Source organism: Melospiza melodia, chromosome Z (genome assembly GCF_035770615.1).
Source record: "Melospiza melodia melodia isolate bMelMel2 chromosome Z, bMelMel2.pri, whole genome shotgun sequence".
Lineage (NCBI taxonomy): Eukaryota > Metazoa > Chordata > Aves > Passeriformes > Passerellidae > Melospiza > Melospiza melodia.
This window is the reverse complement of record NC_086226.1, coordinates 32,157,839-32,216,764: the sequence shown is the minus strand read 5'-3', so window position 1 is coordinate 32,216,764 and position 58,926 is coordinate 32,157,839. Positions and strand designations below refer to the sequence as shown.

Below are 58,926 nucleotides of genomic sequence, written 5' to 3'. Positions count from 1 at the left end.
CCCTCTTTTCTTACAATGGAAACAACATCCTTCTTATCAGAATGAAACTGAATAGACAGACCATCAAAGCTGTGTAAAAGCACCAGCTGCCCGGACACATAACAGGACAGCAAAATTATTTACCCCAGGAGCCTTTCAGAGGATTCAGGTCAATTCCATTGTATGTGGAGTTGACTCACGTAACTTTGAGACCTCATTGTCCCTTTCCCTCTCTGCTTCCCTCCTTTTGTTTCATGCCATTGTTTCTAGGTGGACATTAAAATGCTCTGGGACAAAGACCATGTCTTCCTGTGAACTTACACAGAGTAGAGTACAAAGAAGTCCCAGTACCGTGTGGGACTGTGCAGCCCCACACTGCTTTGAAAAAACCACACACATCTAGAGCCAGGCAGCTATGTATGCACAAGTGCAAACACCTGACTTCAGAGGCTGGCTATGGTTAACAGTGGTACAGTGTTTACAGTGATGTATCACACTTGTAGCTTATAACAAAATTTCAATAGCTCTGTTATTTCCTCTATGACTCTAAGGCTTAAGTTACATAGAAGGAGGATCAGACAAGTGGTATAACTTTGTATGTGGAAAACAGGGGGGTCACCCAGAGAAGCTGTGGATGCTGCACCCCTGGAAGTGTCCAAGTCCAGGCTGTATGGGGTTTGAAAGACATGACCCTTAGGTTGCCTTCAAACAAAACCATTCTGTGATTCTATAACACTCCTGTCTCTATTAAAGTAGCTCTTTGAGCTCCCATTTAGCATTCTCTTGTTGAATCTTGCACATTCAGCCTCACTACTATGCTAATTGGTTTCTTCCTGACTGCAATTTAAAAAAAAATTCTTATTATAAAAAGTTCTTCTGTGTATTTTTATCACCGCAGATATTTTACCACGTGGCAGTTAAAAGTTGTTTCTCAAATAAAGAATGTTTCATTCTCCTCCAACTCTGTAAGACAAAATGACTTCTCATTTTAAAACCTGTCATCTATTCCCTTTCCCACACAACAGGTTTAAATAGTTTTCTTTATTTATACTTATAATGTTTACTTTATACTATTTCTGTCCAGTTCTTCTTGGAAGGGTAAGTTTCTTTCCATAATCTGAAACATGTAAGAAAGAGAACAGAAAAAATAGAAGAAATATTGAGCCAATATTGAGAGCTGTGAAGCTTTTAGCACTGTAGAGAAATGACTATGTCTTATACTTGTGATTTAAAAAAACAGCCATATTTATTCCTTTCATAATAATAACATCCTTATCTCTAAAGCACATTTCCCTTTCCTGTATAAAAATGAAGAAAGTAAGACTCAATATACCTATGTGATATAGCCAAGGATACCCACCAGAGGGGGAGAAGTGGAAACAGGCTTAGGTCTCCAGCTAATCCTTGTGGTATTGAAAATAATTTGTCACTCTGCCATCTAGCTTATGCCTTAAGATTCTCCTCACGAGGATGAATATACTGTTTCTGAAGTGTCTCCCCAATGAGTGCTTAAAGAAGGGCAAGTGTGATTTCATACATAGGGTGTAAAGCATGCAAGAATGAATCCCTTGACCATAGTGTCAAATTTCCAAGCAGCAGCTTAAAACGTCTTCAGAATTTTTCCTTGCCTTCATGCCTTCATGAAAAGTAAATATTTTTCTTTCTGATATGTACACTTAGCACTTGCAAATGTTTTCATCAGCCACAGGGTGCTGTCTTCTTGCTTGAAAGAAATGATTCAGTCAAAAGTTATATTTGAGAAATAGTCTATTACTAATAAAGTATGTTTCTAAAAGAGCCAGAAATGTTTTTTAAACTCAGACACTCATTACCAGAGGTATGGGAAATCTCTCTTTATGCTTGAGAATTTTATCTACTACTTTTTAAATCAAAATGAGGCATCATTTTCAGAAAATAACTTTCTTCATGCCAAGTTGGAATTTTAAATTCCAAATACTGTAGAGTACTTCTGAGTTTGGGAGAAGGGTCCTTGCCATTGAATTCACACAGGCACTCAATCTTCTAGGGAGAAATAAAAGCAAGAAAATATAAATCAAATGGAAAGAGAAAACCATAAACCTACACCCAGCAATGCTTACTGCAAAGCTGTGGCTTGTCTTGCCTAGCAGATTGTACCCTACTCAGATCCTGTCTGTCTCATTACTTCTCTCCACCTTGGTTTCCTTGTTTTCTTTCATTCCCCAGGGTGTGACTTCTCTTCTAGTGCTTTGGTCCTCCCCCAGGCTGTGTCTCCCTCGTCTCAGGCACACTCCTTGCTGAGTGCTACATACTTCCTATGCCTTTTTCAGGCATCTCATTCACAGCCCTCCTCAAGGTGCTCTGGGTAGAGCCATATGGGCCATGTGGAGATTACCCTTGAGACCTGCAATACAAACCTGCAGTCATGGTCCTTCCTCAGCTGGAGATGCTGCCCCTGAGGGCCAACATGAGCATGACCAGTAATACTGGTACAGGCTAGGCACGTACAGACTAGGGGATTGAGGATCCATAGAAGCAGCTTGGCAGCTGCCTGGCAAGTCCTTCTGAAGTCTGCTGCTCTTGCTACCAATCTGAATCCATTTTTTAGACAAAGGGGGACAAGCGCAAAAGACTTTCTGTTCTAGCAATACTGCCAACATTTCTTCACCTGAGCAACAGCGTACATTTGTTGGTGCTGCCTAACCCAGTTCAGAGTGGACGAAACTCAACTGACAGGAGACTCTTTTACGGGAATAAATTCATAGCCACTAAGACTTTTCTTGGCAATTTTCTTCAGACTCACAGCCAACACTACCATGATGCACCAGCCTGCTGGTGGAGTGGCTATTTGCTCAAATGATAATGTCAAAGAACCCTGATTTCAAGTAAAAGAGCCATGTGCTCTGTTCACTTCTTGTTAAGAAAGAAATAATTTCTCTACCTCTGTAAAGTTTACTGGGATTGTACTTGTAGTCAAATACCTGAAAATTTTACCATTGGCTGAAAAAGTGTTGCTTAGCTCTTGCTGATCTAAATCTCTTAATTAAATATGATTTTACTGGATGGAATCTGAGGAGTTAAAAGTGCAGTGCAATAAACCAATTGGAATAACATAAAGAATCGACAAATTATGCAACCTGGACATTTTTAAGAATTACTGTGTTAAGTTTTTTTCCTTAAAGCAGTAGCAAAGTGCTTTGGGAATATTGCAGGTTTGGATATTGACTAATATTTGTTTTAAATTGTAGCTTGGTAAATTTTATGTAAAATCCAGATAAAAAAATAATGAAAAACGTACATCTTAGTATCACGCCATATATATATGTATATATAGTCCATTATAACTGCAAGTAAGCACTTTGTACTTTAAAATTAAGTTCTCTAAGTAAAATCATTGCTTATTACGCATCAAATATTATGAGTAAAATTGATGAGTAAAATTGTTATGATAACATATTATGTTGTTGGTATTTTTTTAAACTAAGAACTATCAAGTGACATCTATATTATTCTTCATTTGCTCCAGAATGTTGTTGGTAACATTAATGAGTGATTTTTGGTTATCATAACAATGGATAACTATTTAATTCTAGGGAGAAGAAAAGATAACGGATAAAGGCTTTTCTGTTTCTCTTTTCATTTGTTTGTTTTGTGTGGAGAGGAAGAGTTTAATATGTTGTATTCTGGGCCAAAAATTTTTGTAAAATGATATTGGCACAAATATCTGAAAAATGCCAGAGAAAAACATAGCTTAGGAAAAGAAAGAATAAATATTTTTCAAGAGGAAAGATAATGGGGTTTTATGTCTTAAAAATGCACTCCCTGTGGTAGACCTCACTGGCTGTGAGCTCAGTTCTCACATGAGATCAGTTTTCTGCCTGGTGTATTTAAATTTAGGAATATAAGTAATACTGTAAACTCTATTCCATCATGCAGCTTTTAAAACACTTGGAAATTTACCTACATGACACACAACTGAGATTCATGGGATTCTGTAGCTATCGCTGGGATAAATGGAGAGGCTGTCTGCACACAATTACTCCCATTTCTTGTCAGTGTCCTGATTGCTGTGACTCAGCTCTCATTAGCCAAGTACGTCATCAGACGACATCATCACACTTGAAAGGACTTCAGGACTTAGACTCTACTACCACTCTGTTACATTTTCTTAGCTAAAACATGCATCAAAACTGTTTGGAAATGCCATTTGACCACTCAGGACAAACAGATCTCCAGGAGATATTTCTGGGGACTTGTGATTCTGTCACTGGAATTCTCCTTCCACCTTTATATATTGGGTTTGAGCAATGTCTCAGTGGGACCAGGCTGCCTCCAAGGTGATGTTAGACAAAATCTTATACTGCCTTGGCCAGAGAGATTACAGTTCAAGCATTTACACTTGTCCCAGACTAAATTTATCTTCAAATTAATCAGACTTTCATAATAAGGGATGCTGCTCTCTGTTTGCAAACAAAGCAGCAGGTAGGAGATGCACACAATTCATCCATGGGCATTTGCATAACTAAAATCCCATCTGTGTAATTGATCTCTCAAGCAAAAAATACACGTCTTAATTGCAAAACTGGTATGTTGTTTAGGAATCTAGGACAGTGTACAGTCCTCTCTAAAGCTGACCTGCATTTGCATCCTGCCTCTTCAAAGCCAGAATGCATCTGCCATTCCTTGTAACAGTGGCTAAGAACTCAGAGCGTCCATTGCACAGCTTGGTGACAATCTGTGTCCTCAGTGTGTGCCTCTGTGAGCTTGAGTTCACCCGTAAATCACACCCAGACAATGAACAGTGCTAACCCCCCAAAAAGATACAAAGCTCTCAAGGTGAGAAGGGGACGCACACACAGTACAAGGACTCTGAGCAGGGCTTACCACATCAAAAGGAGATACACTGCAAGCACCACCGGTCTGGACTAAGAGAGCTTAAAGGTGTGGCCAGTTAGTGTGTGCTAGTGCCAAGGTGACACAGGGCTGTGTTGTTGGCCACAAAGCTGTGGTTGACCTCATGCAGCCTTACCTGGAGGGGCAGGTTGGAGTCCAGCCCTCCACTGTCCCCTCTAACTACCACTTACACAATTCTTATTTAAAGCGCTCATACAGTTGTAAAGTCATTTGCTTTCCTTCTAAACCTCTACAATAGTAAACCCAAGTCATTCACAACTGTACACACTCATCTGACCCACTCTTGATGTTCTTTAGAGGGTGAGAGGAATTGTCTCGAATAACTTATTATTCTCTATAAATTACGTAGGGAATCTAGGGAGAACAGATCACAGAATCACAGAATACAGAATCACAGAATATTCTGGGTTGGAAAGGACTCACAGAAGAAGAGTAGTTTTCTGCACTGCACTTGTGTGAGATAAGTGAGGTGAACGCCACCTCAGTCTTTCAGCTGAGATAAATAGCACAGCATTCTTCTGGACCCTGTGTTAAATAGTACTTATAGCTATATATATATTAGATATAGGGAACCATAACATAGTACCAAGGATGTACATTATCTGGCAGTTGGTGAGTGGAAGTTGGAATAGAATGGAATGGAATGGATTGTTTCCGTTGGAAGGGATCTACAAAAACCATCTCACACAAACCTACAATGCAGTGGCAGGGAAACCAAGGACCTTTTTATTGTTATTAGACCAGTATGAAGTAAAAAGAAGAAAATAGAGTTGTCATGAGGGAGGTAGAGGAATATGTAAAATCGTTGTTGATTGAATAAATAAGTGCATATTCTGCTTGAAAATAAAATTTTCCATTAAGACATTGAACTATGGAAACAGAAGAAACTTACAAGATTTTGATAAAGTTTAGTTTTCTAGAACTTGGATATTTCTGGAAGCAGGGCAGCGTTTGTGAATAAGCTTTTCTACCTAACGTTGACCTTTGAATATTTAGTTTTGAAAGTTATCTTGGACATTTGTCCTCCTAATTGTGACAAATACAAAAGCAATCTGTTAGTCAAACATAAAACAAATCAAAGTGGCCAAAGCATCCGTGTAGAAGAAAAGGCATTCTGATTTAGGGTCATAATTCTGTAATGATCATGACTAATACCTCTGTTTTCAAAAGGCACTTAACAACAAAAGAAATAACTTTTTCCTGTAGAATGAAAGAATAATAATAGAAAGATCTTGAGAGAGATGTTAAAAATATGAAGATCACTTACTGAGGTTTCAGAGAGATATAACAAAATACAAGCATCTCACCATCTGGAAATGGCTCTTGAGGTAATTACCAGAAAGCAAGAACTACAGAGAAACAATAGCAACAAAATATTCAATGACTCAGAAAAATGACAGATCCTTTTTCTTCCTCTCTCCTGAGGAGTGATCCCAAACACCAAACCAGTAGGAGTAAAGAATCTGAAATATTTTGGATAAAATGTAATTCTGACTACTTTCCATCCTGTGTGGTACTTAAATAGAAGATCCAGATTTGTATCTTAAACCCTTACTGAGGAAGGAAGAACTGTGTTAAAACTGTGCATTCAGAGTGTCGCTGTGGATATGAGTAGGGAATTAGGCATTTCCTAAATATGCAAAATATGTTATCTGAGTTCATCTTCACCAGGTCAGCTGGGTATGGCAGTAGGTTGAAGAATACATCAGCTGTATGAGTAAAGTATTAAGCCATGGTTTAATTCAGGCCACACAATTGCTGAGGCGCAACCAAGGGCACAGCTTGCACAACTCGGAGTTGACACCCCAACAGGTGATGCTAAAAAGGCAATGTGTTGAAAAAAAACAAGGGACTTTGGGACTTTATGGATTCTAGAGGACTATGAGCTGGGAGACACACCAAGGTCGTGAAGGGTGATATGAGAGAGTGGGAGGTGAACTTGCTGCTGTGCTATGGACTTCATTTGTTAGTCCCGAGCTTCTCTTGGAATGGAAAAAACTTGACTTGGGGGGATGGCACACTTTTATGATTTGACAGGTACTTGCACTTAATGAAAAACATCAGATAGAAAACTTTGTCATAGCCTGCTTAATAAATAATTTGTGGGTTTTGTAATTTTTTTCACCACAAAGAGAAAGGTATTTTGCCTAGTTTGTGAATTCTTAAACTGATAGCTTTGGGAGGAAGTGCATCTGATGATGAATAAAACAAAACCATTTTATGATCCTATGACGTTTATTAATATTACATCACATACAGCTTTTGTGAGCTTATTCTTAGTCCTTAATGGAACCAGAATTTGCTTTCAAGGAACCAGTAATGGAACCAGAATTTGCTTTCAAGGTGTGGAAGTCCAGAGGATAAAATGTCACAACTAGAACAACTAATAAACTGAGATTTCTTAGGATTTCCTCATCCAAAAAGCAGCCAGATCTCATTGGCTGAGCCTACAGATGAGGACAAATTCACAGAAATCAAGTGGGAGCAGGATTGAACAACTTTTTACAGAGTCATTTAGATTACATAGCCTGCTTGGACAGAAAAAATTGAGCATTTTAAGAAATCATATAACATCTACATGTTATCCAGAAGTTAAACACTTCAGAATGAGAAGGTGGTTAAAAATCTTGGTATGAAGTTATATGACATAGAGAGAGACTGTTTACCTGAGCATGCAGTGACAGAATACGGGGGAATGGATTCAAACTGAAGGAAGGTTTTGATTAGATATTAGGAAGAAATTCTTTACAGTGAGGGTGGTGAGGCAGTGCCCGGAGAAGTTGTGGATGCCCCATCCCTGTAATTGTTCAGGGCCAGGCTGGATGGAGCTCTGAGTAACCTGGGATACTGGAAAGTGTCCCTTTTGAACTGGATGACCTCTAAGGTTCCTCCCAAATGAAGCCATTTTGTGATCCTACAATGTTTATTAATATTATATCACATACAGCTTTTGTGAGCTTATTCTTAGTCCTTAGTAATAGCAGCAGAAATTAAGGAAAACAACAGTGTCACACACTCAGTGCAGCACTGAAGTACTAAGTACCAAATACAATAAATCTGCAGCCCCAAATAGGTTGTGGACATGTAGGTTCGACTCTGAGATTTTTCTCTAAATCTTACAGCACAGGCGCTAAGCAAGATGCTATTTAACAATGATGAAACAAAAGTATTAAACTCTGAGAATTTGGTAATGAATCTGAATAGCTACTACATTACTTGAGAGTTACGTTAATGGTACTTTACTTTAGCCAACAGATCTATCTCTTGGTGGCCTTCCTGGTGTGGGCTCTCTAGGACACAATGTCATTTTGCCTATAACAACAATATTTGTACAATGCTTTGGAAGAAAAAATATCTAGACCTCCCAAAGTTTGGTTTGTTACTAACTTTCTTTGTCATTCTACTGCAATTCCTTATTGCAAAATCAAGATATTTTGCAAAGCTTTTTGGCTAGGAGTGTACCACATTTCCATAGAGACAGACATAAAAGTAGGATAGCCAAAACCATTGAAAAATATTTAGAAGCTACATCTTAGATATGTTAGATATCCTGATAATTATACTGGTGACGTTTGACACACTGGTAAACATAATTTATATAATAAAATTATTTTGCAGAAAGAATATAAGCTTCATATATTATTAAAGAAAAAAACTTGGCAAACTATCTTAAAAAAAACCATTTTAGGCCATGTTTGATAGTATTTGCTGAAAGGACTCTGGATTTTTGAATTACCTCTGTATCTCTCATGTGTTCTGTATTTTCTCTCAAATGAAAAGAGCCCAATTATGTAAATCTACACACACAGATGCAAACTATTCAAGGTTGTCTTCATAAACTTTTGAACCCTTCTGGCATCTAAAAAGGAACACAATCACAAAAGAATTTAAAAGAATTATTAGAATCATTTATCAGAATAGGGGAGCAAGTACTAGCAAACAATAAGCTGTCATTAGTGTTTTCCAAAGATGCAAACCTAGTTCACAATTCCACATTGCAAGTATTTCTGAGACTTCCAATACGATACACAAGGACTGTGATTAATGTCATGTGCCTGTTTATTTTTCCCCTGAGAACCTGAAAGAGTAAAAAAAAGATCACAACTAAACAAAAGCATATCAATAACAGGAAACTGTTGGTGAGAAATACCCCGATCTTCCTGTAAATTCACGTCACCACATTCCCCAGGGACAAAGGTGCGTGAACAGCATGGTAAATAATTATGATTTAATATGAGGCCTTGCTATGCTGTTTACAGTTTAACAACAAAAAGGAATTGTTTCTCAAGGCGCAAAATAAGCAAATAATAGAAACACATATCAATATAATCAGGAAATGATGATGTTATGTCTGGGTCAGCTGCTGAAAACAGATTGGAATCTATCAAAGTATCAACCTGATATCCCTGTGCAGCCCAGAGAAACATCAGCAATGGGAGAGAGTCTTTCCCTGGTTTACATGCCAATTATCTAATTCTGAGTGTTTTATGAATGTGCTGGGGTCTTGCAGAAGATTCTCTATGGCTATTTTTGCTTTCTGATGTTTAGGGAATATGACACTTGTACTTGCAGAGGAATTCCTTGCATTTTGCATAATAAAAACTGAAAATAAAACAGGAGAAGGATAGAATGGAAGGAACAGTAATAGCTGGTCTCTTTTGAGAACATTATTTTGTTGAATCTAGCCAGCAATAATGAAAAAAAATAACACCAGAGAAGCAAACACAACTTTAAGCAGACACCACTGAAGATTCTTAGGTTCTTATTAAAAATATATTTTAATGAGAAATAAAAAACCCCATAGGATCTCAGAGTTCAGTAATTTTTTTCCCTCAGAAATATTTTTAGGGCTGCCAAGACAAAATCAGCTGTGTAGAGGTCAAATAGAGCAATTTATCTTTGATCAGAGGACCAATATTGACAGTAGAGGCCTCAAGCATTTAAGCATGCATTCAACCCTTAGATACAGAAAAAAAAAATAATTTCAGACCCTGCTGGTCAGATTTTAAAGTTAAGCAGGGTCAGGTAAGGTCAAAGCTTGAAAGGGAAAACATCAAGAATTTTCTTAGTGTTGCCTGAAATAGCACTGATGACTGGAGAGACCTTCCTCTATCACTCAAGGATGAAATAAAGCATCAAGACTTGAAGTCTGTCAGGTACCAGCTTCTAGGATTGCAAACATTCCTTAAAGCTTCCAAGAACAATTAATATTTGAAAAACTCTGGGGTTTTTTTGCCTTTATCCAGACTGTTTTCCCTAAAAGTATGCTGGAGCTTAGGATCTATGTAAATGTCAGCTCCTGCTGAAGGAATCGCTGTGTGCACGCCTGCCATGAATAAGAAGCCTAGGAAGTAAGCAGCAGGCTTTGCACAGCTGCATTAATTCTCCTGGAATTAAAGCATATGTTTTATCATAGCCACTGCAGAATGAAGCCACAGTCAATTTTGTTTGTCTGTGCCTGCCTGCCTTATCCAAACAGATGATTTCTACACTGTTGTCAGAATAATGTCAGTCATCTTAACAGATGCTTGCACTTTTATCTGTACTCTGCATCACATTCCTTGAAGAGAAGGCTGCCAGAAACAAATAGGTTTTCTGAGAGTAAATAAGGGAACAATGGACAATAGGAGCTGTTTTATACTGCTGGGTGTAAACAAGAACAACCTAGTTCACATGAAATGAAAAACACTGTTTATCAAGATGTATGTCAGTGGCTGGCAGGCGGCAGGTGATATTTGGGATCTGAAAATGCATTAGAGCAGGCCACAGACACTGAGTTTGTTTTAAAAAGGCACTTCTGGGGTTGGATGGAAAGAGCAGTACAGATCAGGTTAGTTCTGTAAACCAGAGTAAGAAAAAGACCATTTATGTATTTCTGGAAAACTCAAGACATGTAATTCTAAAGTTTCCAAATAGACTATTTCAAATGATCTTTTGAAATGGCACTTCAGGACAATCAATTGTCATTACTGTTTTCCAAATACCAGATTAGGAAAAGGACATCACTTTAAAAGACATTAAGCTAGTTGTCAGATAGGGTGTCTCTTTTCCCTATAAGTCAGACAGGATGATTAGAAAGTATATAAGGAACAAGAGAAAACATCTCTGTCCTCTCCAAGCTTTTATCTCTTCTCGGCCCAGCTGCCTTCCTGTATACTCTCAGATCCCAGCCTCTGGTTCTGTTGGAAGACATGGCTGGATAAGAAGAGAAAGAGAGGAAGGGAAACATTTGCCAGAGTTAGATGGGAAGACGAAGTGGTGTTGGCAATGGAGCTGCTATTTTTGGCTGACAACTTCCTAAAGATATTCTTTCAATTGATAGAAGGATTAAAAATCAAAGTTAAAAGATGTGTTTAAGATAAAGATCAGCTAAAGGCAAGTAAAAAAGTTGTAAGCCCTCTTCTTTCCCTTACTATCCCTTGACAAAGAAGAAATCAGTTTTGTTGTGATAAAATGGGCAAACTCATTTTCACTTGCCTATATGCAAGCAAACTCTGTTGCACTGTGCATCCTTTTCAGCACTGCTGAAAATGAAATAAACGTTATATTAATGGATCTAATAAAATACTTAGTTTCACCACACTTTCTTTCCCAAATTATATCCAAAATACTCCACATGAGTTTGCTCCCTAATTGAAAGATAAAATCATTCTCACCATCCTACAAGAATATAACTAAGACTCAGACACTTCAGAGTTAACTGCTTATTTGACTATCCTTGGTGTGTCCAGAAAAATGATAATAAACAATGATGCCATAACTTTAATCCAAACATTATTCTCCATTGTTGCAAGAACAATGTGACTGCCTTGCATGCTTCCTAAGAATGTCTTAAAACATATAGTGAGTTTTACCTATGTACCAAAAGAGGTCTGATAATTAGACAGAGGCTGCATATATTTTCCCATTTACATTTGAAGAAGACAAGGTAAGAACAGGGGATGAGTCATCAGAAACACCAGGAATGAATCACATTCACACTGGAAAATTAATCTAAGATTTTGATCTCTTGACAAGAAGAGTGTGTAATATTTCCAAATGTAACAAAATATTTGCAGACAAATAAACTTAACTTACTGTCTCCCTATATCAGCAAGTGAAGTTTGTAAAAGCTACTTACAAAATATTGTATCTGAATTTCTGTATATTTTTCATATTACTTTTGCTGTTGCTTGTAACATTAATAAGACAAAGAGAAAGTGAGGAACTAGAAAGAGAAAAATAATTAAACTCCAGCATGCTATGTTACTCAGCTCACTGGAATATACCTTTCTCACCATGGTTACAAACAGCAACATGAACTCAAATGCTCAGATGGTATAAATCATCATTGCTACAATCACTGAAGCAGAACTGAGGCAATTTCTATCTCAGCTGGACTTGGGATCCAGTTAGTCTGTTGTAAGTTTTCACAAGTTCTCTGTGGAAAAGCAAATTACTGTAATGCTCAAATTCCAGTGATCAACTAATGGACATCCATCTCTAAGTCTCAATGGTCTCCAAGGCATCTCCTTTCACAATTCAGAAGTTTTCTCTGCCCAATACTGCAGCGGTGTCTGCCACATTGGTGCTAGCATGTGCCTATCCTTGCTAGCCAGCACAGGCAAGATTACAGAGCTACTCTGTGATTTCACAGATGGAAATAACTGGTGACTTTGTGGTTTCTTTGGCAACACTGACATTTAATTGCAAGTCTTTCCACTGAAAATTAACATAATGAAGGAAGTGTTAAACATTTAATTTGATCATTCAAAACAGCAGCAAGTGGGGAATATTAAGTTTCGAGACAGGGACAAGATTTTAAGATGATTGGTTAAAATGTGTACAAATCCTAACTCCATCTCCTAGACAGGCGAACAAGATGTTAACTTTTTAAAAGCAACTGGCCATGAAGCAGTTTGTTTTGGAACTGGAAGGAGGTGCTGAATGCTCACCTCAGGTAAGAAGACTGGAAGCACAAAGGAAATTCTTTCTGCTAGAGGATAGAGGGCTTAGCCATGCACACTCTGCATTGTGATTCTGTCAAAGGAGAAGAATAACAGAAGAAGTAAATTTCTCCCTTATGTTATTACTTTCCTCTTGATTACTGCTACATAGATGGGGGAATATTCTATAAAGAAGATTAAATATAAGGGAAAGTAGTGTTCTCAATGGGTCTATTTCTGAAGTTATGCTGCATTCAAAGAAGGCTGAGCAGCTGCGAAATATAGTTCCTAGGCTACGCATAACAGAAAAATTCCTGTTTGACTGTCAGACAGAGGATTAAAGCTACCTCCTCAAGCAAACCCAAATGTTAAGGACATTTTTACAATAGATGGATTTTGATTGTCAGAGCAACAGGTATTTGTGTAGCATTGTGTTTAAGGGGAAAAGACTGCAACACAACATGACTCAAATGTCAGCTGTCAAATGACTAATCCTGTTTTTTCTGTATGAAAAATGGTATTCACACAAAGGAAGGCAATGGACTGCTTTCTTTCAAAACTCCAAATTCTCCAAACTCTCACTGGAGTTCAACTGGATTCAGTGGTGTCACATCACTAGGGCTGAGGATGGAGCAGGAGTCCCTGCAGGCAGTCTTCTCTTCAGAAAACAGCTAGGTAAGTACTTAGTCCTGAGATCTCATTGCAAGAATTGAATTAGATTGGCTCTGTCACTCTTAATGAGAAAATCGGGATAATACCGGGAAAATAAAGCTTTCGTAATTTTAGAGTGTTTTGGTCAACGTCTGCCACAAAGGGTTCTCAATAATCACACTAGATCAACAGTGGCAGAAGATGCAAAATGGCATAGATCAGTGTGCTGTGAATACAGAGTGCAGTGGAGATCCATATCTGTTTTTCTAATATGTTGGGTAAAAAGAGAAAGGAAGCCAAAATAAACCAGACATGCTGTGTTTAAAAGCTGAAGTGTTTGCAGAAGAAGCATGGCCAGAGTATGTAACAGTAAAAGTATTGTTCTGTGCAAAGAATACAAATGGACAGCCTCAGAAAATCACCCTTCATTGTGAGCACAAAAAATGGAGAGAGAATCTCTCTTTTGAGGGAGAACAAGAATCGGCAATTTGCAATTGGCAGCTTGGGCTTCTGCCTGTGAAGTAATTTTAAGGTCTCTGGATTATCCTAGCTTTAGGGGAAACACTGACGGACTGTAAAAATAAATGGTCAATGAAACGTCTTCTGTAATTCATTACGACACTCTTCTTTCTAGTATCTCTATCTCAGTCACATACCTACCACCTGCAGAGCAGACAGCAAGGGAGACATTTTTCCCTTCTCTTTCCTTTCCACATTTTTTTCCTTTTCTGCCAACATTCCTTTCTCTGTCTTCTTTATCCACCTCCCACAATCTGTTCTAGGTCTCCCAGATAGAAGGTGGACTGACCACCAGAATCCAGGCTACCTCTGTTTTGAAGCAACTCATCTCAGTGAAGAATTTCTACTTTGAAACTCCCTGCAGAGTGGGCATATCTTTAAAGAAGCCTGGATATAATTTGGAAAGTAATACTGCCACTCCACATATCTGACCCTATTTTTGCTCTCAAAGCCAACTCAGACACATTTATACGATGCCATGGTTCAGTAAGTTGCCATGGTCTCCCAGCCCAGCTACTGCTTTCAAACACCATATCACCAGACCCACTCTTCAACAAGAGCACAGGTTTTGCTAGTGCTGACAGTACCCCAGGGGCAGTGGGAAAGCAAGGATGTAGCCTGCCTTGGTGAGATCTGCCATTTTTAAATTGTTGAAGAGAAAAATAATTCCCATTCTAACCTGAAGCACCTGGTGATGAACAACAGCACTACACAGATCTGAGATGACCAGCAAAGCTTCTCTGGAAGGAGAAACGAACTCTCACAACATTTCATTTTAAATTTTGCACTGAAAGACTGTGCAGATGAACCCTGCTGACACCTGGGGCTCCTCAGGGCCTAAATGCATATTTCTTCTTCTACAAGCAGTCCTAGGTGAACACAAGTCATCAACATCTTTAGATGATTGTTGCCATCCGTGTCTTTTGTATTGAGCCTTCCTACCTAAAAAACATCAAGAAAACAAACTTTCATCAGTGATCAGTCTAAAAGAGGTATACAGGATTAGCACAAGGTCTAACAGCTGGACAAAAAGCACAGGGTGACTGGATTACCAATATTGGAGGCCCTGAGGGGTGTCTGGGTACATGTGCAATAATTGTGGGACTATTTGCAGGGCCAATGGGTGAGCAAATGGTCAGTTTTATGGATGACTTATACACCAGATAGGGAAGACAGTAGAAGTCCAGTACCTCCTACAGATTAGGAGGTACTGGATGTATGGCCTACAGATGTATGGCCTTTCTGTTCAAGGCCATACATCAATCTACAAGCATATGACCCGGAGTAGTGAAAACACTTGATAAAATGAAGTAGGCACCATGGACACCATTTACAGCGGGGGAGGCCTGTGGCTGGTTTCGGAGTGCTTCTTTCTCTCTCCCAGTTGCCACAGGGCCACCCAAACCCCTGAAACATTCTTTGGTAGTAACAGCACAGAGTGAACTGGCTCCAGTTCAGTTGGTCTGGACAATGGAGTGGGATACAGGACTGCTTCCAAAATGTAATCTCAGAGTTGAAATACCACACACCAGAACAAAGTGTTCACACCAGATTTGTTATGGCAGTGAGAGATCAGCCAGACAGGATGAGTCAAACATACACAAAGTGTCAAGACATTGCTTTACAAATCCACACTGTCTTTCTTAACGAAATTAATGGATTAAAAATGAAAGCAATCTTTCTCTTCTTCATATAAGAAACTGTTGTGGCTGGGAGACACCAGGAAACCTGGCTGCATGACAAGTTAGCCAGAGAGCAACAAAAACTGAAGATATGTCAGAACTTTTTCCTGCTGTCTGTAAAAAGTACAGCCATTAAGAATCCACTTCTACTGGTGACCAAGTCATCTCGAGACCTCCCATGACTCCATGTTTCTATGAGTACTAAATTAAATATTTTTTATTAAATTCCAGCTCTGTGAAGCTCAATGCAAATGTTTTTGATAGGGCTAGCAGGCCTTTAGGTCAGTAATACTATTTGTATTTCTGTTCAAGGCCATACATCATTGAATTTTTGTTATCTGCTTCATCAAGTACAGTAGCTTTGATGATCTTTCCAACTTCTCTTCACTCAAAAACTCTCCTGTACTTTTTCACATACATCAGATAAGAATCTGATGCAATGCTCCCAAGCACCAGAGCACCAAGCCAACAGCCCAGCCTTCAAATTCTATTCTTCCAAACTCTGTGGCAAAACTTACACTCTATATATAAAATATTAACCCTATTAATCATTACAGTAACACTGTAACAAAGTATTAAAAACCTACAGGCTGCCTTTGCAGTCCTGGTCATCATATCACACCTAGATCCACCATTTCACTCTTTTCTCGTTGTTTATCAGACCCATTTCCTAAACTATTGAGCTGTGACTGTTTTTAAACTGTCCAGGCAGGGAGGAGTACAATACTTATATTACCCCAGACAAATAAATAACAATGAGAATTGGCAGGGAGTTCTCAAGAAAAGTTGCAATGAGGCAACTTGTTTAGAGATGAGAAAACTAAAAGAACACAAGTTCTAAAAGGTGCATGAAATTAACAACATAATTATAGGGGTTAAAGAGCTAAAATAGCGAATTTAATACAGTGTGTACACAGGCTCTAAGTTGGAATAAATGTGGTAAACGCTGCTGAGACACAAGGCCAACGCCAGCCGTGCTCCTCACATGGGGCATGGGGAGCATAGTTACTAATCCAGTGTTTCCATTGGTCTGATCCATCACTGAGAGGTTGCTATCAGAAAGCCAAAGAAATTTCCAGAGAAATCTGGAGCCTCTGGAGAGCAGCATGGTGGTAGCCATCTCCCTTGCCAGATGTTGCAGCTGTCCCCTCCTTTGCCAGGACTGAGGTGTATGGATTTCTCTTGGATTTGACAGTCTGGTCCACTGTCTAAGAGCCAGACCACCTGAAGCTATGAGAGGAAAGTGTAAGACAAAGCCTTTCTGTGACCAAATTTGAGTGGCTATACATTATTCTGTTCACCTCTGTTTCTGAAAGGTGGTTTCAAACCAGCAAAGGAGGAGGAGGAGAAAGCTGAAAACAACAGTGAGGGTACTGAGAACTTAACTTGCTGGAAGAGGCTAGATTGACAAAGCAGGTTGGTCCAGCCAGGGCTGATGGGAAAAAGAGTGCTAGCTACAAATACATTGAGGAAAATGTCAGCACATAGAATTTGCATGTCAGCACATAGAGTTTGTTTGATTCAAAAGTAATGTTGGCAAAAATGAGATATCAATGGCCCATAAAGAACTTCAGCTGAAAATGGGTAGTTTTCATTCATGTTCAGGGGAGGCTTTGCAAAAATTGCATTAGGTAAAGGGCAGGGATAAGTCCAAGCCCTCTGAATGCTTTTAAGATACAGTTCAATTACTGAGTAACAGTGATTATTACATGAGGTAATGTTTGCAGTAGCTGGAAGGTCTCATTTAATAATACAGGTGGTTCCTTCTATCCTATGTTATTATCACCAACAGCCAACATAGTTCTGTAACCATGGCTAACAGAAAAAAAAGGCAGGATCACATTTCTCCTAATGTGAGGGCTTTAGTAAGAACAAAACAGTCAAAATTGTCAAGGCTGTGAAAATAGCTAGCATGAGCCAGAGGTTGTTTAGCTAGTGCAGCAGCATCTGTGCAAGACAGGAATCCCATCCAGATATCAACAGAGGGTATTGATTTAGACAATGAGACAGTTTTCTGCATAGCAATGGTATGAACTTACTACAACTGCAGTTTAATAAGTAATCCAAAAAGCAAAGCCATACAAAATACATTTGCAAATGCAATTTTTAATACAGGCAGCAGGAATGAGTCATGTGAGTATCAGAGCAGGAGAGCTAGAAAGACACCATTCGCTTATAGTGATACCAAAGAGAACATATGAACAAGATCCTCCGCCACATCAATAACAGTGGCACTGGACAGTTCTCACTGATCCAGGATGAGTTAGTCTTGCTGGAAGAATCCAAACCATTTGCACAGGGAATTGAGAAAAACAGATTGGTGTGGAGAAATATAAGTGTTTTTCCTAAAGAAAAAGTGTCTAACCAAAGGAGACTGGGTACAAACAACAGTCATGAAGGTTCTGATTTGCAGAAGTGGCATAAAAACCTGCTAAAGCCAAAAAGTATTAGTGAACTGCACAAATCAGTGCAGAAAAAAAGCCCCCAAACTCAAAACTGTAGGAAAGTGGGTTTTTTTCCTATTTAACTACTTTTATTTAGCATTCTGACATACTGCTTGTAATTGATCTGCTTCACTCTCTGATTCCTATACAGCCTCTAATTCAGCCATTTAATGGAATGAAATTATATTTTTTACAAAAACCTGAGAACCTAAATTCTTCAAATATCTTGAGAAAGACCATACACAACTGTCCTGGAAGTGAAGCCCTCTCCAGGGAGTTGCTTTATCTGTTTCAGTGTTCTGAAGCCAGGGGCATGAAAGAATTTTCTTTAGCAGCATCCCTTTGAGCTCCTCTGCCTCCTTTGACCTGTACAAAAGCTGCATTCTCGTCTCCTCCCTGTGCAAAGATAACTTGCATAGTTTTGCTGTATCTGCTGTTTTTTTCTTTGCTGGACTTTTGGCTGACTGACAGTTGATTTGCGTTGGTAGACAAGAATGAAGGTCTGTTTCAAGACTCCCAGTCCTGAAAGATTATCTCTGAGGAAAGATTATCACTTTGGGAGTTGGAGGCTCTAAATAGGTACCAAAGAAAGAAATTACCTGAGACTTTTGTACAGATTTTCAGAAGAGAGGACACTAAACTGCAACACTTAACATGGAACTTGGGACAAAGAAAGGTTCCTTTTAAGGCCAGTGTGAAAATTCAGACTCTTTCACATATGTAAATCAGTAAACACCTGGGATAAAGAACCACATTTTCCACATAGTGAAGCAGAACAAGCAATCAAAAATAATACAAGCTAAGGATTCTGCATTGTTTCCTGCACTTCCCTGATTTGTTTTAAAAATAATAGATTGATTTCAATAATACTTAATATGTATGCTACTATACTAGTTATTATATTCTGTAAATTAAGTAAATGTGTTGCTAGAAAATAACAACACTTTGATCTTTAATTAGGAAAGATCACAGGGTGAGTGCCCTGTGTTTGCTAGCATTTACCTTACAGGGGATAAGGCAGATTCCCTGCCGTCCCATCATAATATGCACTCATGCTTCTTTGTCTCTTCTAAAACTCTAAAGCCTTTATTAGAGCAATTGAGCAGCCATGACAATTAAGTCATGAATGTAAGGACAGCAAGTGAGGACAGCAGATCCTCCACTGCACAGCCTGACGATGTGCACAGCTGTAATCTGATGTAATTGAGCCTTACCACCCACAGAGGAAAAAAGGAGTATGAGCAAACCTTTATCCTATGAATAGCTTAAGGGAGAAAAGTCTGCTTTATGGCCTGCTTACATGGCTGTGATTTTTCTCTTGCACTGATAACACTACAGTGGGGATCTCCATTGGGCTGGCCTCTTAATAGCTTGATCTCAAAGGCACACTACAGCTGTGCAGGTAAAGGGCAACACTCCCCACCAGGGTAATTTTGCCAATTTCTTCTCTGGGTTCTCCAAACCTCTTCCTCACAGCAACAGTTGCAGCCTCCTGTGCTGACTACTGTGTTGAGTTTGAGACTATGCCATTGTAGCAGAAAAAGATAATTATATTTTCCTGGATGACCTATGTCCGAGACAATCTTAGAGCTCTCCAATATTGCTCACTCAACATCAGGAGAGGAGCAAGAGGTGAGCACTCATTCTGTGATATCCTGGAAGGGACAAGAATAATACCTGAAGCAGGCTAAGAGGTATTGGTTGGAGGCATGGGGAAGAAAGGAAGCATTTTGATCCCTAGTGAATGCCTATGTCTTTCTGCAGCTTAATCAAGAGCACAGAGCTTTGCCTTGCTTTAGGGTTACAATTTAGGATCTGCCACATCACAATAAATCCCAGTGGCACAGCGTAAACTATAATTGTGAGCTACTGAGTACTTCCCATCCTGCATGTGCATGAATTTCTTTTTCAGATACCTACTGTTTTCAAAATTGTTAATGTGGTTTAGAAACATGCTTAGGCCAGGATACCACAGTAACTTGTGGGGTGCACCAAGGCGCTTTTAGGAAACCTAATATTGTTGTGAATGTGATGCTGAGAGCTGACAACTGCCATTGACTTCAGTAAATTTTTTAGTCTAATTTGAAAATGTAGAGCCTATCAATCTTAAGAGAAGAGCATGAGAAGAGCATAGCTTTGTAGAACATAGACTTGTAATTTAAATTACCAGAACAATAATGTGAGAGATTAATTTTGAATGATGACTTTAAATATACTCTTTACTAAAAAAAGATATATTTTATAAAAAATGCTCTTTTAAAAATTCAATTGTATTAATGAATCATTGGAAGCTTAGAATTTAGAAGTTAAATACTGTTTGATCCCATCTAAATTAAAAGCTCCTTCACTTTTCCCAGAAGCTCTATTTCAACATTTTTATTTGTAAGGCACTATTTACTTAAGGAGTTATTACAAGAAAAAAGGACTCCCTCTAGTGTCATTGCAGCCAATATCTTTGGGGATTTGTATGGACCACTGAAAGCTTGTGCTTACTTTTGATGAGACAACAGAGTATACATACACAACTACTTTGTGTCTGTGATATTAAGCTTTGCTCCACTACTCTGCACCTCCATTCAGGAAATTGAACTTCAGTGTTTTCCACCTGACACAGTGTAGCCAGTGTTCCATTTTTCCCATTATATTTATCCAAGCATACCTGCTAAGTGTTTGTAACTTACCCACAATCGCAATTTCAGCATAATTTAACCAAATTCAAAGAAATAGGATAAAAGTTGTTTCAAAACATGTTAAGACATTTGGTGGGGGATTTTTGTTTGTTTGTTCTTGGTTTTGTATTTTTTCCCCCCTAATTGTCTGAAATCCTATGGGAACCTTAAGAAAATCTTGTCTGCAGCAGCAATTTGCAAAGAGTATTATTAATTGAAAATTAAATAGGAACTAATCCTTAAAGTGGTTTCCAGTACCACTTGAAAATCCTGTCTTCTCAGTGGAACCTTTTTCCAACCAAATAAAATAAAAAGAATCTAAAATAAAAAGAAACTGTTATACTGGCTGTCAGATGCAAACAAGCAGATCTCCATCATTATTAGGAAAGAATTGGCCAACTAGTTGCATGATTTTACAAATTTGCACAGAACTATTCAGCACTGAGATCAACTACTGGATATGCAGCTGGCATAGAGAAACCATTCCATGACTGGAATGGTTTGTAGGCAACAAATCCTGGTGTTCCTTTAAGACATAATAAATTCCTTGAATAATATATGCTAAATATTATAAAAAGGGGAAAAATTTAAAACCACCAAATCACAGACATATGGGAGAAGCAGAAATAAAAAAAGAAGAAGACTGGTGGTGCTTAGCAATGACGAAGTACAGTTTAACAGGAATAGAATTTATCCAAATCTTTAACACTTTTCTTTGGAAACTTATGTTCCACTAAAAGCAAGTATGACCCATAATAGGAAAATCCTGAATGACTTAAGAAAATGTGCCTTGCATTGCTCAAGATATGGCCTTTCTCTTTTCAGAAGTCTCAATGTTTGTTTTAAACGTCCATGAAGATTTCTGAGTCACAGCACCACAGAACAGTTGAGGTGGGAAGGTACGTCTGGAGCCTGTCCACACCAACCCCTCTTTTCCAAGTAGGGCCACTGCCAGATGTTGCTCAGGGCTGTGCCCTCTCAAGTTTTGGCTGTGAATAAAGATGGACACCCTGCCTGAGCAACCTGTTCTAGTGCTTTATCCCAAGCATGAAGAGGATTTTTTGTTTTTAAATGCAATTTCCTTAATTTCAGTTTGGGCTTAATTGTGCTTGTACTTTTCCTGGACACCTGTAACAATCCTACTCCCTCTTTTCACATGCTCCCATCACCTGTTCATAGATATTGATAGAATAATGGATTAGATTCCCCTGAATTTCCTCTTCTCTGGACTGAACAATCCCAGCTCTGTCAGTCCCTTCTCAGAGTCAATTGGCCTCAGAGTCAATTGCCTTTCTTTGGACAAAAGGCAAATTTTAAATGAGCATACAAAAAAGATTATTTTGTTTAAGGAAAGTATTAGTTCAGTGATTCCTGCCGTTACTAACTAGAGACTGATGAAATTTTTGCGACTCTACTGGTTGCTCTAATGTGAAATAGATTACCTAAAATAACTGCATCATATTCCCAAATTTCATCCTATACCATGAATCATGAGGTATTAAAAAATATGTCTCATTCATGTTTTTTCATATTCACAAAGTTTTTGTAGCTCAGCCCAGCAACATTGTTTATTTATTTTTCCTTCCCTGAACTCAGATCTCCAGTGGTGCTCTGGTCCAGCACAGACGTGCCCCCTGCTTGCACAGTGTCCTCCTGCACGTGCCTCGCCAGTTGTGCATGTGATACCAGAGCCCTCATGCTCCCTATCTTGCTGTCTTTGCGTTTAGCCCCAAAACCCCTCTCATGTATGGGACACTCCTTTACCTGCCTTGTGCCCCTCATTCAAGCACTTGGCTGCAGTATTTTTTGACTACTACTTCTCAAGACCCACAGGGCAAGTGATGCTGTCCCTTCTGAGGAATAATCCAACGACTTTCCCTGCAAACTTCACTGCACTTAGTAGGGATTAGCTAAGTGAGACCTGTGTAACTCAGGTAAATGATGCAAAGGCAAAACTCTCCCCCAGGCTTCCCTGTTGCAGCACAGGGGTTTGTTGATGCACATCTGGAGATCTGCTCTTCCAGTATCAGTCATACCATAAATTGTTATCCCACATTAAATCCTCTTTCTGACCTTCTTGTTCACATCTCAAATAAATGCTTTTAGCAATACCTTCTCCAGGTTTTCACAAATCTTCTCTGAATGCCAGTCTGAAGTGAATGAAGTTTATCAGGCCTCTGCCTTTGAGATTTTTAATAAAGTTTTAAAGTGATATTTAGGGGAAGATCCCTCTCCATGATTTCCATCTGGTCAGAGATTCCCCCTGCTGTCACACATTATTCTAAAACTGTAAAGATAGCAAAGCTGGCCAAAATTTTCTAAGAAAAATCTAGACTAAATGTTGATTGCAAACCTCAAAGGAAGAGAAGAACCAGACAGCTGACCCAGAAAAGATATTCATGCCATCACCATTTTTTCTTCTTCTTTTTTTTTTTTTTTTTTTTTTTTTTTTTCAGTTTTGGTATCTCAGTTACTTGATCTGCTTGCTTAGTGTCATATTTCAGGTCAGAGATTCCAGTCCTATGTGTAAGGGAGTAACAAGCTAAAAAAAACAACCGACCTGTTGAGACACATTGCAATGCACCCTGCTTGCTGATAAAATCGCAGAAAATTTTATGACTGCAAGGCAGTTCCTGGCACGGATCATTTATGAAACTTAAGGCATGTCTGCATATTTGAATTAAGTGTGGTAAAGGCTTCTAAACGACTGGCTGAAATGTGCTCTTTAAAAACTTTTCCTAAAGTGATGCTTTGTGCCTTTAAGCACAGGACTGCAGTGAGGAGGTGTGAACTGTGTATTTTTTCTAATTTAGGACCTGTATTTGTTATAATCAGGCCTTATCACTATAACTAGCTTGGAGGATGTTGTAACCTGGTAGGGGTTAGCCTCTTCTCCCAGGAAACAGGATGAGATGACATGGTCTTAAGCTGTGCCAGGGAGGTACGGGATGGACATTAGGAGGAATTTCTTCTCAGAAAGGGTGATTAACATAGGAATGGGGTGCCAAGGGAGATGGTGGAGTCACCTTTTCTTGAAGCTGTTGTAGGAAAGGCTGGATGTGGCAGTCAGCGCCATGGTAGAGATGTAATGGTGGTATTCACTCATAGATTGGCCACAGTTTCAGAGGTCTTTCCAGCCTAATTGATTCTACGATCATCTCGACTTCTGAAACCAACTTGTTTGATCTACTTGTAACATGTTTCTTTGCTAAAGCAGCGTCATGCGATTCTTTATGGACAAGCACGCAAACACTCTGAGGGAAGGAGATGCTCCAGCCAGCAGACGGGAAGGTTTGCGATACCTCAGGGCAGCCTCCCACTGCGACAGGCAGGCCATGGAGTCACAGGGTGCGCAGTGGGTGAGCACTGACAACAGCTGTAACCCACATCAGTGGGACAGCAGGCCCACCCGAAGCACGCACTAACCCACAGCCATGAGGGGCGCTCGAGCCTAAGGGGAAGCACTGCCCCATCTCCCGTCCCAGGCCCGTGCTCCTGGAGCGGGGGCGGGCCGGCGCAGGGGCTGCGCTGTGAGGAGGGCGGGAAGGAGGGCGGAGGCCGTCCCGGGCGGCGGGCGGGGAGCAGGGGCCGGGGCTGTGACACTCCCCGCCGCGCCCCAGGGCTGCGCTGCGGCCCCACCGCTGCCCGCGCTGGGGGAGCCCAGCTGGGCCGCGGCTCCGGCATGGCCGGCGCGGCCACCGCGCTGCTGCGGCCGGCGCTGCTGTTGCTGCTGCTGGCCTCCGGCCGGCCCGCTCTCGCAGGTAGGGCCGCGGCGGGGGCCGGAAGGCACCTGCGCCCGCGAGGAAGGGGTGGCCCTGCCGCAGCTCCGGCGCCCGGGCTGCTCGTAGCGCTGGAGCGACTTGTCGCCAGTGTTCCCGCGAAAGCAGTCGCCTGACGGGGAGTGGCCCTGACGGGGAGTGGCCCTGCCCCGGCCCGGTGGGGCGGCGTGGCCCCCGTGCTCGGGCCAGCTGCCGCCGCAGCCCCTTGGCCGGGAGCGGGAACGGCGGGCGGGCGGCGCTGCCGGCGCACAAGTGGTGGGACGGCGGGCATTTTGTGAGGGCGTTTCCTAATAAAAACGTGGATGCTTTGCAAGCAGTGTAGATGTAAACCTTTTCCCTCCACCTCCTATCATAATTTTAGTATGTCATGAGGAAAATTGCTGAGGTAGAAACAGGAATATTCCGTGCAATTCCTTCCCTGCTCCGTGCGTGGGAACTAGTAGTCCCGATGGTAAGTATCAGCCAGGAGCTGCAGGTATCTGGGTTTTAGCGTACAGCTTCGGCTGCCTTGTGCCTGGCTTTTCAAGACAGGCCAGGCACCTCACCAGCAGTGATGCACATTAAGGTGCGCGTCTTGGGCAGTCATCAAAACCATTGGAACAGCCAAAAGTAATCTGCATATTCTGTTTCTTCTTTAAATGTAAATATGAAGTTGCAATTTGTGCTTAAAAGACTGGTAGTAAAGTTTATTACTTACATATATTTTAAAAACTATTGAATGAGTATGCAGTTGAAGAAGTGTGGTTTTTCATCCACCTTCTGTTCCTCACTGCAATCCCATATGAGACAAACCAATCGCTGTAACTTTCTTTAGAAATGTCAAATGGTCAGTTTCTGTGGTTGAGTGGCATCTGTTTCACTAGCTGAGAAGACAGGTTAGAAATGAACTAATATTTGATTGTAACCTTAAAAAATAGTTTTTACCTCAGAAGTTAATGAAGAGTTTAATGAAAGGATTAAGTTCAGATCCTGTAAATGAAATACACCAATCTTTTCTTTCCATGAGAAGATTTCAGTGATGGAGCTCTAAGTGATGTCCATCAGTTTTGTGAGTGAAGACCCTGCAGCCAGAGTGGATGGAGGAGTTTCTTTATTCCTCATAGAGATGTCTCAGACACACCAAGGATGTCAGAAGATTTGAGTGCCACTGAAATGGCAACCTCTAGTAATAGTAGCATTGACTTAAATGACATGACAAAGGGTTTTGTGGATATTACTGATGGGGGTGTTAGGCCAATCAGTGCTTTATGGCTTGTTGTTAGAGTAGTGTCGTCTGTCCCTGGCGCTGCCGGGAGTGCAAGCAAAGCCAGATGATACATTTCCAAACCACCTGGTAGGGATACAAGCCTGCTGCTTCTAGGTGCACCAACCTGTGATGCTCTGCTTGAGCTGCCTTCAAGCTGAGATTTGCTAGGCCATGTGGACTGACTTCACCACCAGAGGAGAGCTTGTTTAGATCCAGCTCTCTTCATTTACTCCAGGTGCTGTTACAGCTATAACCTCACCCAGAGGCAATCTAGCAAAAGAGTCGAAGCCTGGGAAGGAAAAAATCCGTGAGCTTCTTATAGGCAGTGCACTGAAATTAGGTTTTAAGTGACTTTCTCAACTCTTCAGTTTTCAGTGAGTTTCTATAATAAAACTAGAAAATAATGTCAGCACTGTTCATTTCACATTCAGTGCTTTAACTACAGGACTGTCCTTTATCTGGAAGTCATAGAATGCTTTGGTTTGGAAGGGACCTTTAAACATTGGTTCTGGTGTGTAGAGCATTTGTAGGTGCAGCATAGGGGTATTCTTCATTGTATCCATTTTAGGTGAGTGTAAGAGGCTTACACACTCTGGTAGTGTTTGATTTACCCTCAAAATGTCACTAGATTTTACACTGAGAAAATGTGAATCAACCCTGAGAATTCCCTTTTCAATAATTGTTATATTTAGCCTTAAAGGGCATTCCCAATGAATCTGGCATCTTCCTTTTCCACTTCCATTTTTCCTGTGTCTGTACATGCTGTTGATATCATCTGCTATCAGTTTAGATAAGCTGACAAAAATTGGAGGACTGTTGTTTCATTGTGAAGTGTCCTCTTTTGATTCTTTGGAGGTTTTTTTCACCTCTCATTTTGCTGCATTACTTTTGGTATTTGTCCTTGTAACAAAGCTTCATTAACCCAACTCCTGTGGGTTGAGATATCAGGACCATGTTTTGGAGAGTGTAAGATTTGTAAGCAAACCATATTATGTATGGTGATGTTTTTCAATCTCAGCAGTGGAATATGATCTTACCTGTGATGCAGCAAGTAATGTGTCAAGGAAAAAAATTAAAAATACGGTTATGCTAGCTGTAAAAGAAATCATGCCAAGGCACTATAGGTGGTTCAAAATCTTGTTAACTGGTGGATCAGTGCCTACCTGCCCCACCTTCAGTGATGGTTTCTGACTGAGGAATTTTATGGAAGGCAGAAGGTTTAACTTAAATTTCTTTTTTTTCTTTCCAGAAAATTTGTTTATAATATAAATATCAAACTGTTGCCCATGGTACTCTGCAAAACATTGACTTCACAGCTTCATTCTAGTTATTCTAAATTGCACTGAGTAATCCATAATCTCTCTGCTTTTTCTTCCCCCAAAATCCAATATATGAATTTAGCATAATATAAAAAAATATAATTATTTAACCTATTTCCTGTCTTATTAGTTAGTCCGTATTTATACTGGGGATTTCTCTCTAGTTATGTTATTCCACTGCTTGCTTTAAAGAGGAGGTCTTTATTTACCTCACAGAATAACATTTTTATGTACAACAATAGGTCCTCTCAGTTTATAAATTTAATCTAAAACCTGCAAGGTATATTTGAGCTTTTTGATGAATGCTTCTTTTAAACTAGAAGCAAACTGCTGGGAAAGCATTCCTTTTTGTTCCATTTGGGATCAGTTTTTTTAGGCACAGCGGTGACTCTTTCTTTGGAAGAAACAGATGTATTTCAGTAATGTAAAGATCTTTCCTGTGTTTCTCTTGGTATTTAATATAATTTGATATTACATTGTTGCTGGCTGTGAGTTGTGCTGAAATCTTGTCCTTGGGAAAGCTAGGTAGAATTCTTATATATCCTGTAGCAAATTTTTAGATACTATTATTGATTGTTATTTCATGCATGAGCTACTAAATTAGGTCTTTGATTTGGTACTCTGCACAGAATCCAGTTCCGAGTCAAAGTCACACTTTATAGGAGTTGTCAGAATGTATTAGATTAAGCAAGGGGACAGCTAATGTAGGAACTGGAACGTTTAAACCCCAAAAGTCCTCTGCAGTAATGCTTGATTTTAAAATGAAGCAGAATGAAGCTAAAAACTGCAAAATAAATATTTAACTGGTGGTGTTCTTACAAGCTGATCTAAACACAGCTGAAAGCATCATAAACTTTGGCAGATGGAATTTGAAAATATATATGTCTGGAAAAAAAAGGTCAAGGATCAGCTTGAAGGAATCAAATCTCTTACTAAATCCTCCTTAAGTACGACAATAACAAAAACCCTGCAGAGGGTCCATGCAGCCAGTTGATTAAGTTACTAGTATAATAGAGGCACTCAGAAAGGGCATGGCTGCTGCAGAGAAGCTAAACTAAGTGGCATTTACTGCTAATTGGGAAGATCCCAAACTGAAATTCCTTTTTGGGCTGGTGGAAGGGGAGGAGAGGGGTTGACCTAAAAGAACTTGGTGATGAAATAACTTGCTTACTAAGGGTAATATCTGATCTCATGCTTAAACTGCCTGGTACCTGAAGCCTGGATGGTGGCAGATTTTATCCTTATATTTAAATAATATTTACAGGGGAGTGTAAGCCTGACATCCATAACTCAAATTTGTAGGTATTGTAACAAAGAATAAAAGATGCACAAGTGAGATGGATCAATTTTGAAGGAGTCTATAAGATCTCTTTAAAGAGTTCCTTACAAACCCCTTGGAGTTTTCTTGATGGAGGTGGCAAGGTGGCCAAGATTTAGAGTTTCAAAAGACTTTTTATAAAGTTTGCTGCCAAAGGCTTTTTAGCATTCATTGGAGTGCAGGGCTTTGTATATTAAGTAATGGATTAAATAGGAGAAGTGGTAGATGATTGATATATTTTTTTTTTATGTGTCAGAGGGAAGTTACCAGCAGAATTTTGGAGGATTTGGTCTTTGGATCTGTTGTGTTGTCCAAAATAGCAATAATGGGGATGGTAAAAGCCGTGAGCAGTCACATGAAAACTCTTGCTGATGTTACTGTTCCTCAGGGCAGAAAAGAGGGGAGAAGACGATGAAGGAGGCTTGTTCAGATTTGAGTGAGTGGCCACCAGGATGGTGGGGTGTGGTTGGAAGTTGCATACAGGAAACAAGAGGAACACCCCACATTAAACTCCTCTTGGAAACACCCCACATTAAACTCTTCTTGATCAGGCCTAGCTGCGAGCCTAGCCCTCCTCCTAGCCTTCATAGCCAAAGCTCCCCTATACAGCCTACACCTGTGTCTGCCTAAAGCCCGCATAGAAGCCCCCATTGCTGGCTCCATGCTGCTAGCAGCCCTTATGCCTGGAAGAGAGGAATGAAAACATCTGAAAATGTCACAGGTGGCAGGAGACTTGTGGGTCTTATCTGCAGAGATGACATAGATTGTCTCCGATGGAGATGTAAGAGCATGTTGTAGATGGACATGTGTCCAAAGAGAAACTAGAGGAATACTTCATAGAGAAATTCTGTTGCAACTCCAAAATAGACTGGGTGTGACAAGCTCAGGAAAAGACCTGAAACAAACAAACAAAAATTAAGGAGTATTTGAAAAAAATTAGTCAGTATAATTACATGGTTCTTACCATTCCAGTCATCACTCTTGGAGATAAGAAAACTGGCCTGTATTCATCCCTTGTCAATTCTGGTATGGCCATTGGCCTCTTATTAAACTGCTTGGACAGGTGAATTTGATATCTGAGATTTATTTTCATTTGTACATGAATAAGTGTCTAGAAAATAATATAAATTGTTTACATATATATGGGTATGATTGAGAAAGACAGATTTTTTTGTGGGTGTGTGTGTGATTGAGTTTCCTATTTATTTTCCTTTATTTCTTTCAGTATCGTTTTATGGTAGTAGCTTTGTGGAGCTGAACATGGCAGAGGCATCCCATCAGACATCCTTACAGTTGCAGTTTCGAACAAGCCAGCCACAGGGACTGCTTCTTCTTGCAGCTGGGAAGACTGATTATTGTTTAATGGAGCTGCGCTCAGGATATGTACAGGTATGCTTTGTAACTGTAGCTGAAAATTATGCGTAGCCTGTGCTTATCAGAGTTTTTCTTGAGGCTGTTATCTATAACAAGATATCTAAACAAGTTGCTGTTCTGAGAAATTGAAAAGTCACTTACTATAATTGATAATTTTATGGCTTTTATTTCTTACAGTTATGTATCTATAGCCTTTGAGATCTCTAGATCTTAAAAATAAGATCATTGTGTTCAAAGCATGAGGTTCAGCAGAGGCAACATTTCAGATTTGATGATGTTAGCATTACAGAAAATGCTTGGATCTGAGTAATTGTATTTCTGCAAGGTAAGTTTTTGAAAGATCACTTTCAGTTGGGCTCTCAGGAGTTGCTGTTTCTAGCAGAATTGCAGTGGAGTCCATTGCTTCTTCTGCAGTTATTCAAACATCTGTGATGACAAGTAAACCTGCACAGAATTTTATTGGGATTTTATTTTTTCAAATCTATTTTGTAAATTATATGGTTAGTGTGAAAATATATGAAAATTAATATATTAACTATGTCTTAATGTATGATTGTGAAAAAGATAATTGTGGATTTTTATACTTAAAATTCTATCTCTTGCAGTTGCGAATTAACTTTGGTGCGGGAGAACGAGTACTGCATTCTCAGCAAAGATCTCAGCTGAATGATTTGGCTTGGCACCTGGTTGAACTACATCATGAACATGATAATGTCACACTGGTAATTGATAAACATGATAGAACTAGTGTAAAAATGCCTGGAATTCTTTATGAATTAAACATTGATTATGGATTCTACATAGGTGGTCCTGGTAAACTTGATGTTCCCTACCTTGCTGGAGCACTACCCAGTTTCCGAGGATGTATTGATGGTGTGTCATTCAATCAGTTAGACATTCTGATGCCTCTGAGACCTTCTCCTGGCTTCAAAAACATCCATGAAGTTTCAGTGGGGTGCAGTGATGAATTCTTTGCAGGTGAAGAAGAACCTATTAGTTTCTTCAGTTCCAGGTCCTATATTTCTTTCCCATCATGGAATGTGGACAACGAGGGAATCTTCGAGTATGCTTTACTAACCTCAGCTGCACGTGGCTTGCTGCTTTACCAGCCTGGGCAAGCAGGAGATTTCATTGCAATGGAAATGGAAGATGGTTTAATTAAAGCTTATGTTGGAAAACATGGAAGTAGAACCCATCTTTCTTCTAATAGGTCAGTCAATGATAGTCATTGGCACTACATCAAACTGAAATTTACTGCAGAATATTTGCAGCTAACATTGGATGAAGAAACTGTGAAAAAGTCATTACCTCCCCAGAGCAAGTTGCCCCTTCTGAAGGGATCCTTCTTTGTAGGTGGCGTAGATGACAGCAGACGATCAGAAGCGATGAAGTTAATCTCAGTATCTGGGAAGTACGTCAGAGGAGGATCCTTCAAAGGCTGCTTAAGGAACCTGAAAGCCAACTCAGAAAAGAAATCACTGAAGAATGTTCTAGTAACTAAGGACATTTCAGCTGGATGTGAACTGCCAAGTTCTTTTAAAGCAAATCTTTCTTTAGAGACGGCTGAAAAGAACCCTCCTGTGAAAGCAGCTCCTCTATTTGCCGTTTCCCATGAAAGCTCGATTTCTCTGGGCAAGGAAGACAAAAGCCACCTTTTAGTTCTGAGTAACTTGATTGTGCTAGAGGGTGAACAAGCTTCACTTGAATCTAAGCATATGAAAATTAACTTAGACTTTCAGAAATTAGGAATTAATCAGTCACAAATTCTTTTTGATATAAAGAAACCACCCTCTCATGGACACTTGAAACTGAATGTTGAACCATTGCAGGAGGTAAATACATTTACTATGCAGGATGTGTGGCAAGGGAAGATTCTGTATGTTCATGATGGCTCTGAGGACACTTCTGATTATTTTAATTTCTCCATTTCTGCCAGCAGTGAGAAGACTGTGCCCCCATATTTGCAAGGAAATGAGCAGCATATGTTTAGCATTACTGTTACTCCAGTAAATGATGCACCTGAGATCATACTTCCTGAGGGAAACTTGCTTCTTCTCTTAGAGAACTCAAAGAAACGTTTGACTAATGACCTGATAAAGGTTCTAGATGAAGATACCGATTCTGTGGGTCTCAGACTTTCAGTGCTTGGAAATCTGAATGCAGATGCAGGATTTTTAGAAAATTCAAGGTATCCTGGAAAAGCTATCACTACTTTTTCTAATGAGGATTTAGACAAAGGCACTGTTTTCTTTGTCCACACAGGTGTCAGGAACTCAAGGATAGTTCTCAGGGCAAGTGATGGTGAGAAGGTGAGCAACACTGTCGTGTTACGTGTCATGGCAGTTCCTTTGGATTACAGAGTTGTCAACAACTCAGGAATAAATCTCCTCCAAGGTGTTACAGCTCTTATAGGACCTAGGCATCTGGCAGTTGAAACAAATGCTGTCCTCCAGGAACTGGAGATACGGTATGAGATCACAGAGCCACCTCTCTTTGGTCAGGTCCAAAGGCAGCGTTCAAGGGGGGTATGGAAGCAAGTCAGCTCTTTTTCTCAGCGCTCTCTTCAGCAAAATCGGGTAAGATACTGTAGCACTTATAAAGACATTCAGCTGGAAAACATTACTGACCAATTTAAATTCAAAGTTAGCATAGGAAACAAAATCAGTGAAGAGCACACATTTCCAATCAGAGTGAAATGGTTAAGGTACAATCTATTGAAACATGCTCCTCTAGAAATTGAAAAACCAAAAAAGAAGTACTTCAATTCTGATAATCTGTTTGCTGTGATTGCAGATCTAGAAATACCTGAAGATGAGCTTCATTTCAAACTTCTGTCCCTACCAAAGAATGGACAGATACTGCTTAATGACCAGCCTTTGAAAGAAGGTTCAGTCTTTAGCCAAAAAGATATTACTGATCAAAAAGTGGCATATGAATTAATCAGCCAGTACCATGAAGGCTATGATTCATTTAGATTTCTCATTTCTACAACGTATCTGGATTCGAATTTCTATGACTTTGAAGTCTACATCAAATCAGATTTCAGAAACATTATTTTGACTAACAATGGCCTTAATGTTGTTGAAGGGGAAGGAGAATTAATAACAAGCACAAAACTATTTGTGCAAACACCAGATAATAAAACTTTCCAATATGAAGTTATACAGTTTCCTAAGCATGGGAAATTAAAACTTACTAATTTTTCTGGTTCATTCGAGAATAATGACAATCTTACAACTTTCACTAATAAAGATATAACTGATAAGTGCCTTATGTATGTGCATGATGATTCTGAGACCATGTTTGATGAACTTCTTGTCAGAGCCTCCAGCAAAGAGTCAGGAAAGGGGGCAAACTTTGATCCAGAAGTAGAACCTTTGTCAGTAGAAGTGAGATTCTATATTTCCGTCCAGCTGAAGAATGATGAGAAGCCAGTTCGTGTAGTTGATAAGATATTTGACGTAGTGAGAAATGGGCAGCGATTATTAACTTTGGCAGATCTTTGCTATCGTGATCCTGATTCTGATTTTGATGATGGACAGTTGCTATATACTAGACGTGGTATTTCCAATGGGGACTTGGTGCTAACAAATGATACTTTGCATAGACTCTACCAATTCAAACAAGTGGACCTGGAACAAAAGCAAGTCCTGTTTATACACCATGGTGCAGATTTTGGGCGTTTTGTGCTTTTTGTGACAGATGGCAAGCACTATACTTCTTTGCTTCTGGAAGTTAATGCCACCGATCCTTATGTTAAGTTGGTAAATAATACAGGATTGTTGGTTCAAAAAGGGAAAGACGAAACGGTTTCAACAGCTAACCTCAGTGCTACTACAAACCAAGACATAAGAAATGATCATGAGCTTACATACAAGATACTCTCTTTCCCAAAGTATGGAAGAATATATGTGAATAATGTGTTAAAGGATTCCTTTACTCAGCTTGATCTGATAAAGGGACGTGTGACCTACAGACATGATGACAGCAACAACCTTATTGACACCTTTAACTTTACAGTCCATGCTGGAGATGTCCATCTCAATGCTGGACTGCAGGTTCGCGTGTACTCAGAAAGTCATCAGCAGCCACCAAGGATTGTGAACATAAACAATCTCTTGGTTGAAGAAGGAAAACCAGTTAAAATCAGTAAAGGAAAACTGCAGGTAGGTTAACTGTGTTGTCCGTTCCTCCAATCTTGTAGTAAGTTTTCCTCAGTTTTTTTAGCCGTTGGCAGTGTCTTTAGTTTGAGTCTTGTCTTCTTTAACTCCATTTGATTACCACTAATATGACTGCATTCGGGGTGCTTAGTTCAGGAGAAACTGGCACTAGCAAGCTTCCATTTTTAGGAAGGAAAATGGATCATGTTAAAGAAAATACAGGCCATAGTTTTTGACTCTCTTACATATTGGTGCATAAGAAAATAATCATTTGGAGATTCTGCATGTATGTTTTTGTTTTAGGTATGACAGTTATTTGTACTCCATGTAATTGGTCGTAATTGAGCTGATGGGAAATGCCAAGGAAGAAAGGGGGTTTTTTGATTTAATTTGGAGCTAGCCCAGTTAAAATTGTTTGAGAGTGACATCCAAAATTTAAAAAAAATAAGTCACAAGCCCGAGGCCACTTCTGTTTGATTAATTCTTCTCTGCCCAATTTTTGTGTGTAGCCTTCCAGGAGCCACCGCGAGAGGGCTCTGGCTGCATGTTGCAGAAATCCTGAATTCCTTGTTTCAGGCAGGGATCTGTAGAATGTGAGGCCAGTAGTTAATTATGCAGTACATTCCTTTTAAAAACTTACAAAACATATTTGGGGTTGCAAAATGGCTCCCATGCAACCTTTATTTAACATGTGTCTGCTTAAAGCATTATATTGTTTTGGGAACTGTGTAACCCAAGTAAAGGCCAATTTAGTTAGGTAGACAATCCCAGAATTTAAAGTGAAAAATTCAGAAGAGAATTATAGAATTTCTCCCACTTCCATTTGAATAATTTTGGGATATGTTCTTGAATTAAAGGTTGTTCATGAAAATAGTCCTCCATCTGAGATTGTGTTCACAGTAAGACAGCTTCCAGTGCATGGATACATTCAGAAGTTTTCCTTGGAAGAAAGTTATCTCAGTTCTGACCAAAGGCCTGCTTTGAGCTTCACACAGCAAGATGTCGACGAGGGCAAAGTTCAGTATGTGCAGACAGTTTCTGACTGTCTTTCTGACCATTTTTTTCTGGATGTGACCAATGGTGTCAGAACAGTGAGTGGAATAGAGATCTCTGTAGACATCATCCCCAGAATGATTCCACTGGAAGTACAGAACTTTACAGTATTTGAAGGGGGCTCAAAAGCCCTGGTGGAAGACTATCTAAAAATTTCTAGTAGACACTTCGCAGGATTCAGCTGTGAATTCATTTTAACTGAGCAGCCAAAACATGGGTATGTTGAAAACTCTCGTGTCCCTGGAATAAAGTTAGCCACATTTACCAGAAAACAGGTAATGTCTTTAGATCTTCTTAGACATAGTGTTGATTAATTATTTGCTTTGCTGAAAGCTGTGAGATTTTGTGAAAGGTAGTGAGACACAGGAGTTTGAGCTTTATTCTGGCCTTGAGTTAAAGACCTTTCTGTTTTTTCTGTCTGGTCATTTGGAGTGGGGAGGGAGGCTGCCTTGTTGTGATGAGCCAAATCACTTCCTTGATGGCACTATTGGCACAGACTAATGTACTGTAGCTACAGCAGACTGATGGGCCACTCATATTCAGGCAGAGTTGTAGATATTCTGGAAATGTGAGACTTTGGGTGCATTTTGAAAAGACCAGAGGAAGTGCTATGTAGAGTGAACAAGTAGAAAAGTGGGGAAAAAAGTAATTTTTTTAGGTAACTTCTTTGCTCACAGATAACCACTATATGCACAATGTGCTAATTTTCAGTAATTTAGCTCCAAGAAGCAAGATGGTATCATAGGTCACCATTTACTACTAGCACTGTGTTCAGTTTATAGATTCCAGGAAACGTTAAATATAGTGGGGTTGGATTTCCATTTTTCCTTCAGGAGGAAGGAAAGAATACCAAGACTGGCAAGATATTCTAACTAGAGGAATGGACAGATGAGCAGTAAAATTTACTGTTGTGAATGGAGCAAAGTTAGAGGTACAATCATATTACATCATAAACAAAATGTTCATACAATAAATACAGAGAGCCAAGACTAGGATGTTTTTCAATGTGACATTTATTTTCTTCTAGCCTCTTTAGTTTTTCAGCTTGTTATATTTTTCAGGTGGAACAAGAATTAATCTACTATGTTCATGATGACAGTGAAGAACTGATGGACAGTTTTACTGTGATAGTTAATAGCACAGATTTATGGAAACAGAGTTTACCCCGAACTGTGTTTGTGACTGTTACTGCAGTAAATGATGAGGCTCCTGTTGTAAAAGTAAACCGAATTCTTCAGGTATGTTTGTCAACCTTTTGAAGTGTTAAAATAATTCCATTAATTCTGATGCCATTTAATGCAGCTTCATTAACAGACTCGTGTCTGGTAGGATAGTCAGTATAATAGGTAGTAGTCCTTGGGTTTAGAGAAATTAATGCTCATGAAAGGAGGCAATACATAGGTTATTTGTATTTAGGAAGATTTTAGACACGGAGAACTGTTTTGGCTGTTGTAAAGATCATCTTGATGGCTGAATGAGCATTCTTTTAATCTTAAAGTTATGTGAAGTCTCTTGGACTGATGTAGGGCATGTGAAGGTGGATGGCTTGCACCGGGATGTTTGTTATATTTTTGTGTTGTTTGCTGAGGTGTCTTGAGGGCTGTAAATGAACATGTAACCAGTAGAATGGGAAAAGAGAGAATTTTTTAGGCGTTGGGTATCACTTAAACAAAGCAGGAGTGGTTCCCTTTTAAAAAGTTGCAAATAATATAATGCAGTCTGTGGAAATCTAGGGTCATCAAAATATTAGTCCAATCACTGAAGCTATCACTTTACAATATCACAGTGTGATACTGTGAGCTAAGAAAAAACATGTTAACTTTTTTTAACTGCCTTCCCCCCAGAAAATCCTGAAGAAAATTTTAGAGTTACCTTTATCTAAAGCTACCTTTAGCTCTTAATGACCATAGCTGACTTTTTAATCTACAGATCTTTGAAAAGTTACCTACCACTACAGAAGAGACTAGTGTCACTTCAGTTTCAATGCATTTTTAGATTGATTAATTAATTTGTTTATGTATAGTATTTAAACCAGGATGTATTTGTATAGTATTTGTTTGTGTTATGATAGCGGTCAGTAATGAGAACCATTTTAGTAAGAACACTGTGCCCAAAAAGCTCCCCACATGTAAAGACTTTCAATCTGAGATCTGATGAGTAAAAGCAAATTAGGTGACTCCAAAAATCAGGATGAAATGAACATGGTCAGCTAAGTGGTCACAGTAAACCAGCTGGAAATCATCAACGTGGAGAAGGTATTTAGGAATAGGCTTGAAAGAAGATAAGCAGGATATTTTGAAGCTGCAGTCATTCCCAGTGCTCTGTGTTGCAGTTTATAAAGGGGTGGTACCAAAACATGCATGTAGTTAATTGTGTATTGAAGAGGGAAAGTGTATTACTCTAAAGATGATGGTAACCTTGTGTTGTATATTTCGCATCTTTTTATATGAGAAAACACGTAATTTTTAAATTAGCAGTAGTGTAAGTATTGTACAGCTTCACAGTGAAAGGCAGATAATCTGCAGATGCCCACAACAGAAGATAGCCTGCCCTGTGCAGAGACTGCTGACAGAAGGGCAGACTGCATTGACATGTTTGGGTGGCACAGAGCAAAATCTTCCCAGGTTTAAGTAACCACAGTGGCACCCTACAGACATCAGCACAGCATGCAGCAATCTTTGTCTAGTCACGGAGAAGAGAGCACCATGTTCAGCCAGGTTTTTTGGGGTCTCTGTTCTGGTGCATTGCTGGGAATAAAGTGTTGGCATTGAGCTGCTGGAATTGCAGTCTGTTAAACAGATCTAAGGCTGTGTAGTGCACTGCAATGCAGCTTATGGATTTTTCTAAAAATATCTGTGAATCTAGGCTTCCCAAGAGCAGGATTAACAAAGCTTCACCTACCCAGAGCTGGTCCTGTCTGCTGGGGAGGCAGTCTGTGTACTAGAACCAGGATGCTGCATTTGTGCCTGTGGTTCTGCTAATCATGCAAAAGCTATTGTTGAAAAATCAAGTTTATATCTGTTGTGAGTGGCTACCATTATGTACACATATGGTGGATTCATGTGCAATCTAAAACAAATTTGGCAGTCAAGTTATCTGATGGGAGGAATATGCTGAGATGAATCTTCCTCGAATCAAACTTGCACAACATCAGTTGATGGAAGAAAATGGGTTTTTCTTAGTCCTCCTAAATACTGAGATGAGATTGGCATTCCTGTGTAGGGTGATGGTGGCTGGCTCCATGTTCAGCCAAACAGTCTGTGCTCCTCAAGAACATTGCTAGTGTTAGATACTGAATGATAGACAATGTTGCTTTTAAAAACTCAGTAGCTCTTTTATCTGTTTTGTAGAGTTGGAAATGTACAAAAGTATAAAATGACTGACCGCTACTGTGAAAACAGGAGTCTACTAGAACTGTTGGAGTTGACTGAAGTTTAGGACCTCAGAAATTTTATAGATCAGAATATAAAGAGTCAGAAAGAAATGCTGAATGATTAAAAATACAGGCTAGGTTATGGCATCTGCTGCTGAGAAGTAGCTTATGTGATGAAGTACATGTCAAGAGGTGAAGAGGCCAGTGATGTTGGTGTGGGCATGTGGAATTTAATTTATGCCTTTGGGCTTCTGTCCAAACGCAAGAAACTTTTGGGTGTGTGCACACATGCTGAATGAGTCTAACTCTAGCTTCCTCACTTCAGAGACAGCCATAACATCCCTTCTTCAGACAGCCTTGTCTGTTGCTATCAATGTTATGAGCACCATGGGGAGAGTTTCAGAGTGACAGACATCCAACCATTTTGGGAATTTTTCTCTGTTTTATTTCTAGGAAGCAGAAGTCAATGAGGGTTTAAAGTGTTTCGGTTTTTTGGTTTGTTTTTTTTTTTTTTTCCTGGCTCAGAATTTATGACATAACATCTGAGATGCAGAAAATTTTACTGTCCTGAGAACTTCTGTAGTCCATTTAATTTAAATACTTTCCATTGCAACAAATTTGTGAGATGTATTTTTATTTAGAAACTTAATTTATTGGCAATTTAGGTATAGTTTCTTAAAATTTCCACAGGTTCTATGGACTTCTTTTTTTCTGAAATGGGAATGGGTAAAGGAAAAAGGATGTTTTGAAGAAAATCACTATTCTGGCATTATGTGCTGCAATTATATGTGTTTAAATACATGGGTGGCAATGCTATGAAATGACTGTATTCTCCTGTTGCCACAAGAGGGCTATATTTTCCTAGAATTAGTTTTTTTTTTTAAAAAAAGCACAAATTTAAGCTGATTATTTTTGTTGTTTTCTCTAAATTGCTCTCTAAAATGTTAAAATGTGAATACAGACTGTCTGGTGGAATATGTGGCATGCAAGAGATACTGATGAGCTGAATCCTGTAAGTAGAGCAGAATAAATAATTTTACATCAGCAAGGTCATGAACCTTTTTTTGGACTATGCCTGTGGAATATGTTAGGCACGTGAAAAATCAGTGTCTTGCTACATCATGGAGGTTCAGATACAGTTTTCATGGTGCTCTTCAAGGAGATTTTGATCTCAGATATGAAAAATAATATGCTTGTAACACTCCGCTGTGTTCTCAGTGTTTGCTTCCCTGTGGTTCTTCTCAGCTCTTAGATCTTTCATTCTTCAAGGATCATGTTGCAGGCCATGTATAGTACTTTAGGAAGAATTAAGTGGTAGTGTGCTGAGACAACAGAATTAAATATTGACATTACAGAAAAAATGATTTTCTATAATTAGAAATTTTAATTCTTTTTTCCTTTAGTAAGGAAAATAACTTGGAAGTTAGTGAGTCATTTGTAATAACATGTGTCCATTATAATTTTATTTCTTTGTATATTCTATATGTGACCTTTTATTTTCTTCATAGAATAATTACGCGAGTACTACTGAGACAAATTAAAAGGTCTCAGTACAAAAACTGATGTGCTTATTTGGTGCCACTCACTAAGTCACCCTGTGCTGTTAGTTGTCATTCTGTGCCGTAAGTGTAATTCTTTATCAAAATTTAATATTTGTAATTACGTTAAAGCAAAATACATATTTCAGGGAAGAAAATAGCTATTTGTTAATCGAAAGGTATTTTTCATTATAAATTTACTTTTCAGACTTCTTCTGATTAGAAAAAAAATCAAACTTCATTTTAGTATCTCTTTTTCCATGGCATATATTTTGTGACACAATGTAGGATGAAATCTTTCCTCTGTTGAAGTGTGGTGGCAAAAATTTCAGTCTCTTAAAAGGTTTTCTTTCATGGTTCATGTTAAAAAATGGCATTAATGCTTAGTGAATTGTGATTGATGATTTTTGGCTTTGGTATAGATAAAATGCTCTTTGTTAAGGATCATGTGTCCCCTTCAACCATTTGGTGGGATGTTACTACCAGATATTTATTCAGTGTACTTAGACCTAGAAAGACAGGGAGGAATGATGCAGTGTGTTTTGAAGCTCAAGCTGAGGTATTTAAAGGTTTAGGCTCTTAAGATTTTACGCTATGTTACAAATTGTGTATGAAAATAATTGATATTGATGTAGTGAATATTTTAGAAATTTCACTTCATGTTGAGATAAATATGTATTGTTCTTTGTTAGCACTTCTGTCTGTATTTCCAGATATATACAGCAGAAATGAAGAACAAAATAGGCCATTGCTCATCCGTTCCAAACAAGAAATTATCCAGTCAGATAGGAATGAAACCCAGAGGGGAAGTCCTTTCTACTTGAAATAAGGGACCTTAAAGATCATCTAACTCCCCCTGCTGTGGGCAGGAACACCTCCCACTAGACCAGGCTGCTTGAAGCCTTATCCAGCCTGGCTTTGAGCACTGCCAGAATTTGGGAATCCACGACCTCCTTGGGCAACCTTTTTCAGTATCTCACCACCCTCACAGTAAAGGATTTTATCCTAATACCTCACTGAATTTCCCCTCTTTCAGTGTGTACCCATTCCTTCTTGCCCCGTCACTCCAGTTCCTGTCAGAGAATCCCTCTCCAGCATCCCTGTAGGCCCCCTCAGGTACTGGAAGGTGTCTCTGAGGTCCCCACACAATCCTCTCTTCCCCAGGCTGCACAGCCCCCATTTTCTCAGCCTGACTTCATAGAAGGGATGCTCCAATTCTTTTATTGATCTCGTGGCTCTCCTCTGAAATTAGACTTAGAATGTGCTCCAGCTTTAGTTTTACCAGAAGTAAATAATGGTTTTTATACCATCTTTCTAAAAACTAGTTAACTATTTTTCTGCAATTGTAACCTGGTAAATGGTAGGCAGCTGTTGGAGACATTGGTTGTTTCATCTCCCTAAGTGCTCTGAGTGTCTCTGGGTTTTTTAGTGCACTAAAAAAGGGCCTCTGGTGCATTTTGCTAGAAGAAAATAGTGCAGCTACAAGAACTGTTCCATTTGTATTAGTTTATGCTGTCCCCAGGCTGTTTTTCTTTCATCTTTTCTGCTGGTGAAAGTAGAGCATATTCAGTGTCTTACCTGCTGTGAAATACATGACACTAAAATTCATGTGTATGTGTTGGAAAGCAGTTCCTTTACTCAGTTATCATAATACAATTTTTGTTATGTTTCTGAGAATTTAGAGCACTTGCATTCCAACTGTCTGAAACTCTTAACTAATGTAGGCTTGTATTATTTCAAGGTCTTGTATTTTGCAGACTATTTGCCAGGATGAGCTATGCCAGTCTGTGATTAGAGATTTGGATGGGCAGTTAGGAAACCTGTTGTAGCTCTGAGTGTTGCACAGCACAAATCTTTATTCTTTCTTTTTTCTTGGAGTCACGTGTCATCCATCCCTGTCCCTTGTCTCCTTGTTATTCCAATTTTCTTTTGTATACATTTTCTTGCTTTATATATTTTTAAAATTATTTTTGCTTTTCTAGGTCTGGGTGGGTTCAGTCACAGAAATAACTGTTGATGACCTCTGTGCAGAAGACAAGGACTCCTCACCATCAGAACTGGTGTATTCTATTACTCCACCTAGCAATGGACACTTGGCTCTGAAGTCTTCTCCAAACAAGAGCATCCTAGCTTTTACCCAGACTCACATAATTAAAGGGCAGCTGGTATTTGTACACAATGGTATGTGATTTCAAAAATACCACATCTGATACCAGAATATACTATTCAGTATATTTGTGTTTATAATCCATTAAAGATCCCATTGTAACGTCACAAAGATCTTGGAACGCTGGTTATGTGAAGTATTTATACACTGGTTATACATTATCTCTAAAACTAAACAAGATGTCTGACGTCTATTTAAATGTGTTCTCACTGAGAAACCTTGATGTTCTTGTGGTTCACTAGATAGCATCCTTCTTTCTGAAAACAGTTTTGCAGTAGGGGAACATTTCCATGCACTTTTCAGAGATAGGAAATCCGTTTTTTTGACTACTGTGATCGAAAATTTCCTGAAGCCTTTCTGTCTTGCAACAATGCAGAGCTGTTCATGGACCAACAGTCTCACAGATACCTGGCATAGTGCAGTGATGGATGATGAAGTTATGGTTAATCTGTGTGATGTCAGTGTCTCTTTCAGGTTCTGAAAGAATTAAGCTTTAAACATTGACTCTTTCTCTTATTGTCCAGAGCTAGAGAGCGGGGATTTATTTTCATTTGGGAGAATGAAATGTGGGGGATAAAAGAAGTTGGGGCAGCTTCATGCATCCTTGAGTGGTAGTAATGGGAAGCCACAGGAAAGAACTTCCCAGTGGGGTTCCAGCCAGAAGAGGCAGGGCTTTCACAGGGTGATAGCTATCTATTTTCTGCTCCAGCTGTATTACTACTTCCCTGAGTTGAAAGAAGAAAGGAGTTGCTACAGAAGGAATAAGTCATTGTTTTGGAATGGAGGTAGTAGAGATACACTGCTCTCCTGCCGGCCCTGAGGCAGGCTGTGCTCCCTTGGGTGCAGAAGTCACTCCAGATTTATGGTGTGTCTTCATGAGGCTGAAGTACTGTGCCTTATGATGCACTGTCTGGCAAGGTGCATATATATTGCTGAAATTGCTTTACAATCAGTTGCTGGTGATCTGTAAGTATCCTGCTCAAATAATTTGGTCAGGAAGTAAAAGGTCAAGAGCATGATAAAAGTGAGCCAAGCTATTTAAATTGTTCCAAGGGAGACTTGGACATGTAAGAAGCCCTATGATTGTAGGACAGTGGTAAGTGTGGGGAAATTAATCTACTCTGTGTTCCAGAAAGGGCAAATGCACATATGTAGTCCTAGAGAGTGAATCTTGATTAATAAAAGTGAAAAGAACAGAAAATTTCATTTTCCAATCACTGGGAGTAATTTTTCCAATGAGTGTAGAGTAAATTTGTAACATAAAATTACCTGGGTTGTGTGTCAGGTCTTGCAGCTGCTCTGGCTTTGCTGTCTGCTCAACCTTATGGCCTCCAGTGCTTCATGAAGTACTCTGATCATTTTGCTTCTTTGTGTTTCTTGGTCAGTGGTTTTCCTCTCTCCTTCATCTTGACCTGTTGCTGGAAATGTAGTTGTTACTCCCATCTTATTGCCTCTAGCCTTACCTGAGGCCTTTCTTTATACCTGGGGCCTTTCCTTATGTTGTTGCTGTCATTCAACTTTTTATCCCTTTTCTCTGTGTTTCCTCTGTTCCTTCTTAGGTGTGTGCTGGCTACTTTGTCTCCTTTGGGAAGTACCCCCATCTACTCTTCCTACTCATTTCAACCCTTCCCAAAAGCACAGGTTCTTCTTGGCTGAGGCAGCTCTTCCATCCTCCAGCTACTCCTCATGGCAGTATACAGTTTTTAAACCTGTACGTGGCCGTGACTCTTCATTCTCAGTGTGTTTTTTACTGCCAATGAAAGTACTTTGCTTTTATGCCCCTAAATTAGACCTCTCAATTTTCCCTTCACATCGCTCAGCCTTATGAGTTACATTTTGCTGCTTATTCTGTGGTGTGAGTTGCAAATCTTCCTCTTTTTCTCATGTTTTCCCTTGGATTTTTGTTTCTTTCCTCCATAATCTCTGATTGTTCTATCACCACTGTAAATGCAAAACTAGAACACACTTTTCCTTTTCTGTATCCCTCTTTCAGCGTAAGAATTCCTTCTCTTTTTCACTATTGTTTCACTCTAGGGTTCTTCTCTCTCACTTCTGCAGTATGGGCCCTGCCCTTAAACCCTCACAGTATTTTTCTTAGGGGCAGTAATAAATTGAACTCTTGTTGCTGATGAAGTCTTTGTGCTTGTCAGTGCAGCTTTTACAAACCCTCTTTCTGGTGTCATTTTAATCACGTCTGATCAGACTCATTTAAAAAAATTAATTGTGATAAAATGATAAATACTCCAGCCAACCAGAACTTCAAGATGCAGTTCTGTTCCTCACTGCTGATGACAAAACGTCTATGTCAATCAAGCAGTTGACCTGCCTTAGCCAAAAAAGCAAGAGAGGTTGCATAAGCAGGTTCATTTGGGGTTATTTTTCAACTTAGTACAAATAGTAGACTACTCACATGCTTTTTTGAATCAGCAGCTGGTTCTTTTTTGTTAGAATATATAATAAAATAAAAACTTTTAAAATAAAAGCAATATTATCAGATCTTCCATAGCTTCTTCAGCTGCCTGGCTAATATAAGAGCATTTCCTAGATCTATTTTTAACTGTAATCTCAGAACACACATTTGATTCTTCTGATACATTAATTTATAGTTAGGCAAAGTATGATGATCATTACATGAAAGTATGTGGTACTCTCTGGCTTTTAGTATCTGTATTCTTGTAGCAATATCTTATGGCTAAATTGGGCAAAGCAAATACAAGAGCATGGTAATTCTTTGCAGCAGTTAATGTTTCCCTTTTTTTTTGGTCTTTTTACCTAATTGAATAACATGGAGAACCTCTGCTTAAAAGCAGCCTGTCAGTTCTGAGATATGTATTTTTACAGGAATCCACTCAGACTCTTGGAGGTATTTTGCTATTGCTTGTGCCAAAGTACATACAGGTCCTAAGATTAAAGGGAAAAATGTGCGTTTATTATGAGTACACATAACCTCTGAAATAGTTTAAGCTGTGACAACATACCTTCTTCAGCGAAGCTGAAGTTCAGCGAAGAGGCTAAGGAAGCAACCCAAGAGTTTATTCAGACCTTTAAATATAAAACAAAATGAAAGAACATTCAAGTTACCTTTCTCCCCAAATTCCTTCTTTGCCAAAACGTGATTGCCTAGGTGCTTTGGACCCTCCTAAGACATAAATGGAGTTGAAAATTTTGGAGTCATTTTCTCCCCACGTTTAAGATTTCAGCTCCACCATGTCAGTGAAGAAAGAGAAGGGGGCACTCTTGCTGATTTTCATCTTAGGGGTGTCTGGCTTTCACTGAAAACAACAGCCAGTAGTTCTCCCTGGGGAATGCGTTAATTGCGTTATCAATTTATTTAATTCTAATTAAGATACAAAGGCTCTGATAAAAAGTTGCTTTCAGGATGATCTTGGATATATTGCTAAGGAAACTTCTCTGTCTGCTTATCTGGAAGTCACTTTGACTGTCACACTGATACCCCCAAGACTTTGATTGTTGAGATGGAGCCCCTTTCTCATTGGTGGCTCCAGTCAACCTTGCTTGACTGTCTACATACCCAACACTCACACAGTCAAACAAGGTTTCCTCACTGACTTCACTTCAGGTTTCCCTTAGCAGAATCTCAGGTGCCTCTATCCTTAATTTAATTATTGTGCAACTACAGAGTAACGGCTCTGGCTGGGAGCCCATGACAGGGGACCCTGACCAAAAGGCTTTGCAGTCTAAGCCACGAAAGTCTGAAGTCCTCAGCTTCTGCCATGTTTCTGAGTGTTGGTCCCCTGGCAGCAGGTCCCAGTGCCCTTTGTTATGCAAAGGCTCAGCAGTTCAGGGCTGCTTGCCTTGGGCTCCTGCCACCCAGAGCTCAACCTGCACAGCTCCACTGCAGCTGCACCCAGAGCTACCTGCCCTGAATGTGTTCCTTAACAATATTTCACGGTAGCCAGGAGTGAAAGGTGTCCAGTGTATGTTTTTTGTGTGACAGAGTAATATAAGAATAAATTTATGGTTTTGATTTCCACAGGAGCAATATCTGGAGGCTTCAACTTTCAGGTGACAGATGGTTTGAACTTTGCACCCCGACAGATTTTTAGCATCACAGCTCAGATGCTGGTCATTAGCCTTGAAGTGAACAAAGGGCTCGGAGTCTTTCCAGGTAGGTTTTTTGAGATGATCATTATTTTGTCCACTTGAAAATATTGCCTAATAGAGAGTTATTTGTCAGATAATTAACTGACTAAACTATGGAAAACTAGCTGGGAATATTTATGTGTGTTTTTTAAGAAAGGCATACTGCTTTTTTGCTTTACAGTCTTTAACCTTTTGATATGTGCATGCTTGGAGTCATAGAAACTGGCAGTGAAATGTTCAACTGCAATGTGATAATAACACTGTCTGCCTAAGCTCTGGAGATTTCCTATTTAGGTTTGTGTAAAATCTCTGTAGTCCATTCAGATATTTAGAGATTTAGGAGGTTGTGATAGTGCCTTGTAAAAGCAATAGAGGAATGAAGATTGTGGCCATGAGATTCTGAATACCACGTGTAAATTTTCCAGATTGCTAGTTCACTTTTCTTTTGTTTAAAATGAATTATAGGCAGCAGCACAGACTCACTGAGGAATCAGAAGGCTGGAAAACTTTGATTCATATTTGTGCATTTGTAGCTAGTTGTTTCAGCAGCTGAGTATTTTTTAATGAAATCATACCATTGAAGGAGTTGATGTGCTAAGAGGTCTCATCAGAGCCATTTATTCCTTTGCATTGGCAAGAGTAATCCCTCATTGAGTTAGGAATCTAACATTTATTGCAGGATTAAAGGAGAAATAAAGATTAGTTTTCACTCAGTAGTATCTTGCATCACACTTTTGTTTGTGATGCCTTCTTTTTTGTTTCTCTGAATGTGATCTGTAGAATCAGAGAGATACTAAGAATTGGCAGAGTTCCAGAGGTTGTAGTCTGTACCTTGATTTATTAATTGGATATCTAAGAGGAGCACTTTATCTTCTTACACTTCCTGAATATAAGGTGCATAAACAAAGGTTTGCAGCAAAAGCCACTTAAACACAGGCAACAAAAAATGAGATTGTAGCAGCATGATCTTCTAATTCAGTCAATATAAATGGGATTCACATAAATCCACTTACAAAGCTTATTAACCTGCAATTTTGGTGTGTACTGTTGCCTTGGGCCCAGGGATTTACTGGAATTCTATCTTAAGCCAATGATAATTGTAAGAAAAGTATGCCTAATACTTCCATAGAAGGCAAAGTCTCTAGGCTGTCAATCAGTTCTTCCATTTACAAAATACAGTATTTCTTTCAGCACTGCAAACTGTATTCGTCCAAGATTGCAGTTTTTTCCTTGCATTCTCACTTACTTTGCATTAGCAAAATTCCTTTTAGATGTTATAAAGTGTTACTAGATTTTTCACATGTTCTTTTTATGGTATTTTTAGAGACATTCTGGAGGTGTATGGCTTTCAGCTGTACTTTGCAATCATGAAATGACTATTACAACAACTAGGGTGCCAAATGGTTACTATATATAAAAACAACAGCCAGTGTCCTGTTAAATTTTATCGCCCTAGTAAGAAGGGATCATTTTGAGCCAGCTTGAGAAATCTTCTCTCTGGGGTAGTAAAAATTGAATTTATTTTGAAGAATTTACCATGTCTTTGTGACGGGGTGTAAACTATTCTCTAAAGCATATTGTTTTGCAATTTTATAAGAGCATGAACTGCTTTTTTTTTGTGTTGGCTATACCAGATCTGTTTATATAATTCATAGACTTTTTTTCTGTTTTAAGAGAAGCTTGTTTAATTCAGCATAGTCAGAAAACTGACTGCTAGATATATTAGCTTTTTCTACTGTCTGCTAGATATGTACAATGGAAGGATTTTCTTCTTCAGGAAGGCAATTGCTCAAAAAAGAAATGAGCTGAGTTTCTCTGAGGAGAGTTAAGCCTGACTTGTAGTTAATTGGAAGCAGAGCTGTCAAATGAGTCTTGATGAGATGTTGAGATGATTTATAACTCTTCGGCAGTGGTAGGGAGAATGCTCATGCCAAAGGATTTTCCAAATCTTAAATGTAGGCAGTAAAAATGTGTAACAAAATTACGAGGCACCAACATTACGCTGTTGCACTCTACTTGAATTGATTAGCTTGGCCTTATTCAGTGTCACCTGTTCTTGTTGTGTTTCTTCCTCCTCTGTCTGTTCCTGTCCCCTGTGTTTGGGTGGGGTTTTTGTGATCTCTCCTTCTGTGATTGGGAACACACAGGCAGTGTTCTCACTTCATTTTCTTTCACCCAGTCTGCTGGCTGACAAATAACCTTCCTCTCCCTGTTGAGGTGTCTGACCTGAGAACTACTGTGAGTGCCAGGGAAGTTCTCAACTCTCAAGTGAGAAGTGGATGAAGGAGAAGGTTAAGTTTGGGGAGGATGCTAATTTACAGAAGGGCATGATAGACTATGTTGTCTGTGTCTAGATTGTATTTCAGCCTGTGGAGTTCAGTGAGAGAGGTCAGGTCTGCTAGGAATTGAGGGAGTTTTGTGACAGATGCCCTTGCCCCCCATCGCCATGCTCTGTGATGACAGTGGCGTGGTACCCTGGTATGGTCAAGAAAAATTGCAGCAGATGACAGATGGTTTGAACTTTGCACTCAGACAGATTTTTAGCATCACAGCTCAGATGCTGGTCATCATCACTATGCTGTGACCGTGTTTTAGAGTTAGTCTGTTAAGGCAATAAGGCCTGATTTGCATAACTAGCAGGTTATGCAAATAACTGTGTTTGCAGGTTTATGTGGTCTGATTAACTGTTGTGCTAAGTTGTACATTCTTGGCCACATCTGCTGTATGCAAAAGGTCATGGTTCCCTCCCTTCCTGTCACAGGGAAAAAAAGGAAAAGAAGGGAGAGGTAGAGGAGGAAGACTTCTTGAATTAAATATTGTCTGGGAGAATTTTTCTCAACCGGAGAGACTCCTTCACTTTTCAAAACAGTGGACACACAGAATGGGAAGGAAAAAATGGGAAAACAGGAAGAGACAGAAGATCTTATAATAGCTCTGTTTCAAAGCAGTTGTTATTTGAACCGGAGCACAAGCAGATGTGAACAGTCAGGCTCCTGGTATTAATAATGGCTTTAAAAGCATCCCTATTCTTCACTGTCCTTGCAATGTTTTTTTCCTTCTGAATATTATGGCATATATATGTATATAATACATATTTGTGTTATTCTTGTAAGAGATAGATTGATAATTCAGATTTCAAGTATATTTAATACCATATAGTCTTTGAAATTATGTATTGAAACCTATAAACCTTGTTGCTCAAGGAGAAGATAAAATGTGAAAATGGAGGCAGAAGTGGGGATACAGGGGGAATAGGACGATGGGAATCTTGCTCCTCTAAAATGATCATGAGCTTAAATTTTAGTTTGCCGACTGTGTACCTTGAAACTGCATTAAAAAGAAGCCAATTTTTTTTTTCTTTTAGGAAATTACTAGCTAGGAAATTATTGCCCCAGCTGTGTCAAAAATTGTCTTGCTTTGACTAATTCCAGAAAGCTCTTTATAATCTTTAGGACAGAAGGTAGTAACCTTAGTAAGGTTAGCGTCGTGCTATGTATTAAAAGAATTTTGTTACCACTCTGTTTCCATCTATCTTAATAAACAATGCATTATTTCAGTTCAGGCTGTTACTTCTGTTACATGGTGTTCTTCCTAGTTTGTTTAATTCAGTACTTATGTTTTAATTTTATTAATGAAAATCCTATTTCATATTGATAAAGTGTACTTTTGTTAATAATTGATTTTGGCTTATGTGTTCATTAGAAACTTTGTCGTTTTGAATCTTCTCTGAGTCAAATCACCTATGTCTTCTGTGGCAACTGGGAATACCAAAAACATTGGAGTTTGAATTTGGTTCTAGACATGTGATATAGAAGCAGAACTTCTTATATGTGCTCTAATCTATACTTCAGGTAGTTTTTGCAGAAGCCAGTATTTAGCGATTACATGTGCTGAAGAAAACTGTATTTTTAAAATGGGGGTACATCCTACTGTGATAGGCTTTTTAATTGAAAAAGCTGTTGAAGAGTTGTAACCAGAAGGTATCTAGAAAAAGAGTAACCCTGCTGATCTTATAAAACGCTATTAAAATGGTACGTAGAATACCTGGGTGAGAGTGTGAGTTGTGCATGCAAAACTTAGACTTTTGGAAAAAAAAATCTGTTGTAAATCTTGTTCCTATACTTCACATTTTTTAGGTTCCAGGAAACCTATTTCACAGCATGATCTGAAAGCTGTAACCAATGATGTGACCAGTGCAGGAAACAGAACTATAACTTTTGTGATTGTAACTTCCCCAAAACTTGGAAGGCTGATCAGAGTAGATTCTGATGATACCACTCAGGAAATCTTCAGTTTTACACAGTCTATGGTAAGCATTTAATTTATAACAGCTAGTTGAGGAGTAGATTGTTACTACAGAGAGCATCTCAGTTGCTCATTCTTTGTGTGATCCATTTATATCTGTTAAGTAACCAGGCATATGTGACCCATCAGTGCAATCACCAAGATTTGCTATGTCATTAAATATCTGGTGTCTAGTAATGAACACAAGAGGAACCTTTGTTCCCTTCTGCTTGGATACTAGCAGGGTCTTGGCAATTCCCACTGTTTTGCTTGTAAGACTATTTGTCAAGAAGAGCTGTTCTGGTGCCATTAACCAGCAGTCAGAGGTTGGAAGCTTTTAGTTTTTGGCAGAAGAAGCAGCCTTTTTCTCTATGAAAAGTCCAAGTATCAGATCTGTTTCAGCTGTACAAAGTCCTCATGGCTGTCCCCAAGATGACTTTTATTGACTGTATTGGCTGTGGTACTAAATGTGTGAAGTATCTTAACTGTGATACAGGCTCTCTTACTGAATTACTAAAACGTGGCAGCTTATGTAACTCGATGGAAAAATTCTTCTGCAAAAGGAATTACTTGTCTGTGTGCAGAATTCGAATATAACTATCTTTAGCATACATTAAGCTATTCTCAGAAAATTAAAGGGAGTGAGATAAAAGAGGGTCAATCTTCTGACTTTGCTCATGGAAAAAACGTATTTTTGCAGATTAAAAATGCTATTTGATTGAGTATATGAATGAATAAGAAAATCTATTGGTCAGAATTTGAACTTGGGCAGTAAAACCTGGAAAAAGGACAACATTTTTATTTGTTGTCATCAGGCTTTGAAACAACCTGACCAAGGATGGTTGTAGAATGGGTCTCCACCTGGACTTTATAAATCAAGATGAACACAGAATGGTTTTCATGAAAAACATGTTGTAATCCCGTTATGCCATTGGTCTTGTTTCAGAAGTTGCTGAGTTTTGTCTTGTTTGATGAAAGCAATGAACTGTATAATGACACTTTACCCTTCTGATCCCAAAATATGTGATTTTTTTTGAGTATTAAATGAAACAATTAAGCATGTTAGACACAAAATATTTCAGCTAAGGTTTTGAAGTGTCACTCCTTTTGCCTGTGGATGTGACCATTATGTGTGTTTATTGGACAGTACCATGTCAGAACATGTCACTTATTCTCTGTAGCTTTCATGTCACTTATTCTCTGTAGCTTTAGTTTTTAGTAATGTATAGCTAACTTTCCTTTTAACTTTGTAAACTGTGAAAGGTTTTGGGCTGAAATAATATGCATGCTTTTCTTGTCTGTTGGAGATATTTCTATTGGCCATTTTAATTTCAAAAAAGTAGAGCTGAATGACTTCTTGCAGGTGGAATTCAAGTATCCAAACAAGATTGCTGTTTATTTTGGTAGAGGGTGAGATGTAAGAGAGAGAAAGGGATCCTAAATAAGCTTTCAGTTCAGTGTGTTGTAATCACAGGGAGTTAAATATGAGTGAAGAAAATGGCATTTATGTTACAAACATTGTACATTGTCCATGTAATGGAGACTAAAGCATTTAGTTTCTGTTTGGTAATAAGCTTGAAAAACTGATTTGAATTGAAAAACATTTTGCATTAGTGTAGGTCTGTGGGTATTCATTGACTTAGTTCTGTGCTGAGGAACTTGAAATTTCACTTTGGAAAAGTAGTTACTCCTTTTGCTGGGGTGCTGAACTCTTCTGTATTTGCTGTGGTTTTTTGCTTTGTTGCCAAAGGGGAAAAAAAAACAGCAAAAAGAAACAGAAATTACTATTGCATTCCAAGGCATTTTTCTTGAACAGATGTTGTTCAGCTAATATAAAAAAATTTTTTGCACATTAAACACTCTTGAGTAACTCAGGAGTTTTTCAACATAATGTTTGAGTTTTGTTTTTCTCTGCAGTACTTTCTGTGATATCTTAGAAGTATTTTCATCTCACAGCAAACCACAGCTTCTTCATTATATAGAGTCATTGCAGAGGTAAACACAGAAATCCTCACCAATTGCATTCAGTTCTTAGACAGACATTATAATGGATTTGCAGTCAAAAAACTGCAAAACAACCAGCCAATTAAGATGGATAATAAACACTGCTGAATTTAAAGGATTTGTATTGTCCTGTATTTGTTAGAAAAATTTGCTGTCCTCAGCTTGAAGTCCTAAAAAGGTTTTTGGAAAGTTACCCTGAGCTAACATACTCTTCTGCTATTATTTTTTTTTTTGTTTTTCCTATAATAGCCATTAAGAATTAAATCAGTATAGAGAAAGCAGAAACCTGGAGATGTGCATAAAGGATTTCATCACATTAGTCTAAATTTTTTAGAGAAAAATTGGGATGTTTTTGAGGCTGCTGAGAAAACTGACCTTGAAAGGTCAGTTTGCGTAGTGATCTCAGTGGGGGCTGTTGCAGTAATTTCAGGATTCAATCTCGCTGTATTTACCCCTCAGATTCTATACTTTTAAACTTCATCTCTGATAACACCAGGGGGGTTTTGGTTTCTTTTTTCACATCTTTCAAGCATGTATGATAGAAATGTGTACTAATGAGTCCCTTTAAGGTGTTTGCAGGGTGTGAGGACTATGTTAAAATAGTAAATTTAAAACCAGCACCATCTCAGACAGGAATCTCTCAGGCAGTTACAAACTAACATGTGCAGGTCTGGTCAGCGGTTGCCTGGGAACTTGCCAAGGATTTAATGGGTGTAGCTGTCATTTCTCCAGGGCAGTGAATGAATTATCAAGCAGACCAGATGCTGAATCTACTGGATAAGATTCAATAAGTAGTCTAGTCTTGCTATCATTAGGAATTCTATTACAGTTCCAATGTATTATAGTATTGATCATAAAATTCAGGTATAGTTCCAGCTGGTGAGAAATAATCTGAAAATGCTGCCTTTTGCTTTGGGGTCTAAAGAGATAAAATGGTTTTATCTTACATGTGCATTTGTTTCTCTGGAGACGTACTGCAGTATCTTGCAATACTTTGAAGCTTGATTGCTTACAGTGGACTGATTAGATTCCTTGAGTGTGACAATCTGCAAGGTCAGTGCAGGCAGGGAGAGGACAAACCAGATTCCTTCTCATCTTTTAGGAATCCCTGTCTTGCTATGATGTAGAAATTTTCCACTGTGTAGTTCCATCACCTTTTTGCTTGTAAGTGAGAGTAACTATCAGTGGTCATTGCACTTCCTTCAGGTTTTCTTAGTCTCTTACCAAGTGTCTTTTGCCATTTGAAGGAAATAACTACATCAAAGTCCTTCTTCAGCCTTCAGCGTTTCATATTCTTTTTCAGGACAAATAATCCAGCCCTGCTAGTGTCCTTGCGAAGAAAACCCAAGACTTTGATACTTTAATTTACTAAAAATACAGTCCATCTGAGCACATGATCACCATTACTAGTTTGAGGCAGTTTCTCAGTGTTATGTATCTCTTTGCTCTTCATGTAAGGCTTTTACTAAAAATTCATGCCCAGTAACATTTCATTACTTTCATGTGTTTATCTGGCAACACAGAGTCCATCTTAAGAGAAAGAGAAATGCGGGATAATCTCAGTGTACATACAAACTGGATCGATGGGCTGAGGCCAGTGGAGTGAGGTTCAACAAGGCCCAGTGCCAGGTCCTGCCCTTGGGTCACAACAGCCCCAGGCAGCTCCACAGGCTGGGGCAGAGTGGCTGGAAAGGAGCTGGGGGTGCTGGTGGCAGCAGCTGGACATGAGCCAGGCTGTGCCCAGGGGGCCAAGAAGGCCAATGGCATCCTGGCCTGGATCAGCAATGCTGTGGCCAGCAGGGCCAGGGCAGGGATTGTCCCCCTGTGCTGGGCCCTGCTGAGGCCACACCTCCAGGGCTGTGTCCAGGGCTGGGCCCTCACTGCAGGAAAGGCCCTGAGGGGCTGGAGAGAGCCCAGAGAAGGGCAATGGAGCTGGGGCAGGCTCTGGGGCACAAGTGCTGTGAGGAGCAGCTGAGGGAGCTGGGGGTGTTTGTCCTGGAGAAAAGGAGGCTCAGGGGGGACCTTATCACTCTCTACAGCTGCCTGAAAGGAGGCTGTGGCCAGGTGGGAGTTGGCCTCAATCTGCCCAAGTAACAAGTATTAGGATGAGAGGACATGGCCACAGTCTGTGCCAGGGGAGGTTTAAATGGAATACCTTTCCAGGTAGGACACCTTTCTTCATGTGAAACACAACTGAGTATTGAACCCAGTATTGACCTTTCTTAATGTGAAACACAGTTGAGTATTGACTGCCCAGAAAAGTGGTTGAATCACCAACTGGATATTTTAAAAGACATGGAACTTGGGACATGATTTGGTGGTGGATTTTGCAGTTCTGGATTAACAGTTGGGTTTGATCTTTCAGCTCTTTTGCAACCTAAACAATTCTATGATTCTGTATACTCTGTGCATGGACTAAGGTACAAAGGTCTTTTTGAACAATGTTCTCAAGATACTTTTTCTGTCCTTAATGCTCTTCTGCTTATAATTACCTTGCTCTTACACATATGTCTACTTTTTACCTGGAACAGGTTGATGAAGGTGTGATCATGTATGAACACTTACATGCTGAGTCAGCTGCCTGGAGTGCAGAAGATTTCTTTACATTTACTGTATCCTCTCCACCATCTGCTCTGGATATCCAGAGGTTCCATGTTGTCATTTCATATGAAATTGACAGTCATGATCAGAATAGTCATCTTCTAGCAAATACAGGTAAAAATGCTTCACTGTTTTGGCTCAGAATTGTTTTGGATCTGTCAGAGGTCCATTGAAGAACGGAGGAAAAACAAAAATTTCTTTCTCTTCAGTAAGCAGTGACCAGAATACTTCTGAAACAGAAAGTACTGTACGGTAGTAGCTTGGAGTGCTGCATTCACTGCACCTTTAGAAATGAAATAGATACATAGGTTTAATGCTTCCTACTGCTGTAGAAGATATTTTGTTTTCTGTAATGGTAGGTGGAAAACACTATCAGGAGCTTTGAGATACTTGTATTTCTTTAATCTTAGTGTATGCATCAGTCAAAAATATTGTCTTTCATATCTGATTGTACTTTACAAGTAGTGGTAATATATTTTTAGCCATGACATGGAAATCAAGGATACCACAAAGGATAGAAATTTTTGAGCGTCATCAGTGTTTAATATGTAGTTTCTGAAATAGTGCAACTATAAAATGTTCAGTTTCTAAGATTCTCTTTTCATTTCTGCCAGGTGCCATAGTCCAGGAAGGAGGTAGAGTAGTAATCAACAAAACAAATCTAGATGCTTCAAACCTATTGATTAAGCTACCTGATGTACACCGCTCCATGTATGAAGTCTGGTATCAGGTTGTGTCTTTACCCCAGCATGGCATGATTGTTGTTGGAGAACAAAATGTTACCAAAGAAAAGCCTAACTTCTCCCAATATGTACTGGACAAATTTGGAATTATGTACATACATGATAATTCTGAATCTTTATATGACAATTTCACTTTTGCTGTTTGGTTGAACCTGAAGAGCAAGCCTGCTACAAAGCCCCATAGTGAAGTTGTAGAGGAGATGTTTAATATCACTGTTTTCCCAGTGAATGACCAATCTCCAGAACTGAAGACTAAAAGACTGCACTTGAAAGTCCTGCAGGGAGATGTGTCAGTGCTGGGCGCAGAGAACCTGAAAGTTGAAGACTTAGATAATGCTCCAGCTGAGCTGAAATACACCATTGTTAGCAACCCCAATAATGGTTACTTAGCAATGAAAAGCAATCTCAGTGTCTCTATAAAAGATTTCACACAAGCTGATGTTGACAGTGGTAAAGTGTGGTTTGTACAGGATGGAAGTTTGTCTTCTGGGGTGTTTTATTTCAGTGTGACTGATGGTAAACATCGCCCTTTATACAAACTGTTCAGTATTGAAGTCGTACCAATCACTCTCGTCCTTGTCAACCTTACCAATGTTGCACTGCCACAGGGCCAGACATCAGTCACTATTACTGACGTGCAGCTTTCAGCTGTCACAAATGGAAAAAGCACTAAAATTATATATGAAATAACTCAGCCACTCAAATATGGGCGCCTCATGATTGGAAATGAGCAGGTTAATAAATTTGAGCAGGCAGATTTGTACTCAGGAAGGCTCTCTTACCACCTGACAAATCTTACTGCTTCCAGTGATGTACTGGAGTTTATGCTTTTTACTGCAGAAGGCAATCTAACAGGACAAGTGCTGAACATCACAGCGAAGCCTTTAGTACAAATTATATCTGACCTGCAGATTTCAAATCAAGCAGCTTATAAATTTGGAAGCAGTGACCTGGATGCTTCTGAGCTAGCCAGTTTGACAAACAGCAATCCTAGATTTGAAGTGATGGTGCCCCCCTCTCATGGGAGGATTGTTAAGAAAAGATTTGTGAATGATGCAGTGTTTGAGGATATTCAGACGTTCACCCAGGCTGACATCGATAGTGGTGTTTTGCTTCTAGACATAGACACAAATATGACGGGCATCAATCTGTTGAATGACTCATTTACATTTATACTCAGGGCAGATGCTGTACAGCCTGCTGTTGGCTGTTTTCAGTATTCCATTGTGCCACACAGTCCTCCACTTGGGCAGGGTTTTACAACAGAAGTGCTTTTTCTAACCAGCATGACCACTTTCAGGGCTCACTCTACCTCAAAGGATGAGGCAGTAGTCTCCTCACAGAATGAAGACCCTGCAATAGCACCACAGAGGACTGAACCAACCATGTGGCCAGGGCAGAATCATTGGGGAAACCTACATGAGGAAGGTCCATTGCTAAATCAGGCCATGGGAACAAGTGCATCTGTGGAGTTGAAGATGACAAACCAGGTTAATGCCAGGAGTCACAGAGAGCAGGCAGGTGAAAGCAGCCCTTGGTATATTATTATCCCCCTTGTCCTGGTGTCTGTCCTACTCATTATTGCTGTTACTTCTGTGTGCATTTTGTTAATGTGTCAGAAGAAAGATAAGACAAAACCTGTAGTCAAAAGTCAAACAGATGCAATCCTCAGTAGTGCAGATCGATGTCTGGAACAGAGTTTGACTGTGCCCTCTGTCACAGTGACTCCTCTTCTGAAGGAGGCTGAGAGGAGTACAGCCTCTACATTTGTGGCAGTAAAACATGAGCAGCTGCTTCCTACAGTGGCTTCTCCAACTACAGAAAGGTATCTGAAAAACAGTTTTTTAAATCTTGATCCTGAAATGATCCAATATTGTCGAAAAACAAACCCAGCTTTGAAGCACAATCAGTACTGGGTATAGTTAGACCAGGTTTGGTCATGCTAATTGATGTCATATGGAAAAGTGAATATATATTGTTGACATATAATTTGCTCTTTAGTACACTCATTTATTATAGGTTAAATGATACACTGTTTGTTAGATGAAATCTAAATACCTGTGAACCTGTGAAATAATAATAACAAAAATCCTACTGATTACAGTGGCCATGACAGAAGATTTGCAGTTGGTATGTCAGCAAAATGCTCACTTAATTTAATGGGGAATTTGGCCTTGTGGATTTTGAGTGCACCCCACGTATGCAGTATTTTTTATTTCCCATGAAAGGTAAAATAGAGTGTTCTGTCATGGATTATGTATTTTTATTGAATTGTTGGGCTTTTCTTTAACTGATTTTGCTATAAAGGTCTTTTATTCCTTCTGAATCATTACTTCTCTTTGAAGAACTTCAAATTGTTTCAATAAGTAATTTTTCCATGATGCTAATTTCAATAATTTCAGTAATTTTAACCTGAAGGCGGTTCAGAGGCCAGTAGTAAAGAAACAAAACTGAATGTTTTGACAGGTCACTAAACTTGATATCCAGAATTCAATTCAGCAACAACAGTACAGCAGTGAATAAGGATTCTGGTGAAATACTGTGAGATATTGTTGGGTTTTGTTTTGGTTTATTTTTTCCTGATTTTGTACTGAACTTTAGTGTCTGAAAGCTGCTAAAATATATCCTTTAACTCTACTCCACATGGCAAAGATTGAGTATCTGTCAGTCAGCCTGTCTGCTCAATTACCTTTAGGCTTAGATTATATCTGGATGTGCATAAAATTTCCTGCTCCTGAGAAAGGGGTAAATTCTGCTTCCAGTGAAGCAAACACAACCTTCTCTGGAATCTATGTACTCAAGCAGGTGGCAGTAGAATCAAGGCCTGGGCTGCATACTGTCATGGATCCTGAAGCTATTGACAGAAGCAATCCTGCAAGGTATCCTCTTTGTAAGTTTCACAGTTTACCCCTCATGTTCCAGAACACTGAACAAATATGCCTTATGCACTGCTACCAAGTACTGTGTACTCCAACTTTGCTCTGGTGATGAAATGTGCAATAATTTCTGTGCAAAGGGAATATTTCACTCTTTTTGAAAATCCCAGCTCAGTAGTGATGTGCAGTCTCTAGTTAAGGCCCAATTTTATTTCCACTGAGAAA

At 39.2% G+C, this 58,926-nt stretch overlaps 1 protein-coding gene across 2 annotated transcripts; it reads left to right on the top strand.

Annotated features, from left to right (window-relative positions):
• Nucleotides 1–29,659: 29,659 nt before the first annotated feature.
• Nucleotides 29,660–58,151, top strand: LOC134431835 (chondroitin sulfate proteoglycan 4-like). 2 transcript variants are annotated; one of them, XM_063180042.1, is made up of 9 exons: nucleotides 29,660–29,813; nucleotides 30,404–33,964; nucleotides 34,816–35,286; nucleotides 36,073–36,249; nucleotides 41,905–42,103; nucleotides 46,087–46,218; nucleotides 50,330–50,502; nucleotides 55,013–55,196; nucleotides 55,697–58,151. In XM_063180042.1, the coding sequence occupies exons 1-9, from the start codon at nucleotides 29,685–29,687 to the stop codon at nucleotides 57,745–57,747; spliced, it is 7,077 nt and encodes a 2,358-aa protein (XP_063036112.1). In that variant the 5' UTR covers nucleotides 29,660–29,684; the 3' UTR covers nucleotides 57,748–58,151. The 2 variants fall into 2 exon arrangements, with proteins under 2 accessions (XP_063036112.1, XP_063036113.1); XM_063180043.1 differs by lacking the exon at nucleotides 29,660–29,813 and having other exon boundaries at nucleotides 30,410–30,520; nucleotides 30,603–33,964.
• The last annotated feature ends 775 nt before the right edge of the window (nucleotides 58,152–58,926 follow it).

Coding starts and splice junctions, on each gene's coding strand:
- LOC134431835 (XM_063180042.1), top strand. CDS start 29,685: ATGGCAGAGGCATCCCATCAGACATCCTTACAGTTGCAGTTTCGAACA. Junction 42,104..46,086: donor GCTGGTATTTGTACACAATG/GTATGTGATTTC, acceptor TGATTTCCACAG/GAGCAATATCTGGAGGCTTC. Junction 55,197..55,696: donor TCATCTTCTAGCAAATACAG/GTAAAAATGCTT, acceptor CATTTCTGCCAG/GTGCCATAGTCCAGGAAGGA.